Here is a 72,089-nt window from a genome sequence, read left to right on the forward strand (position 1 = left end):
AAAGGGAAGGCATTGAAGGATTGAGTCATTAATGTCTTATAATAAGAACAGACTGAAAATTTCTTGTTTCTTGTAGGTGTCCAAAGTAGTCTGTCCTCCCCTCCTACCTGTTTTTTCAGCGCATGAAGCACGCTATGAAAATCAACAATGTCTCCCACCTCCCAATCCTATACAGCTCTAGTGAATCTCATGGACCATTGCAAAGAATCAAAGATGGTCATATTGTTAGTCACCGAGGCATCCTTATCTGCCGCAATTCTATAAAGAGATGGGAAAGTGTTTTTTAAAGCAACATCACCACACTGAATATCGTGTCAAAATCGGATTCACGTATCCCTCCCCACCTCAAGTCTAAAATTACCGAGTAAGTCTTCCCATCCATTCTAAATGGATTTCCAAACTCCCACACCATAAGCTTCTCATACCTCATTTTCTTATAATTAAGTACATGCACCATCTAACAGTTCCTATTAGTACTTCAACAGTGTAATAGATTGCGTAGCAAAAGCAAACACATGTCAAAATTATTTATATGATATAATTTAATTTAAAATATAAATTTTTAAACTCTGAATGTTACTAATCAAATTACATAATATGGATATTGTGCATTGTAAAAGCTTCAGATAATACTGCTCGTCAAATGACAATAATTCAATACGTTTTCTATTAAGGCTGCATTTGGATGCTGAGTTGAATTAGATGATCTGAGTTTATCTATGAATGGTAGTATTTTATGAGTCCAATTGATATATGTTTGAATGTAATTAGATTGAAATATGTATTTAAATGTATTTAATATGTTGAAACGAGTTTTTTTATGAAAAGTTAAAAAAATAGTGAGTCTCATTAATGATTGGTTTGAAATGAGTTAAGTACTCTCCAAAACCTAAGCAAAAGTTATTTTCAAAAAGAGAAATGATTTATATAAATTCTAAATAGACAAGTTCCATGCAAGCTATTGTAAAATAGTAGATCCCACATTTAAAAAGCGTAAATATATATATATATATATATATATATATATATATATATATATATGTATGTATATATTATTAGTGGGACTCACATTTTTATAAAAAATTTGTATAAAATTTGTCAATTTAGAATTTGTATCAAGAATTATTCTTTAGAAAACACTTCAATTTAAATAACACCTTCATTTTTTTAGAAAAAGACTAAATTAAGGGCTTCCTCCCCATCTGTCCCCTGGACCCATCTTTGATGGTGTCGTGGGATCAACGGTACTTTATGCTCATATATGCTTGTTTAAAGGAGTCGTGGACCACAAAAATGATCCTCCTGGCTCTTGCAATGGTCGTGGCCACGGCATTTCTGCATGCCAATACGAAGGATAAATATAGGAGTGCCATTTAAAAGTTTTTATATTATATACACGTCATTTATATAGAATAATTTGATTGGTAAGATTTAATTTTCAAATTAAATTATACACGTAGATAAGTAATGCTGTCTATCATCTATTTTACCATCATTCTCTTATCATTCCATAATGTCATATTAAATAATTGAAAATTATATATTATATTTCATTTATGGATCTATTATTCAATATCACATCGAGAGATTATTTTGAAATAATGATGATAATAAATAGATTTTTCCTAAAATATAATTTTAAGATTCTTTTAATAAATCTAGTTTTGTTATATTTATGGCTTAGATTCTTGTTCTCTACATTGATTTGGATATATAATTTTATTTTTGAAATAAAAAAATTATTGTTTTATGATGTTACAACGCCTCTAACCTTTAAATTAATTTTATGATATATATTACATCAGCAACTAATATATATTCTAGAATTTAGTAGAATTGAGAGAGGCACAAAAGATGAATGAAAGGGTGGTATTTTGTTCACAACATGTACATGAGGTAGACCTTTTGCTAGACATTCTAGCATGGCTGAATGTTATGCAATAATGTGGAGGGCAACAGAGTTCTGTAGAGATGTAGATGTTAAAGAGGTGATTTATGAAGGTGATGCAACAAGTGTTATCCAGGCTATTAATGGCGGCGTGGTGCAAGACTAGACAGGTTCAGGCAGTTGGTGGAAGAAATAAAAAACATCCTCTGTGTGGAAAAAAGGCTGGGCGTATAGTTCATTAATGCACATGGAGGAGGGACCTGTTGATTATATTGAGGCTATTGTAAGGAATGAATTGTCATATATGAAGTGATTTTTGAATCATCAATGAAAGGATTGTTTACTTCAAATACATATAAATATATATATATATATATATTTCAGAATAAAAATTTTATGTGTAGTTATTTTTGTATACTTATTATGTATTACACTAATGTGATTGACTGTTGGTAAAAGACTAGACAGGTTGAAAAAGTTGGTGGAAGATATAAAAAACATCCTCTCTGTGGAAAAAAGGCTGGAAGTATAGCTCAATGCACATGGAGGAGGGACCTCATGTTGATTATATTGAGGCTATTGTAAGGAATGACTTGTCATATATGAATTGATTTTTGAATCATCAATGAAAGGATTGTTTACTTCAAATACATATAAATATATATATATTTCAGAATAAAAATTTTATGTACAGTTATTTTTACGTATTTATTATGTATTACACTAATGTGATTCACTGCGTCCTTTTTTTTCTAATAAAAAACTTAGAAATCGAATATTTTGCTGTGAGTTCATAAGAGGCTCCAACTTCCCTTCAAATGCACAGGACAGTTTTCTTGTTGTGCATAAAATGCCAATTGATCATGACTCATGAGTGGAATTAAAATGGAAAATCTTGTTCTTTATTTTGAATCTTATGACTTTCAATCATACATGTTGACGTGAAGTGTTTTTAAATAATTTAATTTTAGATAATGAACATAAGAACATCACTTAAATTAGGTTACAATAATTAACATAACTAGAAATGACAAGATTGAATAACAATATTATTGCTTTAAATGTAAATACCACCTAACATACGAAAAATTATACAAACTAAACTATTTTACAACTTTTACCCAATTTCCCATTAAATGTTATTGTTTCTTAAATTCAAATCTTTGAAAATCAAGTAAAATATAAATAAATTAAAAAAAATAATATTTGAGTAAAAGCATTTACGATAAATCTTAATTCCTGCATAACTGTAGTTTGTCTCTATGTTTTTATATGCATCTAGAAATAATTATTATTAAGAGTAATGCTAGATATAGTTTTAAGATGTTTAAGTTTTATGTTCTAATTCCTTTAAAAAAAAATAGATTCAATTGTTTAAAAATGAATATTTTTTTGTGTATCCTAAATTTATTTATTTTTTAATAAAATATGTAAAAATTGTATATTTTAAAAGGAAAATGATAAAGATGTTAAATCATTTTACGACGTCCGTATAAATCGTTTCCTCTATTATTAAAATTTAGGAGTGACAATATGTGACACAGTCTCATATAAATTCAATACAAACACAACATGAAGTAAGTGAATTTGGATTTAATATAAATGGATTCAGGTCAAAATAGGTTGATCCGTTTATACTTAATTAATAAACAGGCCAATCTACTTAACATGAAAACAACCTATAATAAACCGTTTAAATTTTATTATTGTTGATTTGTAATATGGCGATTTCTCAATATTATTATATCTTTATTGGTGTGATTAGAATTCTGGACCTATGCTCATATTTATTATTGTTGGATTTATAATATTGATTGTATTATAGATTAATTAAAATATGAAAAATATTGATATTTTTTGTTAATAGATAGTATTATTTGTTTTTAAAATATTATGGCTACTAATAAATATAGATTTGAATATGTTAATTAGGTCAACTGGATTATACGAGTTAGTTCAACTTATTTACATGAAATGAATTGAAATTAGTTGTGTTGTATTAATTAAATTCTAATTAATCATTAAACAGATCAAAACGAGTGATACGACATAATTCGTCATTTAAATAGTTGGTATTAGAATTTAAGAGGATATTTGAATAATAAGATGATATGAAAACTTTGTGAATAATAGTAAGAAAGTTTGTAAATAGTAGTGAGATAGTTTGATGTAAGAATTTATTGGATTTTAGAAAATGAAAGAATAAAAAGTTGAATAAAAAATATTATAAATTAAAATATTGTTATAATAGAATTTTTTAATATTATTTTCTATTTTGAGATTCTAAAAGGTTGAATTGTTTTTTATTTTTTATTTAAAAATTTAAAAAAATTGTAACGATTAATTTAAAAATATTTGTATTTAAATGATATTTAAAAAGAAAATAAGATAAAAACTTTTTCTAAATATTTTTTAAACTCTGTCTTATCCAATTTTAGTGATTGAGTTTAAATAGATTCATATAATTAATAAATAATTTTATTTATTATTTTTATATATTATATATTATATTTATTTTAATATTTTTTATAATAAATATGCGATATAAGAAGGATGATATTAATGCGACAACGAACGCGGCTCTCGCAAACGCGAAAGGCCAACACTAGCAAAATCTGTGACTCGAAGCCTGTTATTCGAGCAGGGCATTAAATGAGAGAATGCATTGGGATTGGGCGTTATGCACATGGTTGGTTGGTTGCACCTAATTCCATGGTGCATTGGCATTGGGATTGGGCGTTATGCACATGGTTGGGATTGTGTTCTGCCCGTCGCGTAATTACGTAGGCCCCAACTGATCTGCTATGTTTTCATTGCAAATTTGAAGCAATCAACTGTCGGGGGTGCCCACTACTGTTACCCTCTTTTTTTATTATTATTTTTTATTTTTTCAATGGATCACACGTGATATTAGATAAATGATATTTTAAAAAAAATATTAAATATAAAATATAAATAAAAAATTAATTTTTTTTATAATAAATCTCACTTAAAAAAAAAAATGTGTGGTTTATACAATTTATAGGTGTATATATCCAACATTACCCATAATATTATTGGCATCAAATTGAGTTATCACTATCCAAATGAATAGCAATAAAGACACATAAAAAAAAAAAAAAAAAAAGTATGAAATATTTATGATTTAGTTCAATCTTCTGCTGCACATTTTTCACGTTTTTGTATTTTTCTGGCTATTTGAAAGAAAAAAAAGTGGTCCAACGTATGAAAAAGCTTTTCATCGGTCCCCATTTTGTTGGTGTGGCTGATGTATTTACTAATAAAAATTTTATGTAGAGTCATTTTTACGAACTCTTTTGTACACTTCAATAATATGATTGATTATGTATTAAAAAAATTAATCCAGCCAATCATATCAGTAGAGTGCGCAAAAAGTACGTAAAAATGACTATATATTGCATTACTCATTTTGAGTTTAACTTGTTCGATGGGTTTCAATATAGACACAAATAAAAAGCGAAAGGTCAAATCGATTCATGGTGTTTTCTATATTAAATTTTGATACCCCTGCCACTCTGTAAGGAACCCTTGTGGGGTCCAACTAAAAACCGACCACCTTGCCTTGACAAGCCACAAAGGACTCATGGTTGAAGCCATGACACGACCATTGACAAGGCTGGACAACCCTGCAACAGCCCACAAGCATGCCACGGTCCTGACCATGGCACTATTGCTGCGTTATATTTTAGAAAAAAAGCTACAATACCGCCCAAGATTTATTGTTCTAGTTGTTCACTTGACAAATATTTTTTTTTAACTTAATAATTAAGGAAGTAAATTTAAGTGTATTGGTGTATTTTTTATTTTTTAAAAATATTTAAATATATTAAAAAATGTGTAAAGGAAAATGAAAACAAAAGAGTTTAAAAGTGTAGCGGTAACAATGAGCGGTGCTACTCAGGTGGTAGAGTAGCACTGCTCTATATTTTATGTAAATTCTCGTTCAAATGATTCATCTATAAAATCTCTTACATCGTGCCAAATCAACTAGTATGTTTAAAGATTTAAAAAAAAAACAAAATATTATGATAAAATCAAGGGTAAAGAGTAGCTAGCCTTGCTATTTTTTCTCATAGTCATGATATATAGCCTATCTTTAATTCTGATCTCATAACATACTTTGCACTCCAAATCTTCAAGACCAGTACAAGAAAAAAAAAAAAAAAAAGGAGCAAAAAATGAAAAATAACAAATGGTAAATGGCTACAAAAAACTGGTTGCATGTTTCTTGGCATAAAACCAAAGAAGGTTTTAGCGTTTGGGTGATTTTTGACACAATCTAGAGATAGATTAGAATGAAGTGCACTCTATAAGATTCTAGTTAAAAGTAAATATTGTTGTAGAACATGCACGTTGTTGGAAGGAAGATGATAGAGCTCTTAGAAAAGAAGAGCGCAAATAATCTATTCTCGACAGATTTGGATACATAGATTAAAGGAAGAGGTTAATCTATTGGCGTTGGTTGTGTGGTTGTTGCATGAGGAGTGGAAGGGGGTAGATCTAGCTAACAAATTTGAACCAATAAGCTCTCTGCTTGGCTTGTGGTTATACTTGGGGGAGGCCTGGAAACATTTTGATAAGGGTGGGGGAGTGTTGAAAGAGAATTTTTCTACTCATCATTTCTACACTACACATTTGTATTGTGGGGAAAAAAAATAAAAGTAATTATGTGGTGTAAGGATGATGAGTAAAATTTTTCTGAGAGATACATGTATTAATAGGTGAGAACCACGTTCGAGCTAGGTAATTAATTTGATTTTGTGGGTTTTTGAGGTCTCTATTGTATATATCCTCTATGAAGTCCTCAACCCGGGGCTTATATTGTGGAAAGGACCCTTTCTACAGCCACCCTCGGATCTTTGGAGTCACCATTGTGAATCTCTAATCCAAATACTGCCTTATGCAATGGTATTGAAATTGCACCAACTAGATCTTTCAATTGGAACCATTTTTTCTCACATCCCAAGCTAGCCATACAATGCTAGAATATTGAGAAATCCAATCAAAATTAATGCTAGCAATTAGGTACGTACAAAGACTGCACTTATAAACGCCTGAAATTTGCTTTAAATCCCATCTTATTTTGATGGGTACTCCCTCAAAGTTATAACTAGTGCAAATTGCACTTTTTTTTCCCCTTTCAATTATTTTTTAAACATTTTTAACTATTAAAAATATTAAAATACTCAAACAATAATTTTGAGGAGACAAATCCATGTGACTAGGTATCATTTTCCTATTTCGATTATCCCCCAAGTTGCTTCTTTCAATAACTGGCTGATGCATTTGGGAAGGCCTACATGATCTTCAAGCCCATTTGGAGAGCCCATAGTATCCTAATTAGCTTATAAGAGCATTCTTAATGGGTTAGCCATTAGCTTGACAAAAAATCATTTTCATTGGGTCATGTAAAACATATTTATTTACATTAAATCCCATAAATATGTCTAAATTGTATTGTTAATTGATCTAAACATATTTACTGTCCCTCTTTTCAGCTCCTAATTGTTTCGTGGGAGACTTGTGACTTAAAATTGGTGATATTAAGGCCCCGTTTGATTGATAGAGTGCACAAAGATTAATTTATTTTAGTCTAATTTTAAACTGAGTCTAATATCTAAATACATAACTCTCAAATTAGTAAACTCATCTAAATTCAAGATCTTCTTACACGTGAAACCTACAACTTTTTTCAACTCAACATCTCTTTACACGCGAGACTCATAATCTTTTTTGTAATTTCCCATAAAAAAATCTAAACTCATCTTAACGTTCAAACATATCTAAACTCATCTTAGTTGGGTCCCACAAAAATCATTTTACCATATTAACTCATTACTATTAATAAAAAACTCAACTCATTTCAGCTTAATTTAACATCCAAACGTAGCATTTTTTCCCACTAAAGCACCAACTTGTGGAAAGTTGAGATGACATCAGCATTACTACAATAATGATGAGCAACCCCAAACCCGTCCTCTGTGTGTGAGCATGCAGTTGGTAAGGCAACCATCTTGGCACACTATGCATATAGCTACATAAGGAAGTGTCCATCATTAGGGTGTGTTACGTGCAAAAATGCTGAATTTGTTGTTCATATTGAAATATGATCATGCAAATAAATTTATAGTTGGGCTGCTCTCCTTCCCCCACCCTTTTTTCATTTATGAGAAATCATGTCCCAGCAGGCAACATAATGATTTGGTTACTTGTCACATTCAACATAAAAGTACGTTGAAAGTTAAAGGGAAAGTTCAAGAAATCGACATACTTGTGAACTTTTAGGCACTTCGTATTATAAATGAAAAATAAATTTCAGAAGTTTGGGATGTGAGGGCAGCTAAAACCCCACATACAATTAACAGTATTATCTATGTATCTATCATGAAAGATTCATAGCTAAGAAATGCACTCATGTCAATGGGTAAGGAGATTTTGTTAAAGGCAATTACACTTTCGATCCTGACTTATTCAATGAGTTGTTTTCTCTTGCCTGCTAGTTTTTGCTCAAAGTTAGAGGGTCTAACAGCCAAATTTTGGTGGGATCAAAAAAGGGAGGAACGAATGATTCACTAGAGGAGGAATGGGTTTCAAGAATCTTAGAAATTTCAACCTTGCTCTTCTTGCAAAGCAAGGGTGGAGGTTATTGCAAAATGAGGATTCTATTTTTCAGAAACTTCTCAAAGCTATATATTTTTCTAAATCCTATTTTATGTGGGGCATTGTCCTTCATATACATGGAAGGATATTTGGGAGGTTAAGAGATGGTTGAGGGAGGGGTTTATATGGAGGATTGGTGATGGGAAGACTGCAAAGCTATGGCATGATCAATGGGTTCCAGGTCATAGGCTGCTGGGTTTTGAATTGGAGTCTGAGGTGCAGCAAAGTGATGATGTAGTGGCCTCTGTTATTCTTGAGGACAATATGGAGTGGGACCTTTCCAAGCTTAGAACTCTATTCAATCCAATGTTAGTGGTTGATATTATGAAGGTCATGGTTTTTCCACAAGGTACAGTTGACAAATTGATTTAGAGTAAAAAAAGAATTGTCAATTTTCAGTGAAAAGTTGCTACAAATTTATTATGTCTAAATCTGGTTTTGGTATTGTAGAATACTCTTCAATGGGGAGACAATAGAGATTATGGAAAGTCTTGTGGAGGCTGCTGGTTCCTAATAAAATTCAAGTGTTTGCATGGAGGGCATGTAAAGATAGTCTACCCTCAAAGGATAAATTAGTGCAAAAACAAGTGATCCCAGTAGCTACATGTCGATTCTGTGTGCATTATGTTGAGGATCATTTGCATGCATTATTTGGTTGTGGCCAGCTTTGAGACTTATGGCTTCAATATTTCCCTTCTTTAGCAAACCTTACACCTACTAGTTTTTCTGAGTTGGCGATGACTGTTGTTGATGAAAAGGATCTTTAATCACTTGGTTGTATTTTTCTGTCTTGCTTGGAGTTTCTAGTTTAGTCGAAACAAATTGGAGTTTGATAATATTTGTTTAATTCCCCGACATGTAATCTCTCATTCTTTGGGACTGCTACATAGTTATAAATCTGTTTATGTTAAATCCCAGATTCAGCTTCGACATCACTTCAGTTGGAAGCCTCCTTCTCTTGGGGTATTTAAGCTCAACACTGATAGAGCTATGTTTTCAGATCTTCATAAGGCAGGAATAGGTGTTATTCTACATGATTCAGCTGGAAAAATCCTAATGGCTGCTTCTAAGCTTGAACTAAAGGTAGCTGAACTAGAAGCAGTGGAGTTGCTTGCTGTTTTTAGAGGGATGCAATTGTGCTCCACTGTGGAAATTTCACATATTAAAATTGAGAGTGACTATTTGTTGTTAGTCCAAGCTTTACAACAAAATAATATGCTCAATTCTATACTTGGTAATCTGTTTTCCAAAGTGCAAAGATTGTCTAGTTGTTTTACAAGTGTTTCTTTTACTCATGTGTATAGAGAGGAAAATATGGCAGCACACCAGCTTGCTAGAAATGCTTGGAGAGTGGGGAATATTGAAATATGGTGGGATAGTATTCCAGATTTTCTTTTTCAAACCTTATGGTTTGATAAATGTCTGTAATTGTTTATCTTAAATGAAGTTGATTGTTTCTATAAAAAATAAAATAAAATAAAATAAAGAGGCAAAATGTCATTTATACCCTTTCATTTTCCCACATGCATAACTTGATTCTAGCCCTGCATTCTATTGTAAGGACCATCTTTTCTGCTAGTAAATTATTTCTTTAGAAAAAACGTGAGGAAAAGAAAAAGGGTGGCAAAATCGATTTCACCAATATAGAACAACAAATAAAAATATCAAAGTTCAACTAAGTGGAATCAGACATAATTTCAAAGGTTGTGTATTAGCAGTCATGTGCATCAGCATGCACACAAACAATCAAACTACTGGTGCTCTAGTGGTCAAGAGCTTATAGGCCACACTGCTACTTCCCATCCTAATGTAGTAGATAGCATTAAAATAACGTCAAAAGTAAATTTTTCCTTTCAGCCACCATACTCAATGGCATTCTAACCAGAAAACTTTATTGGATACATCTTCAACTTAATTGCTCACTAGAACTACAAAATGAAAACATGGCATTTAATTTCTTTTATAACATGATTCCCATCCTTCACAGAACAATCCCAATTCTCAAGACTTTCATAGTTTCAATGCTATAGACACAGCCCCCGTCCCACACACTAAACATTGAAGAGATCAATGACGAGTTGTAGAACACATACACACATGTGGCGCATCCACCATAGAATGACGATGGAAGCTCAAAATGTAGTTGTGTTTAAAATTTAATCGTTAACCACGTTATTAAGTGGTAGTGACGCATAGTTAATGTTGACCAATACTTATACAAAGGTGTGTATAGTTCACATGGTACGATTTCTGGCAAAGTTACAGGTAGAATTACCAAATCAAAAGCACTAGAAAATTGGAAATTGCACGCAACAGCAAACCAAAATGATTAATTAGATTGGTTTAGTGTAATCAGTTAAAAAACAAATGATCCTTTTTTTCTCTATTTTGAGAAATTTGGAGGTAAGGGAGATGGTGAAGGACAACTTAGAGGGCTGGTGGTTTCTATGTCCAATTGGGGAGTGACTATAATCATGTAGGAGGTCCAAGAAAAACAGTAAGACATTCATTAGTTTGGAAAAATTTAATGTCTTGCCTAGGTGAAAGCATGGGTATGACTGAAAAAAATAAAAACTAGAACATAAAGTTATGTAAATTCCTAAACGCACTTACACCAATATCAAATAAGTCATCAACACAAAGTCTGCATAAGAGTAATATGTCACAAGTAGACATACACAAACTTCAACAAATAACACATAAAGATATGTATGCATAACAAATGTAAGAAACAATGGTATGTACCTAGAAGTTGTTTAGTGGTTCACAATAGACAGATTCTAGATGCAAGTCAGTTGGTGAGAGTAACTTATTAGATAGTTGGAAGGTTTTGTCAACATTTTTCTCCAAACCTTCCGACAACTTTGACTATGACTTGATTATAAGTCTCATCAATTTCTTCAAAATAAGCAGCTCGTCACCACATATTAACATTATTTTCACAAACCATACAGAGATCAAGATATGCAAGATATTGAATAAGAGAGTTTTGGTTGCTCTCCTCTAGAGTTGCAAGGAGATGCTTGCTGGAATTAAGATAGAGACAAAACAATAGAAGAAGAGGAAAGAAGCACTTTGTATGTCAATACTCTATTTTTCTCATTTCATCAAATGTCATTTTAGTGCATCAATATATAGAACCAAAAAAAAATTCTAAAAATTAAATTAATGACATTTATGGCCATTCAAATTTACTAGATGGTACACATCTAGGTACAATGAAAATAAACTTTTTCCATATCTCGTAAATGATCAACTTAATAAATTGTGGCCTCTTGCAATAAATCAAGTTTAATCTTCAACACTCACCCTTAAACTTGACATCTTTCCAACACCAATAATCATCCTTAACTTCTGAAATGTATCATATTTGAGAGGCTTTGTGAATATATCAACAGCTTGGTCAAGTGACTTTACATACTCTACCTCCACGTACCTGTTCTCAATGCATTGTCGAATAAAATGATACTTTGTCTCAATATGCTTGCTTCGATTATGAAACACCGGGTTCTTTGCTAGAGAAATAGCTGACTTATTGTCCAACATGATCTTGGTAGCTTCACTTTGCTCAAAATGGAGTTCCTTCAGCAATATCTTTAACCAAATTGCATGACAAGTACAAGTAGAACAGCAATGTACTCAGCTGCACAAGTTAAAAGAGTGACTATAGATTGTTTCTTAGAATACTAGGAAATTGCATTATTTCCCAAGAAAAAAATAAATCCAGTAGTACTCTTCCTATCATCAATATCTCCAGCATAATCACTATCACCATAGCCCATTAACTTGAACTTATTTGAAGCAGAGTAAAAAATTCCAAAATCAAGAGTACCTTTAAGATAACGAAGGATCCTCTTGGCTATCTTCATGTGTGTTTCAGATGGATTTACCATAAAGCAACTCACAAGTCCAACTGAAAAAATAATTTTAGGTTTAGTACAAGTTAAGCACCTCAAGCTTCCCACAAGACTTTTGAATAATGTTGGATCAACTTTTTGTAGTCCTTTCTCCTGTTTTGAAAGTTTAACTCCACACTCCATAGGCGTGTTAATAGGATTGCAATCCAACATCTTGAACTTCTTTAACACTTCCTTTGTATAGGCTTCTTGTGAAATGAAAATCCCATCCTTCATTTGCTTAACTTCAATTCCCAAATAATAGGACATGAGTCCCATATCACTCATCTCAAACTCTCGAGCCATAGCCTTCTTAAAACCTTCAAATATCATTTGATTGTTTACTGTGAATATAAAATCATCCATATAGACACAAACAAATAATAAATCTCCATGTTCCTTTTTCACATAGAGTGCATATTCATGAATGCATCTAGTGAAACCATTCTCTTTAAAATACTTATCAAGATGGATATTCCAAGCTCTTGGAACTTGCTTTAATCCATATGAGGCCTTTTTAAGCCTAAGCACTTTGTCTTCATAACCTTCAATAACAAAACCGGGAAGTTGTTCAATATAAACCTCTTTATCAAGATAACCATTCAAAAATGCGGACTTCACATCCATTTGATGGATCTTCCATTGACTTTGGGTTGCAAGTGATAGTAGTAGTCGGATTGTCTCTAAACGAGCAACGGGAGCAAAAACCTCTTCATAATCAATGCCATGCTTTTTCTTGTATCCCTTTACAACAAGTCTTACTTTGTATCTTTCCACTTCACCCTTGGAATTCTTCTTGACTTTATACACCCATTTGACTCCAATCACTTGATTACCACTTGGAAGTGAGGCTAGCTCTCAAGTGTCGTTCTTCTTAATGGTTGAATTTCCTCCTCCATCGCTTGTATCCATTTTTTTTTTTTTCATCTTTCATAGCTTCTTCAAAATTCAAAGGCTCATCACTAGAGTATAAGCATAACAAATTCTCATCTTCTAACCTTTCGGTTTCTTCATAGAGATCCTCAAGACTTCGATATTTTTTAGGACCTTCACTTGAGCTAGATGATGGAGAAGATGATGATGATGCTATTGAGGATGATGTTGGCATCATTGGAGATACAATTTCATCTTGGACTTCTTGTGTTGAAGTTTCTTCATCAAAATAAGGGAGAAAATCATAAGCAGTTTCATTTTTTGTACTCCAACCCTATGTTGCATCTTCTTCAAATTCAACATCTCTACTAATAATGACTTTGTTGTTGCTTGGATTGAAGAACTTGTAGCATTTTGAGTTCTCATCGTAGTCGATAAACGCAGCCTTCTTACTCCGATCATCAAGCTTTGATCTCTCTTATTCTAGAACTTGAATATAGGCAATAGACCCAAAAACTTGCAAGTGTGACACATTTGGCTTCCATCCATTCCATGCTTCTTGTGGCATCACATCCTTCAAACTTTTGGTAGGTGAGCGGTTAGATATGTAAACTGCACATGCAACCACTTCAGCCCAAAACTCTTTTGGCATCGACTTGCTTTTCAACATGGTCCTTGCCATATTGAGAATTGTTTAGCTCTTCCTTTCAACAACTTCATTTTGTTGTAGCGATCTAGGAATGGTCAAGGGATGATGAATTCCATGTGTCTCACAAAAAACCTTGAATTCGTTAGAAGTGAGCTCATTACTTCTATCGGTTCTTAGAGATTTGATTTCATAGCCACTTTCTTTTTCGACATGAGCTTTAAACCTCTTGAATATCTTAGAAGCCTCACTTTTTTGCTTCAAAAAGTAAACTCATGTTTTTCATGAATAATCAAATAAAGAGCAAGAAATAAGAACTTTTACCAAGAGATGGAGGCTTGATCGGACCACAAACACCTGCATGTATAAGTTGAAGCGGCCCAGTGGCTCTTGAATTAGATTGCTTGGGAAAGCTTTTTCTTGAATGCTTGCCTAGTAAACAAGCTTCACATAAACAATCCGGATGATCAATCAATGGAATACCTTTCACCATCCTCTTTGCTCCCAAATCTCTAAGCCCTCCAAAATTAAGATGCCCATATCTCATATACCAAATCCGTGATGAATCTTAAATACACGTTTTTAAACACATGGCTTCGTTAGTCTTCATATCCAACAAGAACATGCAATTTCTTGTCATAGAAGACTTAGCAATAAGGTTCCCTTCTTTATCTCTAAGCCAAAGAAAACGATCTTCCATGTTTATTTTGTAACCATTCTCCATAAGTTGCCCAATACTCAAAATATTAATTTTTATCTTAGGAATGTAATAAACATTAGAAAGAATCTTATGGCTCCCATTATTTGCCTCAAACGAAATTGTACATTTGCCTTTAATCTCCACCTTTGATTCATCATTGAAGCGCACATGGCCTGTCACTTTGGTATCAAGTTCCACAAATTTGCTTCTATCGCCTGTCAAGTGGTTTCTAGCTCCATTATCTAGATACCACTTATTCTTCTCACCATTGTGCTCTTCATTAAGTTCAAGGAATAATGCAGGCACCTCAACATCTTCCTTGTGCAAAATGAGCTTTGTCTCCTCTTCTACTTTCTTGGTTTGACACTCCCAAGAATAATGCCAATATTTTTCACAAGAATAATATTCAATTTGACTTTTATCATTCTTTACCTCATGATTGCCTCTTCCTATTCCTCTTCCACAACCTATTGAAGAATGAATTTTGATTTCTTCCCTGTTGAGAAAAACTTTGCTCTGCTTTTCCTCTTCCACGACCATGTCCTCGATCTCTTCCACATCCTTGGCCTCTTCTACCATTTTCACAAGCTTCTCCTTTATCTTTCAAGGAAAGCTTTGCTTGGTCCACTTGCTCTTGCTTGCCTCGGTTCATCCTTTCTTCATGAGCTCGTAAGGATCCATTTAATTCATCAATGGACATGATCTCCAAATCTTTAGATTCTTCAATGGCTACAACTATATAGTCAAATTTGAAGTTGAAAGAGCAGAGAATTTTCTCAACAACACGAACATCTTCTAATTTTTCTCCAAGCCTCTTCAATTGATTCACCACCATCAGAATTCTTGTGAAGTAATTTGAGATGGATTCACTCTCTTTCATCAAAAGAGATTCAAACTCAGCCTTTAGAGTTTGAAGATGGACTTTCTTCACTCTTTCAACTCCCACAACGAAATTTCGAAGAGTATCCCATGCTTGTTTGCAGTTTGTTTCGTTGGCCACTTTCTCCAACATGTCATCATCTAAACCTTGATAAATGACTGTGAGCGCACTTTGATCTTTCTTCCTTTCTTTCTCCAGGGCTTCCTTTTGGGCTTGATTCAAAGACTCCTCATTTTGAGGTTGAACAAAACCTTTCTCAACAATCTCCCACAATCCTTGGGAGCCAAGGATAGCTTCATTTGGATTGCCCAATTCTCATAATTGAGTTTGGTGAGTTATGGATATTGGAAAGAAAGAGAGGTTCATTTAGAAAACATTGTCTTGAACCTAGCTCTGATGCCACTTTATTGGAATCAAGATAGAGACAAAACAATAGAAGAAGAGGAAAGAAGCACTTTGTATGTCAATACTCTGTTTTTCTCATTTTATCAAATATTATTTCAGTAAATCAATATATAGAACCAAAAGAAAATTTTGGAAATTAAATTAATGACCATTCAAATTTACTAGATGGTACACACCTAGGTACAATGAAAAGAAACTTTTTCCATATCTTGTAAATGATCAAATTAATAAATTATGGCCTCTTGCAATAAATCAAGTTTAATCTTCAACAATGCTCACTTGGATTTGTTTTGACTGCTGCTGATTTTTTGGGTGGTGCAAATGCGAACCTCTTTGTATATAGCACCTGTATGCCACATGTTTTCAAACAGTTACACCAAGGTCATAATAACTAAACTTTAAAATGACAAAAGGGAAGGGGAGAGTAGTATATTAACATGAAAAATGCTGGAATAAAATAATTTAAATAGTTCATAGGAAAAAGAAGAAAACATAGACAGGGAAGTTCAGAAGCCAAAAGAAAATCAAAAGATTTGGGTCTCGAAGAAGAGACCGCGTACACTCATCTCTTTCCCTTCAGAATCTTTCTTTCATTTTTTATTTCTACCATAAACACAGTAGAAGCATCCTCTCAGTTTTATGAGTGAGAAATCTTGGCTAATATTTCTCCATTCTTATTCCCTCACATGTATCCATCAATCTTATAATCCTGCCTTCATTGCTAATCATTATTAACACTTACAGACCCATAACAAAAATTGCAGACCAATGATCCAGAGGCCGAGTTGGAAAATGGGTTCGGTGGGAGAAAAAGATAGGGAAGACAAAGACCAAGATCTAAAGGTTGGTAAAGACGAAGTAGCAGCTGTGGTGTTGCCAACACTTTTTATTGCAAACCGATTCCGTGGAAGTCTCGAGATCTTGGTATGAAGGAGCAGACAAAAGAGTTTTCTTTGTCTTGGAATTGAAGGAGCAGACAAAAAGACGGTAAATGCATGAACAATTTCTAAACTTTAATTTGGCCACGTGGGATGCGGTGCCCCTGCGGTTCCCCTGGCCAGTTACAAATAGACTTTTTCTTTAAAGAGGGGGAAGATGGCAGAGGATGGAATGAATTGACACATGAGGAATCCTAGAAATTGGATTTTGATGACCATTACAAGTGGTGCTCGTAACATTATTCTTGTTGTTTCTTTTGGTTTTGATTCAGGTTACAGTTCTCGATTTTCTTTGGGACAAACACTGCTTCTTAATTCTTCGCCCTCCTTCAGTTGACAAACAATATGTGTTGTGTTTTATACTTTTGAATTTCAAAGAAAGATGGTGTGGGGTTTTCATAATCCCATATTTATTAGTTTTATTTTAAACATTACGGCACTTGCACATTTACAATTATAAATATTATTTCTTTTTAAATAATTATAGCAGACAGCAAGGCCTTAGAATATTGTGTTATTTCACTCATATCCCAAGTTAAATTTGATGTTATTCCAAGGAATGATATTAGGGTAGTTTTGTTTGCTTTTAAGTAGGGGGAAAAAAAATAGACATTTTTTATGTTGATATATGGCATTGAAACTTTGGCAGCTTTAAGATGGTTACAATGAATGATACTCCATAAGGGTTTTTCTGGGTTGATCTTGGAAGGTGATTCTTCTCTTATGATTGACACTATTACATTTTTCCGTCTTGTGAACCAAATTTTTCTCCAAAGGGCCTCTAATTGTGGAAATTTAGCATCTTCACCACCAATTTTCAGATAGTGAAAACATGCTCACAAGATTGATGATACTGCCCAATGGTGGCTTACTCATCCTGACATTGTTTTAACTAGAGTATTATTGGATGTTGATAAGTAATTTATTTGTCTATGGTTGGTATATGTTAGTTTGTCTCTGTACACATTACTGTAATATGTTTTTTATTATTCAAGTCAAGTATGAATGAACTTTGCCTTTTATTGAAAAAAAAAATAGAGTGACTTCACTCTAAATTAAGACCAATTGACTGGACATAGAGAAGGAAGAAATTGATATTTATTGACCATATGATGATAATTAAAACACCATCTAACCAAATAATTTTGAATATTTTAGATCATCTATTTCAAAAAATTATCAGTCTATCGATTATTTTTAACAGCAGCGTGTGGACTACACTTGTAGCCTCTACATGCTGCTCTACCTCGCTATTGGAATTTTTTCTTCTAACTTCTTCTTTCTTTGAATAATTCTAACCTCTTTTGGTCAAGAGCTAGAAACTCGTTCCACCATCAACGTAAGAATGGAGATCAATAACCACCCACCTTCTTGGTAAGGTTTATTACAAAGCATACCATTGATGGATTGACTCAAAAATCACAACAATATGATAAATCTTGGCATACAATCAAGATGTAAAATCTGGGCACAGTTGATATAATAAATTTTGAATTATAAAAAAAAAAAAAATTAAACTTCTAATATAAATAAAATAAATTATAATATACGTTGAGATACGGATTGGGTGAACATCCGGCTGGTTATATATATACTTATTGCACAGTTTCCGAAATAAGAAGGAAAGAAACCCACCTTGGATGGAAAAAAACTGACAGTTTCAGGAGAGACTCCTTAGAAACCACTCTGAGTAATCTTCTTTCGTGGGATCGGTATCAGGAAACCAAATCGAAGTCTTTCTGCTCCTGGTATCGCCTCTTTTTCCTTCTTCTTCATTGCTCTTGTAAAGCAAATTGTATGATTAAAAAAAAAAAAGCTTCATTTGCTTTGCTGTCCTTGTTCATGATTTTATTGTTCTCCTTCCTTGTTTCATGATTATGGATTTCTCAGTGATAAAGTTGGATGCTTTTGGACCTGTCTCTATAAACTGGAATGTTTTATAGACTTCGTGTTATTCTTTTTGCCTTTTGGAATAAACCTTGAAGCTTGTATCCAGATAGGAGTGGATTATCATGATGGGTACCGAGCGAAAATGGGAGGCAACACGATCTGATGGCCCCAAGGATGACGACCTTGGGCGTTGTTCTGGATGTGCCGTGCCTGAGGTATGTATTGATTATTTTTCCTTCTCTGTTTTCCTGAATTCTTACATGCTGCATCTGCTTGCTTGTTATATTTATAAATATATTAAAACGTGGGAAATTGTGACTGCTTTAATAAGTAGCAAATCTGCTGAGATTTACGGGGCTTTTGATTATTTATTTTGTGTGCCAATAGATTGACAGTGCCCCGGTGGCTGATCTGATTAGTAGCTTGCCGGAGGGCATTCTTTCTTCAATCATATCCTTAGTGTCATTGCGGGAGGCAGCAGCTACTGGAATCCTTTCAAAAAGATGGAGATACCTTTGGATGAGCACTTCTAACCTTGATTTAGATGGAAAAAACATGTTTGGGGACCACTTCCAACGGCAGTGTACCCAGTGGAAACAGAATAAAAGGAGTAGATTTGTGAGGTGGGTTAATCATATTCTGGAACTCCATGTTGGCGAAAAGGTAGATTCCTTTAGGCTCGAGTATCCCTTGCGGAGGGATTATAGCTCTGATGTCGATCGATGGATTCAATTTGCAATTGATACGCATGTTGAAAAGCTTGATATCAACCTGTTTGAAGATGATTCATTAGACTCATATGATGAGCTCTATCAATTTCCCCACTGGCTATTTGCTCAAGTGGGAAAACGATCAAAAATAAAGAAATTGTCTTTGGACTCTTGCAGATTGAGTCTTCCCACAAACTTCAGTGGCCTGAACCTACTTTCATCTATCTATTTGGCACGTACAAGTCTAGATCAAGAGAATGTGGATAGTGTTTTGGCTAATTGTCCATTCCTAGAACGGTTTAGTTTGCTTATGTGTTGTTGTCCAGCTCGTTTGAAGCTCTCTGGTGGAGGCCGTTTTCTCAGTCTGAAAGACTTGATGATATTTCGATGTTATCCTTTAGAAAATGTTGAAATTCGTGATGCCAAAAATGTTACGTCAATTACATACACTACAGACATGTTTGGACAGGTCTTCTTAAAGGGCTGTGCACAACCTCTTAGGTTATGTTTAACTATGGATTTTGATCCTTCATCTCATACGACATATGTCCTTGGCACTCTTCCAAAAGACTTTCCACAAGTTGAGAGTTTATCTCTGTCCATTCCGTATATCAGGGTATTGCTACATGAAAAAAAAAATCTTGATTTCTTGCCATTCTTAAATTTAACTATTTTATGCCTCTAGTTAATCTTTTCTTTGATTGTCTTTCAGATACCTATACAGTTTACCACCTTTACTAGACTCAAGAAATTGAGCCTATTAGATTTAAGCTCACAAAAAAATCTCCTGGGCATGATCTCTGCATTTTTGGAGGCTGCACCATCATTGGTTCAGTTATACATTGATGTAAGTTATCTTATATGCTGAGCTCATTTATATTGAACTTCTCAAATTAGCTCACATTTTAAACTGGATCTAAGAGATGTTGAAAAATATAAATCTAAAAGTTGATTTATTGTCACGTTATTCATCCTAACCACAGCCTAATCAATTCTCAACTCATATTAGTTGTTGGATTTATTTCATAGAACTCCCTCTAATTCCGTTAGTGTAATGCTATGTATTGCTTATTGATTTTGTCTCCCCTTTGACCCTTTCTTTAGCAAGCAATGTACTCTCTCTTTGTTTTCTGTTACCTGCCAAAATTCAAATTCACATCGCCATAACTTGTAGCACCCCAAGGGAAGGCCTAAGCCACATCTGCGCCTATACTCCAAAAGAAATAGTCAATGGTACTATTAGAGATCCATTTGAACCATTATAAAGAGCTCCACTGGCATAATTGCTATATGATAGAATATTTCACATATTTTTTTAAGAGTTATGCTAGACAGTCATGAGTTATGCAAGCATTCCTTTTGGAAAAAAGTGAGGTCTAGTATTAAAAAATTAATTTTTTCATGTAGGTCTCATATTTACTCACTTTTTTTTTTTTTTCAAAAGGAGTGTGTGGCACTTGCGCACTCTGTGATTGCAAATATTATTTCTTTTTTTAAAAGCGGAACAATAATACCAGTGGATTTATGGTCTATTATATCAGTGATCATTAGCCCCCAGAACTTGAAAATCAGTCTCACTTGGTTTTTAACCAGACCATGATATAACAGGCTATTATTTGGTTGCTCCTCATGTGTTCAGGATCTTATCTTCATTTACACTAATGGGAAAAATATGTATATTGATTTTAGAAGACATGCAAACTGCAATTTTCCTTTCATCTGAAGTTGGATGAGATTTATTTGATTATTTTTCTAGGTTTACAGCTTCCATTCTCCCTTTTTCTAAGTAAGTGCAAGAAGGGGGTTAGATAATTGTAATAATTTTTGGTTGATTCTAATAGAGACATGTACAACAACCTGTACTCAAGCTTTGGAGATATTTCTCTGATTGTGACATATTGGTCCAAATGATTATTTACTTGGCAAAAAAGTAATGATTTTTGCATCACTGCTTTGTTCTTTGTAGCTCGGTCTTGCCTGCAAGGAAAATGAAAATGTAGAGCGCAGAAAGATAGTTGAACACGCGGAGTATCTAAAGTACAAAAAAGTAACTCTTAATGAATATCGTCAACATCAGCATCTTAAGGAAGTGGAACTACGCAGTTTTAGTGGTTATCCATTTGAATTTGACCTTGCTATATATCTGCTCAAAAATACTGGTGTTCTTGAGAAGATGAGCATTGATCGAGTAACTTCACTCTATACGGGAGATGGTGAACGTGCGATTATTCCTTATGGAGAGCCTGAAATCAAACGAGAGCAGATTTATAGCATTCTGCGTTTGGAGGTGCCATCTACTACTAGTTTAGTGCTTTTGTGATCTTCCTTGCCAGCATTTTCCTAAAGGTAGGATGTGACTTTCCTATCACAACTTTGTCATTCCGAAGTTATGAGAGTCATGTTTTGGTTGTTACTGTTTTGTTAAAAGGGCCTGGAAACAAAAACTTTAGCCAAGGTTCTACCTTTTTTTTATAGGGACTTATTTGCTCTATTCCATTGTCATGCAACATCCTCTGTTTTACTTATATATATATATGCATCATCATCTATTTTTTCTTTTATTCCTGTTAGGAAAAGATACTTAATTAAGTGGCTGCAATGAATGTGAAACTTCTGTTATTGAGGTTGTTGTTGGCTCTGCTTGAGTGGGGAGACTATCGTGTTGTCCCTGTAAATTGATTCTTAAGATACAAAGTAACAAAATCTTTAAACATACTTCAGGGTTATTTTCTTTTAACAAGTTTGTCCCCTCTGTTTTTAGATTGGTATGTGATGGAATATGCTGACACTTGGAGCTATTTGTTCTTTAGGACCAATCTGGATTGGACAAGTGTCTAAAATGCAATATACAAAGCCATTTCATAAAATTACAAACAATAAAAACTAAGAAAAAATATTTAAAAATAAAATAAAATTATAATTTATAATATTTATTAGAAAAAATGGAAGGAGAAAGATTCTCTTAATAATGATGCATTCTATAACTGTAATAACCATATTTTCGACAACCTTAAAACAGAATGCCATGAAAAGAGGACATGTCATATGAAAGCATCTATTTACAGGTCTATTATTTTTTCGAAACAGCCCCCTTTATTTTATATACCAACAGACCAACAAAATAGAATGTTGCGAATCTTATATTTTAAGGAACAACAAAATCAATATGGTCCATTTTCTTTCCTTTGTTAGGAAGAAGAAGTTCAAAAAATATTTCATGGGGACTATAATTTTTTGTTAATTCTTAATTAATAGGTTAATTATTGAATACAAGTCAAATATATTCCCTTTCTGTGTTCACTGCTCTTTATTTTATTTTTGTACTTTTTAAGATCTTAACGAAATCAGTAAAGGTTGCATTTTGATAGAAAAATCTGGATTTAGATTAAAATTTATCTTTGAATTTCAAATCCAAGATTTTGCAAAGGCAACAAATTTTTTGGACTTTAGTGTAAATTCTAATAATTAGAGAATTTTTATTCTAAAATTTAATTTGTAAGATAAATTTTATAATTTGGAACCTTAGAATAACAGTACTTTATCTTTGAATTTCTATCTCAAGCCAGTTATGTATGGAGCACACTATCCACATTTAAATCCAAAATTTAATATATAATCTAAACAAAGGATTTAAATTTAAAAAAAAAATCTAAATCCATATTTTCCTCAAAGATTCGTTCATGTAAATGTTATTCAAATTCATTGAAAGTGTTATTTCTTGTTAAGAGTTTGTGAACTGCAAATCTGCAGTCTCGGAGCACATGAGCTCGGTTCTACTACCTAGGCCATGAATGTTAAAAGCCCATTATCAGCCAGAACTTAGAAGCATAGCTAGCTAGCTTCTTGTCCAACCATCTCCCTTCCTTTCCTAGGTTTCCATGTTCTCTAATATCATGCCCATGATTTAGAAGTTTTCTTATCATTTTAGGTCCATTTTCTTTAAACTTGTTTTGTTTGAAAGGAATCCAAACATTTTCTAATGACATGAACTGCCCAAACAATAATTTTTGAACAGCAAACAATAGAGTTGACTACACTCAAAGACTTTGAGTGTTTTGGGGGGGGGGGGGGGGGGGGGGGGGGGTTTACTATTTAAGTAATTGATATATGGAATGACTTAAAATATGACACATCAATCATTGAGATTATGAATAACAAGATCTAAAATGAAGATTAGTATTGCTCTACATGAAATCCAAGTTGAGTCTTGGTTTGCTTAGCCAAAATTTTAAGCAAACAAATTAATATCCTAATGAATAGCGGGTTCTAAAATGAACTTATTGGAGAATAGCTCCTGCACACTTGAATAGTCAAATAAGATGAGATAAAAGTTGAATAAAATATTATTAGAATATTATTTTTATTTTGAGATTTTAAAAAGTTAAATTGTTTATTATATTTTATTTATATATTTAAAAAAGTTATAATGATTAGATAAAATAAAATGAATTGAGCTTTGAATCTAAACAAAAGATCTTGTTGAAGGAGTCTTTATTCAAAAGTGTCTTCGAAAGTTTTCCATGGGATTAGGAATAGACATTATTTGAGAAACACAAACTCTTAACACTTTTAGAGAGAGAGAGAGAGTGTGAGAAGGAGAGAGAGAAATTAACATATGTAGCTTTTCAATTCTCAATTTGTATTAATTAAGAAAATGATATATAACATTTTACATTATAAGTAATATTATTCTATAAAAATATCTTCTATTTAAAACATGGTTATATAAAAAGTTCTAAAAAAAAGTTGTCCATCTATCATTACTCGCAGAGTCGCATGCTTAATGATTGAGTTAACTAGGCATGACTTAAAAATAAAAAAGCTAAATAAAGGCCTTCTTGAAATTTTGACTGAACTCAAGTTCAGTTTGATTTTAAACTAAATCTGACATTTAAATACTAAATTCTCAAATTATTAAATTTATCTCAATTCAAAACTTCTTTACACGTAAAATTCATAATATTTTTTAACTCAACACTTCTTTACAAAAAATCATAATTTTTTTAATTTTTCTTAAATACATCTAAATTTATCTTAACATCTAAATACATATAAATTCATTTTATGTGAGTCTTATAAAACCTACTTTACGATATTGATTTACTATTATTTATAAAAAAATTCAATTCATCTCAATTCAAGTCAACATTTCAAAAGATATGAAATGCAGTAAATTAGTTAGTTGGCATTTTAAGGAAGCAATGGGTGTTTCTACAGGCATGATTCATCTTAATAAGGACTTGATGATTGATTGCTATCTTTGATTTGAATCATGACAGGAGGTTACAATCTCTAAAATGCAGTAAATTAGTTAGGTGCTAAAGTTTTATTACATTAATAATGCATGTGTCACTAATCACTTAAAATTGTATTAATTTCTTTTGTAAAATGCTAAGTTTACCATTCATGAACTCATTATAGCATTACCAACAATGTACGATATATATATATTTTTTATAAATTTTGTTACATATAAATAAAATCACGTACTAATTAAGGTATTAATATTGATTTATTTATATTTAAAATTTAAATTAATATTATTTTTAATAAAATTTATTTTTTAATTAATTATATTAAATTAATACAAATATTAATATATAATTATATTTACAACTAAATTTTTTCATTTTTTATACTTGGATCAAATTTTATGTTTACGTAGACGACAAGATTGCGACTGAAAGCAACTAATGAAGCATTATGGAGTCTTGTGGGCTCCATGCAATTTTGATTTTCTTTCAGCTTTTATTAGGTTTTGAAATTATAATTTATTTATTTTAAAATAGAAGACGTGCTAAAAAATATTTTATAGAAGTTATTTCATTTATATCTTCTTAATTTGGATATTTTAATGATACATAATTATCCTCGTAATTATAAAAAATGTTATAAAAAAAATTTGTAAAAGTATTATTAATCTTTGTTATTTTTACGCGTCTAGTTTGTTTTCAGAGATGAGATTAGATGAGATGAGATGAGATGAGTTGAGATAAGTTAAATAAAATATTATTAGAATAAATAAAATATTTTTAGAATATATTATTTTTGTATTGGAATTTGCAAAAGTTGTATTGGAATTTGAAAAAGTTATATTGGAATTTGAAAAGGTTGTATTGAGATTTTATTTTGTATGGAGATTTGAAAAAGTTGTAATGATTAAGATGAGATGAAAGTTTTATGAAAACAAACAAGGCCAATTTGGATGTTTGAAATATTAATGGCTCATTTGGATGTTTGAAATATCTTAAAATTTTATAAAAAATAATAAAATGATTTGTAAATAGTCAAATATTTTAAAATAAAATATTTTATTAAATTTTAAAAAAAGAAAGAAAAAAATTAAATAAAAATATTATAAAAATATTCTTTTTATGAATACGATTTCGTCGAATTAAAAAGCAAAATACAAAAGTAGGGGTATTAAACTTTAACAAAATACTCCATTACAATCAATATATATTAATGGAGCAAAAGTACGATGGTCCGGAATTGTATTCATGGAGCAAACCAATTAAGGAATTGAACAGATGATACGGGTAAGCAGATTATCATTTTGCCCACTCAATCTTTGTGATCTACTATATCATCATATCTATCTCTGTGAAATAAGTGCGGATAGAGGATAAATAGTATTTTTGTCCACTACTTTTTTTTTTTTTTTTTTTCCCATATTTTGCCCTCTATTTTCTGACAAAATTTCCATCATTTTTTGGTTTTTTCTTTGTCTCACCAACAGTGTAAAGTGTATCTTTACAGTATTTCACTTATCTCATTACAGTTTTCTTTATCGAGAATAAGGAGTGAACAGTAAAAATTTTTCCATTAATTTTTCAAAGCCGCTTCTAAGCGGTCGGGCTATTGAAGGGCTGTTAACAGCCAACCAATAGACAGATGACACGTCAGTTATTACACCTTAATACAAGTAGAACCGGTTACACAGGATGCTTGACAAGAAGCTGAAATCGAGTGAAAGAAGACGCCCTCTGAAACCGAGTGAAATATACAGCAGCCCCCTCTCTAAACTCGAACGATGATGAACCTCACCTCACCCCAACATTTTTCCACCTGAGTGCCGTCCACCTCGCCGACGCCACCTCCACCAGTCCACCACCTCGATTCCGAGGCTGAGTCGTGCTCGGTTTGCCGAAGATTTTAGTCGGCCACGAAGCCGAGATTCACGAGCGCCGACCACCTCCCGAAGCCACCTCCACCAGTCCAGCACGATTCCGAGGCTGCCACCTCCGCCAGTGGGCTTTGATTCCGAGGCTGCCACCTCCACCACAATGGCTGAAAGTCGACTGATATTTGACGCCCAGGTAAAAACGTTTTTCCGTTGTTTTTGTGTTTCTTTATTTTTTTTGAAGCGGTTTATTTATTTTTTGAATCGGTTTAAAGCTTTGTTAAATTGAAGGGAATTCCTTTTATGTTTATGGTTCGGATTTATTTTTATGTTTCCGCACAAATCATAGATTAGTGGATGAAACTTGAAGTCAGTTGCTAGGTTAGAGAGTGTCTTTCGAAAATGCTATTTCAAATAAATTTCTCCTTGAATGGCTGTAACGAGCTAAGGAAAAGTCCAGACCACCTTTGGAGTCCCTTAGAATCCCCATGTATTGATGAATATACACTGAAGATGATTTAAAGATTCGCCTTTTGCTGAAAACTCACGGGTCCAGACATTAGTATCATTCTGCTGGGCACTTTCAGCAATAGTTATTGCAGTTGTGAACTTATTTTGGATGTAAGATTATCTTGAAAGTCTCTATTTTCAACTTAATTGCAAGTTATTTAACTTCTTCTAAGTTCTATATTTCATTCTCGTTCTTAAATTTAACACTTGAGTAATTCCAATAATATGCAGTTTGTATTACAAATATTAAGATGAAATATATAATTTTTTAATGTAAATATAACCATAGAAATAGCCCATGTACTGACTTGTATTTCTTAATGTGACACAAAGGACAAAACAATGAGTTCTGATAGTGATGAAGTTGAGATATTGATGAGTAACACAAGTGTACAAGGTGGTGTGAATTTAGAAGATGTGAATTTAGAAGATGTGAATTTGGAAGATGTGAATTTAGAAAATATTGTTAATTTGAAAGATGGAGTCCAAGTGGAAGATGGAGCGAATGTTGATGGAGGAACCAATGTCATTTCCTCGTCGAGTAGTGGTCCTTCGGAGCCATTCATTGGTATGTTATTTGAGGATGTGGACGACGCCCAAGCATTTTACAAGGCATATGCAAGACGAAAAGGTTTTGCAATTAGAACGAATCATACTCGGTTGTCGAAAGATGATAAAACTCTTTGTGCAGTAGACTATGTATGCACAAGAGAAGGATTTCGGCGGGCAAGTCGGAAAGAACAAGATCGAACAATCCCTGAACCAGTTGAGACGAAAATTGGATGTAAAGCAATAATGGGAATAAAAAAGGATGGTAAAAAATGGATAGTCAACAAGTTTGTGGTTGGACATAACCATATTTTACTTACACCGAGAAGTACTAGTTTTCTTCGTGGACACAGGGGAGTTAGTAAAGTCCAGAAAAAGCTTATTATGACTTTGAATGAGTCCGGTGTACCGACAAGAAAGATTATGTCGGTCTTGAGTAAAGAATCTGGTGGTGACTTTAATGTTGGCTGTATTGGCAAGGATGTTGAAAATTACGTGGGAAACAAAAGGAGAAAAGTTTTTGAAGAGGGAGATGCACAAAGGTTATATTCCTATTTTGTTGATCGACAACTGAAAGAACCTGGGTTTGTTTTCTCCATGCAAGTTGACAAAAATGGGTGTATGGGAAGTTGTTTTTGGGCTGATGCGCGATCAAGGGCTGCATACCAGTATTTTGGGGATGTTGTTACATTTGATGCCACGTACTTGACTAATATTTATAAGATGCCATTTGTGCCATTTTCTGGAGTTAATCACCATCATCAAACCATTATGTTTGGTTGTGCTCTGTTAGTTAGTGAAACAGCCGAATCATATACATGGTTATTACGAACATGGCAAGAGGCAATGCTTGGTCATGCTCCTTCAACAATAATTACGGATGATGACAAGGCGATGGCAAAGGCAATTGGAGAGGTACTCCCGAATACAATTCATAGACTGTGTTTGTGGCATATTTTACAAAAGTTTCCCGAACACTTGGCTCATGCATATAACAAATATCCGGACTTTCAAAAAGATTTCCGTCATTGCATCCATGAGACAATTACAACTGATGAGTTTGAGCAGGAATGGGCTTTGATACTAGTGAAGTATGAGTTAGGAGAAAATACTTGGCTGCAAAATCTTTATGCCCGACGGGATAAGTGGGTTCCGGCTTACTTACGTTCAACATTCTGTGCTGGTATGTCAACAACTCAAAGGAGTGAAAGTATGAATAAATTTTTCAAAGACTATGTCAAATCAAGCACTATGGTTAGTGACTTTGTGCATCAATATGAAAAAGCTATAGATGCACGTTATTTCAAAGAGAAAGAGAAGGATGTGCGGACAAAATCTACACGGGCGATAATGAAGACACCTCTTAAAATTGAAGAGGCGGCGGCAATGGTTTATACAAGAAAGTCCTTCATGATCTTCCAAAATGAACTTTTCGATAGTCTACGATACCAAGCAAAAAAATTATCAAAAGAAGGTGAGACCAAGACATATGGAGTCAATGCTTACGGTAAAGAAACACCTCTTTACCATGTGACACTTGAGGGTGATGAAGAACATGCAACATGTACTTGCCATAAGTGGGAGTTTATGGGAATTCTTTGTAGGCATATCTTGTGTGTTTTTGGGAAGAAAATGAAGTTAGATAGATTGCCACAACATTATGTGCTAGAAAGATGGACTATTAATGCTAAGAGCCGACCCATTCCTGACATACCATCTCCTGAAGGGCATATTCGGGAAGGACTAGATGAGCCTACGATGAGAAAAACCAAAACTATGTTACAACTTTACGACATTGTCGAACTAGGCTCACAGTCAGATGCGAAACATAATCACCTCACAGTTGCATTGGAGAAGGTTCACAAAGAGTTACTTGAGATGGATGATAATGTAGAATGTTCACGAGCATGCGAACCAACGAAAGATGATCACAACATGGGAAGTCAAGTTATATCAAACTTCTCACAAACGGTGCAGGATCCTCCAAGGGTGCCCACAAAAGGACGTCCAAAATCTTTGAGAGCGAAGAACCCAAAAGAGTCACATGCGACGAAGAAGAGACACTGTAGCATTTGCAAGAATGAAGGGCATGCTAAAAACAATTGTCCGTCGGTGAGGTAATGAAGATTTATGATTATTTTGTCTTTTTTTAGTTTTTAATTGAAGACCATGTCTTAAATTTGGCCATCGAATTGGGTTGTTTATGTAGGGATATTGGGCCAACAATTGACAACATATCGCAACACGTTGATCCATAGTGATATATTTATGGTATGTGACTTTATTTGTCTTTTAACATTATGTATTGGTCGGTATTGTTAATTTATTCCGCCTTTATTGTTAATCTAATCCAATTTTATTGTTAATGTGACAGGGAGTAAGGTGGGTGGAAGCTTGGGAAGGGTGGAATTTATTGTTGTTTATTATCACTAATAGTATTTTAATACAGACTGAACCTTGGGGTCTGTACTTGTGTTTTTATGGTCTGGGTTGGTATCATAAAAGCTCCCAAATGCTGGTGAGTGGTGTTTGGTTAATTTAAATTGATGTAGAGATACCGATTGGTGTAAAGGATAATGCTGATTGTGAATGTTGTCAATTGATTTTTTTTAGAAAGATGTTGTGGCTTGCCTATTATCAGAAGAGGAGTCGTAGTTGATGTTTTTATCTTCCTGACATATCGTAGTTGATGTCTTGGGCAAGTTAGAGCAAGCAACAGCTTTCCCGTGGAAAATGAATGCAGTTGCAGTGATAATCTCTTGACATTGTTCATAGTTTTCTCTTAGATTTATTTAAGCTCCTTTTGGATGGTTGAATTGATCGTTCTGCCACAGAGAATTGGGAAGAGTTATTATGTTGGTTTTAAATACATTGTTAAATTAAGTTAGTAAAATTTATTTGCCCAAAAGCTTTGTACAATTTTATTGGACGGAAGCTTTGTTAAATGGAAACTTTGATTATTTTGTTTTTGGAAGATGCATTTTGTACCATTATATTTTTTGGAAGATTTGATAGCTGTATCGAATTGGAAGCTTTGTATGTATGGAGAAAATTGAGCTAAGGACATGATGAATTTACTCGGGTTGCTAAAAACAACATGCAGGTTGTTAGGAGTTGGTTGCTAAAAACAACATGCAGGTTGTTATTTTATTTGGAGTCCGGCGGCACCCTTATGATTATAAGGGTAGAGAGAAAATGCTTGATTTAAGGGTCAATTGTTAGTCGTAAAAACTGGATGGGCAAAAATGTAACGTGCAGGTATAACATAGCAGGGTATTTTTCAGCATTTGAACATTGCAATTTATTCCAAAAAATTCCACTCAACAAGATAGATGGACTTAGAGAATAAACTAACCAAAACATCCAGTTACATAAACTAACCATCCAGTTACAATAAGAACCCAACAAGTTACATCCAGTAAGTTACATCCAGTTACATAAACTAACCATCCAGTTACTTAAACTAACCATCCAGTTACATAAACTAACCATCCAGTTACATATGTTCAAGTTACACTAACTAACCAAAACATGTCTTAAAATACACTAACCAAGACGTCTTAAATTACAGCACAAACCAAAAAAAATAAAACCATGACAAAATTAACACAATCAAGACTCTATTGTACTTCTTCTCCATTGATTTGAATCTAGTTTGTTCGATGCGTAGACGCTCATGAAGTACCCTCTCGTTCCTTCGTTCCGCTAACTCCAATGTCAGCTTACAGCAGTTATTTTGGTCACTTTGAAGATCAATCCACTCAAAAAATTCACATTGTTGCTTCATTTTATAATTTGGACAATTGTAAAATCTTCTACCAAAACTATTGGATTTTCTTGAAATCCGTAACGATGCTTGGCATCCACAATAGCAAAATGGTCGCTCAACACACACTTTGTCTTCCCCTTTTCCACTACACTCACTTGAAGCAGAAGAGGAGGCCATCTCTTCTCTAGACAGTTTCGCTTCTAAGCGGTCGGTCTGTTTTTTGAAGATTATCAGCCCTCCTTTGATGAGCTGCCACGTCAGAAATTACACAAAAGTGAAAATAGATCCAACCACATACAACCACTTCTCTCCTCTCCTCTCGCCTCTCCAAACTCTCATATCGCTTTCCACAGAACCATTTCTGCATAGATAGCACAAATTATAGAGAAAAAGAATCATGAAAAGTGAATTAATTTTTAGAAAAAGCAAGGTGGAATATGGAGGCATGGTGGAAGATCTGGAAAGCAAGGTCGAGATTTTGCTACCAGGTAACCATGGAGACAGATTTTGTTCTTGATGGCCATTGATTTGGCTTTAGAGATAACCTGTTTGAGGAAGAGAGAAGCCTTGTTCTTCATTTTTAATATTATTTAAGAATTTCAAGGAAAAAAAAAACTAGTAAATGTAAAGGAAAACTAAGATTGATCTAGAAGAAACGCGTTTGAACAAAATGGAAGAAATTTTTGAAGCTCTCTGAAGAGGGTTCAGAGGGGTCTAAGCATATTTCTCTTTCTCCATTGAACTCAACAATTTTCTCCTCTCTCTCGTTCTGCATTTCTTATTCTAAAGTCAATTTTTCCTTTCTCAGATCTTCAATGCTCAGCTCACTTCCATTTTCCCGTCATCGACTCCATTGCAAGTCACTTTCTTGGAATCTGTTGCCATCAAACCCAGATGTGTCGTCGATTGCAAGAAAGGGGAGAAGAGCCTGCGTCGGTTGCTAGGGGGAAAGGATTTGGTGGGGGTGATTTTGGGGATAAATAGAGTTTGTTCTGCGGTGCGATATAATGGAGATAAAGTGGAACTCATACCTGGCAAGTTCTTATTGGGGGGCTGTTATTTGGGGATAAATAGAATGACCGGTTGGAAGGATTTCTCGAGTCGAGAACTTGCTGTAAAAAAGAGGCATGAAAATCTATGCTAAAAAAGAACCAAGCAGCTAATAAATTTCACAAAATGTTAACACAAACTAACCAAGCAGAGCAAAAAATTCTGAGAATGTTAACACAATATTCCAACTTGTAGGAAAAGACATCGAGAAGCAAGAAAAATTTCAGTGTAGAAAAAGGGAAGGTATGCATATGTTTGCTTCTTTTTCTTGCCTACAAACACCAACCGAAGCAGCCAGCAGTCCAAACCGTAGATAAATTGTATAGTTCATTGTCTTTGTACATTACCTCTTTATATTTTATAGTTTTGATGAGTTTTCGTAATACATGCTACTTGCTTCCTTTCTTTTTTTTTTAAATGCTTTTCAGCTTTTTACTCCATGAAAGATAGATCAAATGGACCCAAGTCGATGCCATCCTCGTTGGGATGGCGTTAGTTTGTCGTTGGGGGCACATCAAAACAGGTCAGTCCAGAGCATGTTAACACGAGTCCTCTGCTAATCGTAGATAAATTAAAGACTCAAACAGGTCAGTCCAAACCGTAGGCATGCCTTCCCTTTTTCTACACTGTAATTTAGACTACAAACCCTAAATTTCAAATCCTCACAGTTGAAACCATTTGAAAGGGCGAGACTCCCTCATCACACTAGTTCCTTCTATCAGACACACTTCAACTTTAGATCGAGACTACAAACCCTAAAAATTTCATGACTATTTCATAACTATTTGTATATTCACGAAATTGAAGTGTGTGTGCGTGAGTGGTGGTGACAATCTGAGTGTGAAATTAGTGGCTGCAAAAATGCTTACCGGCGTCGAAATCGCAGATTAGAAGACACGAGCACGAATCGCGGCGAAGTGTTTCCCGATTCGCTCCTTCACCTGTAACGGCACGAGCACGATTCGCTCCTTCACCTGCGACGGCACGAGCACGATTCGCTCCTTCACCAGCGACGGCACGAGCACGAGCACGAGAAGGGGTTCGAACTTGCTATACGATTCTAGGTCTCGTTGGGTGGAAGGGCACGAGAACGGGTGGAAGTGATTTCGGTGAGGATGAATCGGTGTAGTGAAAGTCCATATTAGTTCATGTGGAAGACTTACGTGTCAACACCTTATTGGGTGGCTGTTAAATGGGGAAAGGCAGCCCGACCGGCTAGAAGGAATTCTCTTAATTTTTTCCTATTTTGCCCCTGATTTTATGATGAAATTCTTTTATGTTCTTTTTTTGTTATTTCTCAACCGACTATCTTTTTGGTCTTTCTACATTTATATAGTTTTATATGTTTTGTACTTATTAGTTTAACTTTCCAAAAACCATTCATTTTCTACTCCTTACTTTTCCCCAAAACCCTTTCGGAGGGCTTCCAATTGATTCTCCTTCTTCCACTCCTCACACCAAAATCAAACCCAAACAGATTCAATTTGAATTTGTGTAGGTTTAGCAAAAAAATGATACCCATATAGATGAAAGCAAGGCCGATCCAAACATAATCCCTTGAAACTTCTACAAATTTACTAAATAAATTATACTTGTTTACATCGTGTTTTGTATACTTTTGAGCCAAGTTGCTTAGTGACACGAGTCTTCACTCGTGGCAGATCTTGAGATGGGAGATGGGTGGCCCTGCAGTAGCCCAGAAAACTTCTGATGCCAAAATTAGTATAGAGTAGAGATCAAATGCTTTAAAAAAGAAGACAATAATTGTGTATAATTAATAACAGACTTGAATTCGTTCTCCCTTTACCTCGCAGTTTGGGGTGAACTTTATACTTGGTCTTTTCGATCAGGAGGGCCATGGCTTGTGTTCTGGGGTAGGGGGATGCCTCTCCCTAGAGTCTCTACCACCATACTGAATTTAATGCAGCGTGAGTCTCTGGCAGAATTGCCGAATGCCATCTCTTTCCTTTTTCCCGATTATGGTTTCCCACGTCCTTCTGCAACACGCACGGGTTTGGAGCCCGCCTGACCCACACTGGTCTAGAGCCCGACCTGGGCTACCAAGGGGAGCCTTTCTTGACTCAGGCCAACATTCCTGGGGGTCCTAGGGCTTGGGAAAATAATGGGTCTGGGCAGTATTATGGGCTTTGTGCCCTAACAAAAATACCTCACAACAGTTACCTTACCAATTATCATCGAGTTGACCTGATGGAAAATTTCATAGGTCCTTGCTTATCACAATCTTCACCGAATGGCAGCATGGGCTGGTTAGTGGTCATTCCACATATTTGATACCAATTCCTCATATACTACTATCGGGGTGCTGATACAATTCTCGTTGCTTCACATACCCTGCAAATTAGGCTGTCAGACGGTACCCCTTTTCCTCAACTGTGAGACCGTGCCTTTAAATTCGCTCCCCCTTCCAATCACATTGCTACCTCTCTTCTGTTTTTTGTATTTTCACTGTGCCCACTGCCCCCTTTTTTTGCAACTTCAACGCTTCCTTGCTTGACTTAGCTTTCCTAACCCTGATGGCTTCCCAGAAATGCACCATCCTAATTGGCTTCGTGCACCACTCTGAGGTTGGCTCGTTAGAGCCCCGAGTTCTTGGGTCACCACTGGCACTCTGGGGCCATCATGGCCTTTCTCAATCCCTAGTGCTAACTTACCACATTTTGAATTTAGTTACCCGTAGAAGTTCCCGGGCCACATGAAGGGGCTGTGAGTGCAAATGGCTAGGTGATGCAGGTCGCTCTTCTTCCCAACATGTTTTCCTGCGGGCTAAGACTGCCTTTTCCCCATCCTGTCTGTGAAGTCCTGTACCGCTTGGGGCTGGAGCCAGCTCAGCTTCATCCGAATGCTTGGCGGATTTTGATGTGCTGTGGCTGCGAGCTCTATTGAAGTTTGACCAAGAGAATGTTGATCTTACTTATCGTGAATTCCTCCTGACTCATCATGTACAACAAGGAACGGGTGAGATCTGTAGCTTTAGGGGAATGGCACCTGCATTGGATGTGCTGGAGCTGAGATACCGCAAAGTCTCAGACAGGTTTAGTAGATTCTTCTTTATGGGTAGCAGAGGATAGGAATTCCCGGTGGAACAAGTTTCCCAAGCCGAGTTCCAGAAAAAGGCAGCCTAGAGAGTTGTGCCGAGCGACAAGGCATTGAGTCCCATGGCCACGTTGGATGAGGTGTGTCGTATCGTGATTGTGTGAGACTAGGCAGCTCGGCACCCGCTCCTAGTTCACTTCAAGGTCCTCATTGGAGAAGACAGTCTGGCTACTTTCCTTCCCCTGTTGGGTCATGTCATTCCCTCTGCTCAGGGTGTGGCTAATCCTTTGTTGCGCCCTTGAGGAAACAAGTCGCTGAATCCTCTTCTAAAGACAGGGTTAATAGGATGTGTTTGGAGCCAAGAGGGGAGATCCAGATGTCTCTGAAGGCCTTGGCTCCCTGGATGATTATTGTGGCCCATCTCGTCTCTGTAGAGATGGTTAGCCCTCCTTCCTCTTCTACAATGCCCTCCTGGCAACGGCAGGATGGGGAATTGCCTGGCCCGAGTGTAACTTCTAAATCTCTTCCTTTTGCTGTCCCTTTGAAGGATCCCGTCTGTAGGAACCCATGAATCTCAACAGATGCATTTGGCACTTTGTGAAGGGCGGAAGTGGTCAACTTGTACTTTTGGAGCGCTCTTCTGGATAGGGCATCTCGGCAAATTTGGATGGTGGCACCCCCTCTGGAGTTGAATGTTGAGATGTCTCCTTCTCCATAGTCCACTGCTCGGTCCTTGATTGAAACATTTGATCTGGACAAGGCTTCGGATCCCCTCCGGGTAAATCCCGATGATGAATGCGTCTTTGATCATGGACGCATTCGTGCCGCAGGTGAGACCCTGCTGCTGCCACTCTGGCTGAGTCAACAGCTGATAGAGTTACTGGTGGGTCTAGAGAAGGGAGGCTGGCGGACGTGCGAGACTCTTCCACCCTGCTGAGCCTTGGAAGGAATGTGTCGGAGCTACCTTTAGTTCACTCCCCATCGAGCCCTAGCAAATTGATGACTAGGGCAGTAGGTCCCTGTGGAGGTGATGGTTACCAGCGCAGCCAAGGCCCATGAGGAAGAGGCGTTGGCCAACCTAGCTGTTGCCCATGACAGGATTGCTGATCAGGACGTGGTTATCCGGGATGTTAAACCCAACATTTCAAGTTTCTTATAATTATAAATCTACACATGGATTTTAATGATAACAAATGAATTCAAAGAATAAAAGAGTCTTAAACTCAAATTGTTCACACTATAGAGTCAAGCACATCAAGGAACCAAGCATGAGGAAGAATGGAATAAGTTCACATTAAAGTCATAGAGTAATATTGTAAATCTCTTAAAAATTCAAAATTAGGATTAAAGATCAAAATTAATATTTTATCATAAAGTATTAAAATACATTTTCCATATCTGTATGAATATTTTGAAAATTAAATTTGAAAATTTTGAAAGATGATTGATTGTCATCTTTCACCTGTACATGATATGATTAAAGGTTTAAATTTTGAAAATATCAAAAATGATTGATTGTCATATTTCACATGTGCATGCTTTATTTGAATATTTTCAAAAGTAATTAATATTCTTTTTTACTTATGCAAAAGGTAGATGATTTTGTTTGAAATTTTTGAAAAGTAAAGTGTGCTCTTTTTGTCATATGTAAAAAATAAAAAGATTAGCTTTGAAATTTTTGAAAAGTGAATGATGTTGTCTTTGACATGTGAATATTTTTAAATTTGAATATGAAGTCTCATATGCATATAAATAGATCATTTAAGAGCTTCACATTTACAACACCAAGAGCATACAACATTCATTCAAAGTTTTCATTTTCTCTTCTCTAAGCATTGAGCCTTAAACCTTATTCATTTTGAGAGAGATATAGTTTGCGTTGTATTGTTCTTATTTCACTCATTGAAGAGTGTTTTCTAATAATATACCCACTATCAACTTTTATATCAGTAAAAGGGTATGTATAACCCTTGGGCATGTAGAACGTGTTGTACACAGGGAATAATTGAATCACCACGTGTAAGGTGATTGCAAGTGTAGATGGTGTTCTACACGAATCCTTTATAGCGGTATTGTTCAAATGTGTAATAGGTTTCTATCTCCACCTGAAGGAAGTTGAATAGTAAATTTAGGGATTCTCAAATGGTAGCTTGAGGCGATGACGTAGGCAGTAGGGCCGAACCTCGTTAATATACTGAGTTTGTTTCTCTCTTACCCTTACTCTTTATATTTATTGTTACTTTATATTTTATTTATATTTTATATTGTGTATTTGATTTATAATTGTTAATTTTTTAAATATAACTCAATTTACCCCCCTTTTGTGTTAGTCATTTGGGAAACACGAGATCCGCACAGCGACCTATCGCAGGTGCAAGAGGTGGTTATGCGATCAAGTAAGCAGTTGGGAAAGGCTCTTTCTGTCCACGACGAGAAATGGTCTCACTGGTACTTGGAGGGCTTGGGCAGGATGCGTGCTTACGTTGTCCTCAACCCTCAATGTAGTTCAGAGGCATTAGGGGTGTATCTGTAGGCTCTGGATTTCAAGATCCTCCAGCCTGACGCCACCGCCCTTAATCATGCTAGCAAGTTGGGGATGGAGACTATCCCAGATGCATTCGTACCGGAAGATGACGATCTCGATGACTTCCTCCCTACAAGCACTTCTAATGCTGGCACAAGAGGAATGGACTTTGAAGACCCCCTGGTTAGAACCCAACGTGAGAAAAACTCTATCGAGATTGGCTTTTCTAATCCATGGGAGGGCCTAAAGCTTCCTGATCTTGACCCTCCTCTACAGTCGTTGTTTACTTTCTTGGGGCCGTGTTGGTAGTAAATGCCACGTGTCCCTTTGTAAATTGTAGACAGATTAATCAATAAAGACATGTATCTCTTTCTTATGCCTTGACTTCCTTCTCATACTCTGACTTATTCACTTGCACTATTTGGTTACTGTTTACTGGTAGCATTTTCCTTTCTGAGGTGACGCTTTGAATTCTGTGCTTCTGTCGTTATTGCTATACCTGCCCTTTAGCCTTCCCGAGGGAGTGAATTAATGGCTAGCGTTTCTTCTACTGATCCATAAGGATTTCGAACAGTCAGTTATTCATTACTCATCCGTTGGTTGTCTTGCCTTTATGGTGTGGGTGCCGGTTCCCCATGTGTACCATGAAATTTGCATTCGAGATTTCCACGAGATTTGCGTCTGATCTGATGGAGCCGTTCGGCATGCATATACTCTGAACCTCGGGATGTGAACCATCATTCCCAGCCTATATATAGGCCTTCCCCCCTTCATTGCCTTCCCTCAAGTCTTCCCTTCTGCTTCCTCAAGCGCTCTGAAATCCCGCTTTCATTCCTTTCCCATTGCACTCATACTGGTTGCTCTTAACTTCGATGGGTGCCCTAGCTCAGGGTTGGCCTTGTGATGTCGAGTCCTACAATGATTTCTTATGGAGACATGCGCGTGGTGGCCTTCTTGAGGCTCCCACAAATGCCCTTCCAAAAATTATGCTGTTCTTTATTATTAATAGATGGCTGAGCAGCGCGTAAGCCAAACCTGACCAAGTTTGCTACAAAAGTCAGTGTGCAGGTGTATATATGTAATTTAACTTGACCATTACCGACCTGTCTTGCCAATTCGGTGTGCTAGGACTTCAGGGCCTCTACAGGCTTAAGCTGATCTTCGGACTTCACGCATTCCTCCTAGGAAGGGGCATATTTGCTTCATGGGGAACTTGCTCACGCTAGGGAGCCTTCATTCATTTCCTTACGTGAGCTTTCCCATGCGAGGTGATTTTCTTGGGGGAGGTTCGTTGTTCCCTCAAGGGAGCCTTTGTTTATTCCCTTACAAGAGCTTTCCCAAGCCTGTGAGCATTCCCCCTAGGAGAGGATCTTCATCCTCTCAGGAGAGCTTTCCTTAACAGTAGATTTCCCGTGCTTGGGAGCTTTCATGTGCAAGGAGTATTTCCTCAAGGGAGGTTCTTCCTCCCTCAGGGGAGCCTTGGTTCATTCTCTCATGGGAGTATTCCCTTAGGAGAGCTTTCTTACGTAAGGTGCGTGGCCTCGGGGGAGGTTTGTCATTCCCTCATGGGAGTTTTCTAGCACGAGGTGGTTCCTTGGGGGAGGTTTGTCATTCCATCAGGGGAGCCTTCGTTCAGTCCCTTGAGGGAGCTTTCCCGCTCGAGGTGGATCCTTGGAGAAGCTTTCGTTCATTCCCTCAGGGGAGGATTCTCTCCTGGGAGCTTTCCAATGCAAGGTGTAACCTTGGGGGTGCCTTTGTTCATTCCTTCAGGGGAGCTTTTCCACAGGAGGTGGTTCCTCGAGGGAGGTTCGTTATTCCCTAAGAGAAGCATTCCCTCGTGGGAGCTTTTCCATGCGAGGTGTATCCTAATGGGAGCCTTTGTTCATTCCTTTAGATAAGCTTTTCGGCGCAAGGTGGTTCCTTGGAAAGGTTCGTCATTCCCTTAGGGGAGCTTTCATTCATTCCCTCATGGAAACTCCCCCGTGTAAGGTGGTTTCTCAGGGAATGTTCGTCATTCTCTCAGGAGAGTCTTAGTTCGTTCCCTCAGGAGAGCATTCCCTCGAGGGAGCTTTCTGGTGCAAGGTGTAACCTTGGGGGAAACTTCATTCATTCCCTCATGGGAGCTTTCCCGTGCGAGGTAGTTCCTTAGGGAAGGTTCGTCATTCCTTCAAGGGAGCATTTTTTTGTGGGAGCTTTCTCGCGCCCGGGAGCTTTCCCTGAAGCAGAGAATCATCATCCTCTCTGGGGAGCATTCTTTCGAAGGAGCTTTCTCGCGCCTGGGACCTTTCCCGCGCGAGGAGTACTTCCCCAGGGGAGGTTCATTCCTTCCCTCAGAGAAGCCTTGGATCATTATCTCAATGGAGCATTCCCTCAGGGGAGCTTTCCACGCAAGGTGCATGGCCTTGGGGAGGTTCGTCATTCCCTCAAGGGAGTATTCTCTCATGGAACCTTTTCACCGCGAGGTGTGTGGCTTCGAGGGAGGTTCGTCATTCCCTCATGAGAGCTTTCCCGTATGAGGTGGTTCCTCGGGATAGGTCCGTCATTCCCTCAGGGGATCCTTCGTTCATTGACTAAGGATCATAGTCATTTACAGTTTGGGACTGGTTTTGCGAGTTTTCTAAAAGAGATCCAGCATTTTCATTAATCTACCACAAGTTCATATTTACAAAGTAAGCAAACAAAAAAAAAAAAAAATTGTGAGAAAATGGGAAGGGCCCTGCTTGTCCTTTCTTCTTGGCATGCGCTCCTCCTCCCCCCCTCCTAGTTGGGATAGCTTGTGTCCTGACGGGAGCCTGTCACGACTTTAAGATTGGCACATGCCTGGGTAGTGTGTCGCTTCCCCCTTGGTGGGCTTCAACTCCTACATATAGCATTCCCGCGCCAAGGCCTACTCTCCCTGGGTCTCACCGATTCCCTGAACCATAGGGAAATTGGTTTTCAGGTGGTAAGTGGAGGTGATGGCTCGCAGCTGGTTAAGTGTCGAGCAGTCAATGATGGCGTTGTAGGAGGAATGAGCCTTTACTACTAGAAAGCCGACCATAACCGAGGCCTGCTTTCCCTGGATCTCACCGATTCCCTGAACCATAAGGAACTTGATTTTCAGGTGGTAGGTGGAGGTAATGGCTCGCAGCTGGTTGAGTGTCGAGCAATCGATAATGGCGTTGTAGAAGGAAGGAGCCTTTACTACCAGAAAGTCAACCATAACCGAGGTGATGCAGGGCAAGTTGCCCATCAATTTGACAAGGCGATGGTCCCCGCTGACTAGACCGTTTCTCCCGAAAAGTCTTTGAGCGGCATTGAGGCTGGTTGAAGCTGAGCCGCGTGTATACCCAGGAGGATGAACGCGTCCCAGAATAAGATATCTGCCGAATTGCCATTGTTGATGAGGATTCTTTTGTTTGTGAAGTTGGCGATATGCATGGTGACTACTAGTGTGTCATCATGTGGATAGAATATCCCTTCCTCATCAGCTTCCCCAAAGGAGATTATAGGAGTAGACTTGGTTCGGGGGTGCTTCGCGGGTCGGTAGGAGGCTAAGTAAACTTCTCGGTCTCAGGCCTCTCTGGCGTGAGCTTTTCTCCCAGACGAAGTTGCCCCTCCATTGACAAAACCTCCCACGATGATGCGAATCTCCCCTATAGAAGGAACCGTCTAATACACCTGTTGAGAGGGTGGGGGCGGTTCGCGTTATGTGTCTCTTATTCTCAAGTTCTCTCGCCTCCTCTGTCGGTGCTCCTAGGCCGGACTCCTCTCCCTAGAGCATCCCCTCCATGGCTACTCCCTTTGCTGAAAGGTTGGATACCGAGGTGGATGGTAGCCTATTGGGGGTGATCGGCACTCCCCGGTGTTGTGGGAAGTGATTAGATGGTACGTGCAGCAGCGACGTTCCCCCAATGTGTGCTGCTTCTCCTCCTTCACGATGGTGAATGTCGAACAGTCGGACCCATGCCGCATGCCTCCCACAGCGGACTCCTCATTTCTCGACTCCCATTGTTTGTATTCTATCTTCTCCCGGGTGGGACCTTTGCTCAGTCAGGGCATGAAGGGTATCCTCTGTATTGATGAAGTTATCAGCCTAATTCATAAACTCTCGGAGAGTGGCAGGGGTCTTCTTTGCCAGTTCTGCCACGAACATCAATCGGGAACAAATCCCTCCGAACAACGCTGCTAGTGTGATTTTCTCATCTTAGTCTTCTGTGGTCATCCGATCCTTGTTGAACCTGGCCAGGTAGGTCTTCGGACTCTCATCCTCCCTCTACTTGATGGTGAGAAGGTAAGCGGCCCAGCATTTTCGTCTCCAGCTGACCATGAAGTGAGTGAGGAACAAGTGGGCCAGCTCATCGAAATTCTCAATAGATCTAGGCGCCAATGAGCCGAACCACGTTCTCGCGAGTCCCTTCAAGGTCAGTAGGAAAGCTCTGCATACTACCTCCTAGGAAAATCCATGCAGTGTCATGTGGGCCTTGAAGGTCTCGAACTACTCCATCGGGTCTCGGGTAAAATTTTTAATTTCGTACCGTACCGGCCGATATATGCCATATCGGCCACTGGTCCGGTATAGAACTTGTACCTATTTCGTACCGGTCAAAATACCAGCTAGTATTGTCGTACCGACTGATATTTCAGCCTGTACCGGGGTACGTACCGGCCGGTATTTCGACATTTACTTTTTTTTCATTTCTTCAAAATATAAGTTTATTTTTTTACCCCCAATTCAGACCAGCCTATTTATAATTTATATATATGTATTTATGCATAATTTATTCATATATATATTATTATTTTGGAATATAATTAATATATATTTATATATATAATTTATTCATACATTGACTATCCTGAAGGTACACGAAACGATATCGGTACCAAAATATTTCATTTTAGTGCCTTGACCAGTACGGCATCCGGTACAGTATTCAAAATATTAGTCTCGGGTCCCATCATATGCTTCCATGGGTGAGACTCGAAACTTTGGTGGCAATGGGATTGCCATCACCCGTGCGCTTTATGGTAGGCCTATGCTGACCAGTAGTTGGTCTACTGAGGACGTATTGCCCATTTTCCTCAATACCTCCTCATACTTTCCCTGAAGGTTACGCAGGTCCTACTGCATGCGTTTCCTTTCGTCCTGGGCATTGTCTCCTTCTTCCTCTTTTCTCGAATGGTGGTCACTGACACTGGGCTAGTCCTGGTGTACCGAGTCACGAAAGTTATCCTTGAGGACCTGATTTTCCTCTCGAAAGTCCTTCACTTCGTTATTGAGCCTTCCGATAAGCTGCTCCAAAACGGCCAACTTTGTTTCTATGCCGCTTGCCATGATTTTGTCCTGCTCCTGTACCAGCTGAGAACGGGTCCTCGTAGGCATACGAAGGACACATTCGACAGTAAGATTAGTCGATTCCCACAGACAGCGCCAAATGTTAACGTAGTGTTTTGTACGCTTTTGGGCTGGTTTGCTCAGCGGCACCAGTCTCACTTGTGGCGGATCCTGAGGCGGGAGAGGGGTGGCCTTGTGGTGGCCCAGGGAACCTCCGATGCCAAAGTTAGTATAGAGTAGAGATAAAATGCTTTAAAGAAGAAGACAACAATTGTGTATAATTGATAACATACTTGAATTCATTCTCCTTTTACCTTGCAGTTTTGGGCAACCTTTGTACTTGGTCTTTTCGGTCAGAAGGGTCATGCCTTGTGTTCTAGGGCAGAGAGATGCCTCTCCCTAGAGTCTCTACCATCATACTGAATTTAATGTGGCGCGATTTCTTGGTGTCAATTATTTAATGCGGCTTGGGTCTCTGGCAGAATTGCTAGATGCCATCTCTTTCATTTTCCATTTTCTCGACTATGGTTTCCCGCGCCTTTTTGCAACGTCCTATCATAATGCTGATGATTACCCCTAACTCGCACGGGGTCTGGGACCCACCTTGGGCTACCAAAAGTGGCCTTTCATGACTCGGGCCAACATTCTTAGGGCTCTTGGGACCTGACGAAGTAATGGGCCTAGAGCAATATTATGAGTTTTATGATTTGACAAAAATACCCGCTAACAATACCCATATACACGAAAATGAACAAATTCCAAAAATAAAGAATCTAATACTTGTAGATCTAAAGAAGAGAAGAAAAATTCCTCGAACTATTATAGAAATGAACACTCAAACCAGACGCAATATGTGAGATGTTGGAATTTCTAAAAGTTGAGTAAAAAAACCATGTTGATGTACACAAGAACAAACCAAATTAAAAAACCATTGGCAATATGTGTAGGTCTAAACAATAAAATAAGAAATTCCTCGTATGATTACAGAAGCAAAGAGTCTAGAGATCTCAAAGATCCTTATGCATAGACCCAATGAGTGTCATTTTCATCATCTTTGTTGAAATCGCATGTTGTTTTGTATGATATCACATGTTGCTCTTGGTGGAAACTTGATGGAACAGAGAAAAGGGAGGAGAGATTGGGATTGAGTGACGACAAGAGAAAAAATGAGATGAAGATTGAACAAAAGGTTTGTGAGATGGAGATACACCAATAAAGGAAGAGCGCGGCGGCTTTTATTAGCGGAACCTCAATAAGCCAGCGACACGAGGAGAGAAGAGACGACATTGTTCATTAACAGAGAGAGCAAGAGAGAAAGAGTGAGAGATATGGAAGACGGGTTATTATGAGAGAGAGAGAGAGAGAGAGAGAGAGAGAGAGAGAGAGAGAGAGAGAGAGAGAGAGAGAGAGAGAGAGAGAGAGAGAGAGAGTTTTAGGGTTTGAGGGTTTGGGGGCGGAATAGGCTGGCTTTTCATCTAAAATTTGGGAGGGATGGTTGGGCTTAAATTTTGATGTTTTGGACTTTAGACGTGAGCAATAGATAATACTTAAATGAGTTTGGGCTTAACAATTATGTTATAATCTTTTCTTCCAAATTGATAATAACTGTTCATAAAATTTTAATAAAACAAAATCTTGAAAAATTAAATTTTAATGTTGTGCAGCATTTTATTTTATTTAATTTTGAGTTATGTAAATATTGAACTGAATTTTATTATTTAGTACAAATCTGTAGTTAATTATATATTATTTTTTCTTTTAATAATGAATTTCGTTTAATGATTTATTAACATATATAATTTCAGAAACGTAAATATTTATTTCATTTCCATATAACTTTAATATTTTAATAACTAATTAACCTGAAATTAATAACACTATTTGACGTAGATTTATAATTTTTACTGTTATATAGTTTGTTTAAAATTTTTCTTTAATTTTAAAGGATTAAATTTTATATTATAATATTATATAATGAAATTATTTAGCACTTATTACTTTAGTTTTTAATTTTAAAATTAACACATTATATCTGAAAATAATAAACTTACAACATACGCATTCAACTATAACTATTAAAATTAATAATAATATTTTTGTTAGAATAATTTTAAATTTTGATTAGGTAAGAAATTATAATTTCTTAACAATTTAAATAGATCTACATATTTATTAAATCTCTTAATATAGTGTTATTTAAGAAATGTACAGATGCATGGGTTTCACTTGTCGTGTAAAACTGGGGAGGGAGGGTTGGGCTTTAGTTTTGATTTTTTGGACTTTGAAAGTCACATGAGGTAGATCATGTTACAAACAAAAACTTTGGACTTAATAGTAAAAAAATCTAGTTATAAGTATAATTATATATTAATATATGTATCAATCTAATGTGATTAGTTAAAAAGTAAATTTTATTAAAAATAATACTAATTTAAATTTTGAATATAAAGGAATCAGTATTGATATGTAGATTAATACGCGACTTTGCTTGTACGTAGCAAAACTGCTCTTCTTTATATTAATAATTGGCTTATAGCTTGTTCTTCTCCTTCTAAATTAATATTATCTGTTCATAAAATTCTAATAAAAAAAGTAACTCTTAAAAAATTAAATTAAATTTTGAGAAGCATTTTATTTCTTTTTATTTTTAGTTTAATAGGTAATATGAAATTAATAACACTATTTTAGGTACATTTAAAATCTATAATGTAGTATAGCTTATTTAAAAAATTTTCTTAATTGTAAATGATGAAAGTCTATATTATAATTATATGATTAAATTATTTGAAACTTAGTACTGTAGTTTGTAAGTTTAAAATTACCACGTTATATATTTATTTTGGAAGTAACAAATATACAAAATATTCATCGAATTAGAAAGTACTATTAAAATTAATGATAATAATTTCATTACTAAAGGTATAAATTTTGATGCACGCTATAAGAAAAAATAATTTTTGTGATTAATTTATTGCAACGAAAAGATTATTCGTAATCAATTTATAATTTTTTAATAATTAAAATATGCATATTTATTAAATCTCTTTTAGTTTTTAATATAGTGATATTTAAGAAATGTAAAAATAAAAATCTTGTATGGTCTATTAAAAGGAAAAGAAATTAAATAATTTGGTTAGTCATTAATTAATTTAGAATAGAGTTTAATTAATTGTGGGTTATTTTGCAGTACTACTCATGACCCTGATCGATGAATATGATAATGACATGATTATCAGAAAACATGATCATGACTAAAACAAACTTCTCGATCTAATGTTAATCATGTCGTAGTTATATATGTACCTTGGGGATCACTCTATATATGTACTTAATTATATATAGAACGTCATCATGATGGATCAACCTACGACATATATATCTAAGCGCTGTATGCATGCATGCTGGCTGGCCTACTAATTTCTTGCTTTCATGCCTGACCATGATCTCCATATACGTACAACATTTGCGAAGAAATTAATTTAAAGTACTACTGTACCTATAATTATGTATGGATAAACATATATATGTGGTCAACATGGCCGTAATTATTATTGATTCTGTGCTTGTCTCTCTCTAGCTATCTGTATATAGCTTTGTATAATTTCTACACTAATCATGATTACTGGCCCCTCCCCTCTTGACCTCTTTTAATTTGTTATTAATCAGTCATTATCTTCATATATACTGCATGCAGCATATATGCTAATTAACATTATGATTAACACATGGGATGAGCCCTACGTACCACAGTACTACGTATATTGTACGCGGTACTTATCCAATTTCTATATTTAATTTTATGCTCTTTCTAGTACTTGCTTTAAGTCCCGTTTAGATGTTGAGTTAAATTGAGATGAATTAAATTCTTTATAAATAATAATGAGTTGAGATGATAGAGTGAATTTTGTAGAACTCATATAAAATAAATTTAGATGTGTTTAAATATATGTTAAGATGGGTATAAATGTATTTAAAGGTTGTGAATCCCACGTGAAAAGTTTTAAATTAAGATGAGTTTATGATAGGTTTGGATAGTGAAATGATAATTTTTTGTTTTAGAAGAAAATATAAAATATTATTTTTAATATTATTATTGTTTTGATATTTGAAAAAGTTTAATTGAGATTTTAAAAAGTTGTAAAGTTTATTATATTTTGTGTGAAAATTTTAAAAAGCTGTAATGATGAAATGAGATTAGAATTTTATTTCTCATTCCACTTGCCAAACCTGTCTGAATTGGATGTTTAGATGTTAGAAAATGCTACTCTTCCCGCTGGGAGCTACCGATGGGATTTTTTATTTTTATTATTATCTTTTACTTAATGATTATGTATTTTTTAATAATATTGTGAATTTTTTTTTTAAATATTTAAAAGTGTTAAAAAAATATCTGTAAACAAAAAAATCAAATGAGAAGTTTTGAATTAAGATGAGTTTAGGGTAGGTTTGGATAGTGAGATGAGAATTTTTAGTTTTAGACGAAAGTATAAAATATTATTTTTTAATATTATTATTGTTTTGATATTTGAAAAAGTTGAATTAGGATTTAAAAAAGTTGAATAATTTATTATATTTTATGTAGAAAATTTTAAAAAGTTGTAATGATGAAATCAGATGAGAATTTTGTTTCTCATCCCGCTTGCAAAACCTGCTTGAGTTGGATGTTTAGATGTTGGAGAATGCTACTCTTCCCGCCGGAAGCTGCTAATGGGATTTTTTTTAATTTTTATTATTATCTTTTACTTAATAATTAGGTATTTTTTTAATAATATTGTGAATTTTTTTATTTTTTAAAATTATTTAAAAGTGTTAAAAAATATATGTAAAAAAAATAAAAAAAGAATATAAAAGTAACTAGCTGGAGCCCCCAGCGAGAGCTCCCAGTAGTGACTATAGAGCCACTTTTAGATGTTAGACTAAATTTAAAATTAAACTAGACTCAGTTCAGTTCAAGGTCCAAAAGGGGCCTTAATGTCTTCGTGTTGTTCTTTTAAATATTCTATGTTTTTTTATTATTAGTTAACCTTATTATGGGATTAATTAGGATTATCAACTTATTTATTTAGGAGTACTAGTAGTAGTACTACTACTCCTATTTATAACACACGACCTAATTAATTAAGGAATATTATTAGCTAAACTTTTTGGTAGGATATAATTATTGGAGAAAATCATGTAAATGTATACGAGAAATTGCATATTTATAACAGTCCCACTCAAGATGGAGTGCACATGTTTAGAACACGAGAACCAAGAGCATTGGTGAAGATGTCACTCAATTGATGCTGAGAAGCAACATGAAGTGTTTTGATCACGTTCGCTTGCAACTTTCCCTCATAATATGACAATCTATTTCGATGTACTTCTTTCTTTCATGAAAAACAAGATTTGTAGTTTGGAGAGCAGCCTTGTTATCACAGAATACAAGTGCTGGCTGTGAATGCATTATCTAAAAATCTTTCAATAAGGAAAGCAACCATGAGAGTTCACAAGCGGTAGAGGTCATATCCTTATATTATGCTTCAACTGAGGATTTTGAAAAAGTTTGTTGCTTCTTTTACTTCCAAGAAATTAAAGAATCTCCAAGAAATACACAAAATCCTGTGATTGATATTTTGAAAAAAGTCTCTTGAAAATCAAGACCCTTAATTTGGTTGTACCCCTTCGTAACCAAACAAGTTTTGTACCTTTGTACTTAATTCGATAAACCCACTTACTGCTTATTGGTTTCTTTCCTACGAGTAAAGTAGAGAGAGTCCAAGTCTCATTTGCCTCAAGAGATTTGATTTCAACATTTATTATTTCTTGTCATTCAAGAAATTTTATGGCTTGCTTGAGAAAATGTTTGAGGTTCAGAAGTAGAGGAAATAATTAAGGCAAAGTGTTTGTGAGAGCTAGAGAGTTTATGATAGGAAGTAACATTATAGAGTGGAAACTTGATACCTGAAGACTTATCTGCCAAGGAAACAGATTGTGATGAGAGATGAGAAGCCAGCTAAAAGTGAAAACCTTGCAAATAGCCTGGTGGTTCTCTTAACCTTGTGGACTGTCAAACAAGGATCGAAGAAGTAGATGAATCTGTAGAATGTGGAGTAATAGCAGATGAAGGAGAATCTGATGAAGGAGATGAAGAAAAATATGTAGGACTTTGAGGAGAACTATTTGTGATAGAGGAAAAAGATAAAGGTGAGCAAAAAATCGAATCTAGAAAATCAGAAGCTAGTTATGGGAAGGCAAATGGATTTGAAGGTGTAGTTAAAGAAGAAAGAGAAAAGAAGAGAAAAATATTTTTATGAAACACAACATCTCGGGATTAGAAGGTTTTATGTGTTTCAGGATCATATAATTTGTATCATTTAACATAAAAAAGATAACAAATGAAGATACATTTTTTGGCTCTTGGATCAAAATTGAATCTATCACGGGCCAGAGTATAGGCCAAACGAAGACAACTAAAAACTTTGAGGTGATTATAGGAATGAGTTACAGAATGCAAGACTTCATATAAGGATTTATTATAAAGTAATGGAGTTGGTGTGATATTGATTAAATGAGTAGCATCAAGAACACAATCATCCAAAAATTAAGAGGCAAGGAAGCTTGAAATCTTAGGGAAATAGCAACATTGAGTAAATGTTGGTGTTTTCTTTCGACTACACTATTTTGTTGTAATCTTTCGACACAACTTTTCTAGTGTATTACACCTTTAGAAGAAAAGAGTTCTGGCATGTGAAACTCAATCCCATTACCAATTCTTATTTCCTTGATTTGGGAACGAACTGAGTTTCAAATAAATTGATGAAAGACTATAAATAAGGTCTAGTTTGAGACTTATTTTGTAGAATATATACTCAAGTGGACTTTGAATAATCATCTACAATTGTGAGAAAGTACTTTGAACCATCTAAAGCAAAAATTGAGAAAGGGCCCCACAAATCACAATACACAAGACCAACTGCTAATGCAGAAACAGATTCACTAGATAGAAAGGGTAAACATTTCTATTCAGCTAATTGACATATTGTAAAAACACAATAATCTTGAAATTTTGGTATGTGTAAATTTGATACACAATTATTGAGGAATTTCAACTTGGAAAAAGGAATGTGACCTAGCCTATAGTGCCACAAACTAAAATTATGATTTATTGATTGAGATGAAATAGAACAACCAACCAAGGGTCTTTGCAATAGCTAATATAGACTAGCCTTATGTTCACCCAGTTCAATCATTGTCCATGTAGACCGTTCTTAGATGAAAAAATGGTTCAAAAAAATACAAGACAACAAGAGGAATCACGTGTTAATTTGTTGATAGAAATAGAGATTGAAGGAAAAAGAGGGAACACAAACATTGTGCAAAACAAGGTTATCCAGTAAATGAGAAATACTAGTATGTGTTACTAAAATCGAATGGCCATTTGGAAATTTAACAATTGAAGTAATCTTAGAGGTTATGGAAGAAAAACAAGCAATGGGGTTGACCATATGGTCTGTTGGCCTATTGCGGCGAAGTTGGTAGAATACCAAAGTTGACAATGAAGTAGCTTGATTCATTGAGTGCGTAGTGGATTGTGGTTTGAGCATGGCAAGTAGTTGCTGGTATTGATCTTGAGACAAAGAAAACGGTGAAGCATCATCACTTGATTTACCCACAAAAGAAGAAGTTTGGTTTGCTGAATGGGTTATTCCTCTTTTCAACTTAAAACCAAGAGGAAAGCCATGAATCCTATATCACTTTTCTGAAGCATGGCCTTTGTATCTACCATGACTACACACAGGTTTATCCTTGTGAAAACTGATTTGCTTTGAGGCAAAATATCCAGTTTTAGCAGGCTTTGTTGTCAAGGTAACAATTGATTCAAGATTTGGTATAGTTGTATTCAAAGTTATCTCTCTTTGTTTCTCTTCATGTAAAACCAAATAAATGGCTTTGTTTATTAAGGAAAAATGATCAAGTAATAAAATCTGACTTGGTATGCTATTAAAATAGTCACTTAGCCCCATCAAAAACTACATCACATACTCCCTTTGTTGTGTCTTCTCAAAATATTTCAGAGTTTCCATAAAATACTATGGCAAATTACGTTTGTAATTTGCTAATTCATCCCGATAGGACTTTAAATCTGTGTAGTAGTCACTCACAGATTTTTGTTCTTATTTCAATGAACTAATTGTCTTTCTTAATTGAGAAATTCTTGGATGATTACCTTGTGAGAAATGATCCTTTGAGTCCTTCCATGTGTCTGCAACGTTGTCTATGTAGAGAATGCTTGAGACTATGCTTTTTGCGACTGAGTTGATGATCCATGAGGCAACCATGTCATTACATCGAACCCACAACAAATAAAGAGGATCGTCTTTATTGATCAACCTCTTGAGGATTCCAGGGATGAATCCAGTTTTGTTTTTAGCACTGATAGCTTTCAACATTGGTCTCACCCAGGAGTGATAATTATCGCCTGTCAATCGATCAGTGACAAGCATTATGCCAGGGTTTTCTCCATGATGTAATAAATAAGGGTTTGAAAGATCGTCAAGAGAGATTTGAGGGATAGAAGAAATTGCGGTGGAATCCACGGCAAAATTCTAGAGAAATTATAATATTCTGATACCATGTAAAAAAAAAAGAACTATGCCCTAGTGTACTTTAAAGATAGAGACACAGAAGGATGAAGAAGTTTTGAGAATACAAAGAGAACATAAAGAATTGGGATGAAAATATCTTGATTTGTATATTTTCTTCTTGCAACTAAAATATAAACGTGCAGTGTACATCTAAAAATAGTAAGGTTGAACTAATTAAACTAAAGTAATAGGTACATCATATTATAAGGGTACAAATGTAAATGTATATATACAAGAAATTGCATATTTCTAAGAATTGATAATTCAGATCTTGTAATTTTTTACAGCAAACAAATTGGTAATCTATATTTTTGTTTGCAATGAACTTACTCGTAGAAATTATACTCAAAAATGTTGGGAAGTAAATTCACATACCAAATCTTATGTTAACTGCTACGACAATTTTTTAAAGAAAAAGTTTCATTGCAATTTGAACTATTTGCAATGTTACACATTTAGTGGTTACAAATAATTATTAATAGCAACAAAAATAATATTTATTGTAAATTAATCATTGTGAAAAAACCACTCTATTACAGTGTCTTTTTTAAGAATTGTTTTGGACGTGTTTCGTACATACCGGGTGGACTCCTCAGACAGATGGAAGGTGGACCAAGGGACCTACAAACAAGCAAATAAAGAAGGGAGCTAGGGTTAGGGAACTCTCCGATGCTTAAGTCAGTTTTTCTTTCTAGGAAATATTTACTTTGCCTTAAGATTTCATGGGTTTGAACATACCTTAAGTGTGCTTTTATATTAGTTAATTTGGAGTGTCGTTGCTTTCATTCCAAGGATTTGTACTACAGTGTCACATGCCTCACGCACATGAATCAGTTAGGGGGTGTGATACCCTAAAGAAAATAATTAATACAACGTTGGGCACTAACTCATGTTTCGATGCCTCCCATAGTCAGGTCTGACGAGTCCCTCTTACTCTTCGTAGGGAGAGCTATGATTGTTCCACTAGCACGCATTCCCATAGCCGTTGTTTCACACCTATCATTTCGGCTGCTTCTCAACTTGCCCTAGCAGTGCCCACCTTTCCTCCCTCAATGTTTGAGTTGTGGTTACCTTAGTTTCACGCTTCCTAGCTACCGTTTTCTAGGAACTTGAGGAGTTTGCCTTCCCTCGGCTTGTCTTGGTGGGCCCATCTTCCCTTTTCCTTATGAATAATGGTTGTAGCTTCTCTCACACACTTTCTAGTATTAACATGCTGGTGATGATTCCAGGCAGCTGACAAGTCGACATATGTCCCCCTGGCCACTTCTATCAACACCTCATTATTCTTAGGTTGGGTCAAACAGGCCACTCACACTTGTGGTACAAGCCCACTGGAAGTGGCTATCTTCACTTTACTGACCCAATGCATGCTGACCTCACTGGCCGCGAGTTTCTTCTAACCTATAGCCTCATAAAATTTAAGGGGAACATTTGCAGTTTTTAGGGCGATGCATGCCTTCATTTCCTTGGAGCAACAATCTCACAAGATCAAGGATTGGACCTTCAAAGGTTTGTTTGTTTCTCGTCGAGGTTGGGAATTTCAGGTTGGATAGGTAAATCGCAGTGAATTCCCCGTCGAGGCCATATAGGGAGTGGTTCCTGATGATAAGGTGGTACAACCACAGGTTACCTCTTACAAGTTGTGTCGTATCACCCTCTTCAAAGAATGGGAAAAGAATCACTCGTATGATGTCTTTTTAAAGGCTCTTATCAAAGATCAGAATATAAGAGCGTTCCTACCTCCCCTTGGTCACACTAATTTTGACAAACGTGTCATCCTTATGTGATCACAAGCCCCCAGGCCCAAAAGCATTCCCCTAGCTCTTCTCCCGCAGGCAAGGGGAAAAACCCCTACAAAGAGTTTGCTAAGGCCAACAGTAGCACAATGTCCCCTCCTAGGTTTCCTTTGGGGCAGTCCTCGATGGTGAATGAGGTACGCTGGCCACCACCATCCATAGATATACCACAACCAGGCCCCTTTATCCATCCATCAAATCCACCAAGGAGGCAGGAGGATGGAATTGTCATCCCTGACGTTTCAGTCACTCCTTCTGCGGCAGGTGTGATCATGGAGCCCATTACGGTCACGGTCTCTATAGTACTAGACACTCCTACTGTGATGCCACCAAATTCCGTTTGGGATCGGACGGACATTTGAAGCGTCGAAACATGCAACACAAGGTTACCTGCCCCCATTCATGATATATAAGATGCAATGTTCCTAACATGCATCTAACATTATGTAATATTTGCAGTGGATAATTTTTTTCTTTAGCAATACTATGCACCAAATTGAAAATATCCCAAATGTTTAAAACATACTTCATACATAAAGACCCATTGAATAGATCACAACACTAGTCCAAAATGGTTATGATCCAAAAAGTACTAAAGATGCAACTCCATTGTACAAGTAGTAATTTACGTTAACTACTATATTAACATTGACGTCGTACCGTCGCTTAGTCAATTGTGTCTAGTTGATCAGCTCCTGATTCTCCTTCAGGTCCTGTAACAAGATCTACCATTTGGAGGGAATGGTAGTTGAGACTACCAAAGTGAGATTTGATTACAAATCTCAGTAAGTTAACAAAAAAACTTCCACACAAGCTAATGATGCATAGATGACAGTAAAAGCATAAATGCATAATCAAATTCATAAGTAAGTAAGGCATAACTTGGCGTACAACATAGCATAATTGACATAACTTAAATTGAAACATGAACTGAACTTGACTTGACATGAACTTGATCTGAAACTTGACTTAACATGAAAAATACATACTCCACAGTTGTTGTGGCCCCATGTATTCTACGTGTAAATACATACTCCACAGTTGTTGTGGCCCCATGTATTCTATGTGTAAATACATACTCTACAGTTGTTGTGGCCCCATGTATTCTACGTATAAATACATACTCCACAGTTGTTGTGGCCTCATGTATTCTACGGAAACTTATTCTTTAACTGCTTAAATACATACTCCACAGTTGTTGTGGCCCCATGTATCCTACGTGTCACAATTGCTGTGTCTCACGTAGTGTATGTGTCACAATTGCTGTGACCCCATACATAAGTAATCAAGATGAAATGTGACTGGAATACGAAATGACTGAAGTCCTGACGTAACATAACGTGACTTGAATATAACTTGAAATACATGACCAACTTGAGATAGAAATATTTCGTAACATTGCATAACATATAATAGACAACATATTTAACATGACATACTTGCAACAGTGAATATTACATGACTTGACATACATGTAATAGATGGCATACTTAGCATGATGTACTTGTAATATACAGTAATACATGACAGAATATATTATGTAAGATAAAAACTGATGACAGAATAAATTATGTATAACAAACAATTACGTGATGACTTGGCATGGCATGACATATATTATATAACACACATACATACACTGTAGTTCCTTTATTTAGCACACATACACAGTAGACTGCTAGTAAGTTAAAAGCTAACTTACCTCGATCTCCGCGTTTCTTATAAAACTTCAAGTGCGACCACGAGGAACTGTAATTAGTGATTCTAAAAGTTAGAACTAAATCACTAAATATTTGAAATATGGAAAATACTAACTTAAAGAGTAAAATTTTCATTTTACTCTCTACATGTGGGAAAATGACCGTTTTACCCATAACTTAAGGATTTTGCATACTAACTCCAAAAATTTTCAAAATTTACATTCCTCATGTAAATTTTATCCTAAACTTAAATATCAACTCAGAAAAATTTAAAATAAAATACAACTATGGAAAACACACTATGGCCGAAATATCCATAGGCCATTTCTCTTGATTTTTATTGCAATTCCTTCCAACTTCAAAACTCATGCTTAAACCAAAATTTTACAACAAACATCTTCCAATCCTAAGTTCAAAATCATACTTAAAACATCCATTTAGAAAAACTAATAATTAACACCAAACTTTTTTTTTGTAAAAAGATCCAAGCACTTGAATCACAAGTTTTGACCTTAAATCAAAACATCTCCAAGAATTTCAAAAAATCAAATCTTACTTCTAACATATTCATAATATCATCCTAACATCAACCATGCTTTAAATCATCAAACTAAAGTCACCAAAATCACAAAATAACATTTGAAGTTTTTGGTTTTACACTTAGTCCAAAAACAGAAACTTTTTCCTCAACTAGTTTTGATAAATCTCTTGATCTATGACTTATAAATATATGATCTTCAAACCAAACCATCGCATGGTTTAAAAAGATGTCCTAAAACATATATAAGCTTCTAATTCAAGATCACATGGTTAGAAATTAACCAAAACATAAATTTAGCCAAGAATATCCACACTTTGGCTTATCTGAATATCTCTTTGCATAAAATTTCATATCTTTGAAACTAACATCAAATATCTTCAAAATAATAATATAACATGTATATAAGATGCTTAGGATCCTCCAATAAAATTATTAAAGTCATTAGAATAGGTTTAGACCACCAAAGAGTTAAACTTTCTCAAAATAGAAACTGTTTTTCTTCTTCCAGTTTCTAAGTTTCTAAATCTAAGAAAATCTTTCATCAAAACCTTTAATCATGCAAAAACCCTCAACCAATAGTCACATATACATGTTAACAATTCTCCATAAAAATTTCGGACCAATATCTATCCATTAGCTTGGTCAAAAACTCCAAACTATAACATATTCTCCAGTTTATCTCCCAGAATGACTTTTCTATAGTTTATATAATATTTGACTGACCAAATAATTTTAAAATGGGGCAAATAAGATATCCCTGTAAACTAGACTCAAAAAGGAACAACTTATATGAAGGAGACTTTATGATAAAACACTTACAAAAATTTCGAAATGGGTGTGCAAAAGACCTCCTAAAAGCTATCCGAGAGAGAGTGTTTGATATTCTTTCAATGGAAAGTGTAAATGAAGATAATTTCATGGGGAGAGGTGACTGGAGATACTTATGGATGAGATATGGAAGAGATGAGGCTGGATTTGAGAGTTGAGTGTAGTTTTCTCCTACCCAAAATATCAATAAAAGATTATCTCATAATATTCTATCCAATAGTATCTACAAAAAATCAACTTAAGATATTTTTATCTAATAATATCTATAAAAATCAACTCAAAATATTTTTACCCAATAATATTCATGAAAATTACCTCAAGATATTTCTTTTTATCCAATAATATCTACAGTTTTGAACAGACGTTTTGTCCGAAAATATGAAAAAATGTTATTGCGCCATAAGACTTTAACCCTCCGAGTCTAATGACACAAACCATAATACATTTTGACACTTCTAACTATCTCCAATAATCAAAAACACACTTATGATACCATAGTAAATAATAACACTAACTATGTAGTTAGACAAAAACCTATACGATTAATGGATTCGTGAAAACTTATGGGGTTTTCACGAGATTTCTAAAGTTAATAGAAATTTCACAATTGAATTTCTAGCGGGCTGTTACACCTACAGGCCCACATAGGATGTCCCAAAGGCCAATATGCTCTCAATGAATTTCTATGGGGCCCTCCTGGAACCATCTCCTTGTCGGTCGACTCTGATAGAGCCCTCATCCGAGGTGAACGTGGAGATGATCCCTTCTTCTTCGTCCACAGTGCACTTTGTAGTCGAGGGTTTAGTCATTGAGGGCACTGTTGAAGATTGCACAGGAATTCCTAGCTCAACTATCAAAAGGGTACCTTCCCCTGAGTCCCTTCGCGCCCAACCGTTAAAAGAGGGCATTGCTTTTGCCTCCATTGTCGTCGGGCTCCTAGTGGCTCCTACCTAGGAGCTTGTCGGGAGAATTTCTGGAGGGGAAAAAGTGGAGTTAAATTTGGTTGTGATTCCTTACCTTGCTTCCAAGATGATGACTGCTCTATTCTCTCCCTTACTTGTCGCGAGGTCGCTTGCTGCTAAAATTGAGATGGTTGTGGAATTGAGGATCGGGGAAGAAAGTCCTTGTGGCCCTAGTGAGAGAGGGGAGCATCAAAGTCCAATGAGGAGCTTTCTTCTGCCACTGAGGGCCATCCTCTTTCCCAGTCTGCCATTAGTATTGCTGAGAGGGTCGTAGGTCCAAATGGAGATGTGGAGGTAGGTACCCAACCATCCCTCGAAGAAAGCCCAGTGGAGACCATTCCTCTCTCCACTCGATCTAAGGTGGGAGGAGCTCGAGCATAATCTTTAGAATGAGTGACTAAGTCTTTGATGGACTTCTACTCCGAGGTCTCTCACACTTGTTTACTTTTTTCTACCTTCTCATCAATTATCTTGTACTACCTATACCCGTGTTTGTTTTCGTTGGTGACAGGCAGCATCTTGGTTGGTTGCCTTTATTGTGGATGGCCAAGAGGCAATTGTGGGGGAGAACCAAGCCCTTTGCTCTTTGGCACAGCAAGCCCTGCGATGCTCTTAAGGGGAGAGGGAGGATAAGGAGCATCTGGAAATGAAGCTGGTGAAAGCCTAGCTTGCTCAAAAAAAAAGAGCCAGGAGCAAGTCAAGCAGCTTCGTCACTGGTGGAAAACATTAAAGATCAAGCTTGCTATGACAAAGGAGCAGGCTGAGTTGGCTCACAATGATGCCCTAACTGCATTAGTGGCGAGAAACTTGACTGTTGAGTCAATTGATAAATTGACTGCAAAGGTGACAGCTCTTGAGGAGTCACTGAGCCATTTATGGGGGGAGAATGCTGAGTTGAGGGGTCGTCAAGGCTTTGAGGCTCAACAGCTTGAGCAATTGGACAAAGAATAACAGTCCTTTTCGAAGGCTTTAAAGGGATGGGAAGATTCTTTGACGACTTCCCAAACTGCTACCGATCGGAAAAAGAGGAGGGTCGACCAAACATCTGAAGAGTTAAAGGGACTTGAAAAAAGGTTAGTTGCTTAGAAAGTGGTCATTGAAGATCTGCGGGGTGACCTGTCCCAAGTTCAGGAAGCGATTCCTTTATTTACAGAGGTAACTGAGGTTGGTTGTGTTCGTTTATGACCAAGCTTGGTCCTATTGATACATCGAAGCCTCAAGAGGATGTAGGAGCACGTTCTAAAGACCCCCTAGGCAGACTTAAGAGCCCTCGACCCCCGCGATATCCCTCTAGACCTCTACGTGCTCGAGCACGACTATACCCTAGGTAGAGATATGATTCCTAACGCCTTCCCCTTGACCTTGATGCTCTCATTCCTGATCCTAATGCGCCTGAGCCAGATATTGACACTCCCGCACCTTAACTTTTGTTTATGTTTCCCTTTTTGTAAATTTACCTACATTATTTTCTCTCCTTGTAAAAACCTATGTCCAAGTATTAATAAATTTGCATTTTTTCTTTGTTGCTTGGTTCCGTTCTTTTTTCTTTACTTTTTCTCTTGTCAATTTGGTGGATCTAATGCGAGGGATAAGCCAAATTTGTGGAGAAGTGGTACTTGGCTTCATTGGTCTTCTCGTTAGCATCATTGAATTAGACAATGATTGAGTCAAGACTGTGGGGACACGGTTCTTGGCTCCTTTGGACTTCTCGTTAACCTCGTAGACTGAGACAAAGGTTGAGGCAAGTCCGTGGAGACTGGCACTTAGCTTCCCTGGACTTCTCGTTGATCTCGTAGACTGAGGCAAGGGTTGAGGCAAGTCCGTGGAGACACGGTACTTTACTTCCTTGGTCTTCTTATTGAACTCATAGACTGAAGCAAGGGTTTAGGCAAGCTTGTAGACACATGGTACTTGGCTCCCCTGATCCTCTCAGTGCCATTGTTTTGGACATCTTTCGTACGTGCCAGGTAGACTCCTCCGACAACTAGGAGTTGCACCAAGGGACTTACAAACATACAAATAAAAAAGGGAGCTCAAGGATCATTAGGGGACCCTCTGATGCTTAAGTTAGTTTTCTTGTTTAGGAGGTGTTTACTTTGCCTTAAAATTTCATGAGTTTGAACATACATTAAGTCGGCTTTTATACTAGTTAGTTTGGAGTGTTGTTGCTTTCATCCCAAGGAGTTGTCCCATCGTGTCACATTCCTCACGCATGTGAATCAGTTAGGGGGTGTGATACCCTAAGGAAAATAATTAATGTGGTGTTGGGCTTTGACTGCGTTTCGACGCCCCTATTAGTCAGTTCCGACGAGTCCCTCTTTCTCTTTATAGGGAGAGCAATAGTTGTTTCACCAACACGCATTCCCATAGCTGTTGTTTCACAACCATCATTTTAGCTACTTATCAACCTACCACAACAATGCTCGCCTTTCCTCCTTCAGTGTTTGAGTCATGGTTACCTCTTCTGCACACTTCCTAGCTGTCATTTTCTAGAAACTTGAGGAGTTTGCCTCCCCTCGGTATTTCCTGGTGGCACCCACCTTCCCTTTCCCTGGTGAATGGTGGTTGGAGCTTCTCTTGCACGCTTCTTAGTATCTGTGTGCTGGTGATGATTCTAGGTGGCCAACAAGTCAGTGTATGTCCCCCTGGCCACTTCTATCAACGTCTCATTATTCTTGGGTTGGGCCAAACAGGACCCTCACAATTGTGGTACAAGCCCATTAGAGGTGATTATATTCACTTTGCTCGATCGATGGGGCCATGGGCCTCCTTTGACTCATAGGGTCTTGAGCCTTCAGGCTGGGCCTTTTACCCTTGCTAAGAATACCATTATATATATATATAAAGTTGAAGCCTAGTTCATTTCTATACCAAAAATGTGTGTTTGATCGAGTTTGATCCTATGCCTGTTTCTAAAGAATTTAATCGATTAAGATGATCGATGATCTAGTACTGGCAGGCTTCATCTTAATTCATTTTAAATTAATTATTGATGGAGTTTACTATCTTTTTAAGTTTTTATAAAATAAAAATAATAATAAAAAAAAAAAAACTCATCTCAATCTATTTCATTTATAAATAAATTTATCTAAATTTGAGAAATTTCATTTATAATTTCATCTCAATCTAAAAATTAAATTTCTCTCAATTTAAAAAATTTAAATTTATTTTAATAAAAATTATAAAATATTATTATTTAAATCCAACTCATCTCGAATTGTTAACAAAAGTTTGCAGGAATCTTCGTCGGAGTTTCGGACGCCGCAGGGTCGAGGGTGAGAGAGAGCCAGAGGCCGTGTCCCAAGACTCTCAACCCCACCAGTCCCGTCAGAAAGGTTCGACGAAATCTATGCAAAGATATCTCATGGGACCCACAAATCTAGGACGCCTCTGAAAACTCTTGCTTTATCTTGACATGCATGCATCTGCATGCTGCCTCCCTCTCTGATTGAGAAATAAATATCTGACAAATGATCAACAGGTAAAATGTGCAGAGAAAGGGAGAGATCAGAGAGGGAGAGAGGTAGAAAAACATTGGAGGGAGGAAAGAGAGATCAGACAACTGTACGTAAACTGAAATTCTGTCTGTGTTTGATAATTGATTTAATGCATCCACAAAGTACCAAAATTGCGCCTCTCTATATATGGGTGCATGACATGATCTCCTTAATCTTTCCTCTTCGCTTTTCTCTTAATACATCAATGATTAGACTGTCTTTTATCTGATTCTGTCATTTTTTTGCAGATCACATTGGTTTGATTTAACGGGAACGACATGCATTCATATTATAATTATTATTTTTATTTATTTTAATAATAAAAATTACTCTTATGTAGATCAATATAACAGGTTTAAATTTAAAAAATTTAAGAAAAAAGAGAAGAATAATTTTATAATATTTATTATTTATTTAAATATTTATAAAAATAATAAAAAAAATATTTATTTTATTTTTTCGAAAGTTTCAAAGAATGTGACCATGCAACCGTACTAGAGTGGATAAATTAAAGCGTGATAAACTTTGAAAAGGTTGGAATAAAGGTAATTGCCTTTGACAGGTAAGGGGTTCATTAATGGGAGCAACAAATTCCATGAATGATTAATTATGTGTCAGCCGTGCATTAATGCCGCATCCAGCAACCATCGTACGTACGTACCTGTCAGCTCATAAAAGCATTTTTATTTAAAAAAAAATTATTTATGATATTTTAGATAGGAGACTGAAAAATTTATAATAATAAACTAAGATGAAAAGAGATAAAATGGTTTATTAAAAAAGGAAAGTCTAAAATTTTAAGAATTTAATTACTTTTAAGTAAATTTACGTATTAATTTATATCGTTTTTATATTTAAAATTTAAATTAACACAATTTTTATTAAAATTTAATTTTTTAATTAATTATGTTGGATGGATACGCGTATTAATGCACAGAATCACTTATAATCACTTATAAGTGATTATAATCACTTATAATCACTTATATAAAAATTTAATTTTTTTTTGTGAGTCTCATATTTATTTATTTTTTCTAAAATAATTGTACAGCACTTGCGTACTCATGACTGCAACTATCATTTCTCATTAATATTGTAGGATCTATACGGTTCGAAATTCAGGATAAAAATGTTAAATCTTAGAAGATTTGGTTAATGAGTTTTACTACGTACAAATAAAGTCGCTTACTAATCTACGTACCAACACTGATTCCTTTATATTCAAAATTTAAATTAATATTGTTTTCAATAAAATATACTTTTTGACCAATCACATTAGATTAATGCACATATTAATACACAGTTGTGCTTGTAATTAGATTTTTCCTTACTTAATATAAGCATTAATTTCTCCAACGTTAGATTGTCTTATTTGGTCATATAATTAAAGAGATCGAACATCATGAATTCGTATTAAGGTCATCACCATACTTAAAAAACAAACGTCATTAATGAAATGGACCTCCAAGAACAATATCTTGTATCAATCACTTTAAATGTCCTTGAATATATATAGTTGATCTGTGGCCAGAAAAGAAAAGTATCGATGCGAGCCATAAGTACTTTATCATCATTTATTGTAGTAGTGAAGGACCCAGTAGTTGTTGGGTAATGATCGATCGATCTACTTTTGAATATTAACTTAGCAGGACATGCATCTTCTTGTATTTGTGACCTGACCCATACAAAAATACAGGTCATATATATATATAAATGGTGAATTACTCAAGGGACCCATTAAAATTGTATATTATATTCAAGCCTTTAGTTTATTGTATCACTAAAAGTTAATTGAGATAAGGAAATGGATTAAAATCTAGATGTTCTGACCCTCAAGTGGATGATTTTTAAAATGATTCATTCATAGGAGCTTTTTTTTTTTTTTTTTTTTTTTTTTTTTCCATTTCTGTTTGGTGTTTGGAACGATTTTGATAAGAGTTTCTCGTACACCAGTGATTGTTACGGACGATCAACTTCGAAGTATCCATTAATACATGAAGCATGGAAACCTGCTGGATTCGAAGATAAGATTCTATATATGTACGTATCCATGGTTGAGCCAATTATGAGTCCGTGATGACTTTTTCTCTGTTCTGTATACAGCAAAAGCCAACAAGCTAGCTAGCTAGGTACGTACAATAATTAATGCTGCATGCATGCATTTTGATAATTTGCTCAGTTGGCTTTAATTAGTTTCCAGGTTCATGCTCCTCATGATGATCATCTTTCCATGTCGGCATGCTGGTGCATGCTCATACATACATATACAGTAATACTAGTCATGTTCATGTTCCCATGATCTGCATATGATGTTTTGTATGCTCCGGAGGCAGACAACTACAGTAGTAGTAGTCAAAGGTTTTTCATATTTCAGGGATGAATATTGTGGCTGAATTTGTCAAAATCGATTTATTAATTCATATAGGAATTATTAATAAACAATTCCTCTCCGCATGTATAAAAAGAGGCCCTTTTTCTATTGCTTGAAAATTATATAAGAAAAAGAAATTAAGGACATGAAGAACATGAACAAAAAGAAGAGTTGTGTGAAAAGCTTTCATTTTGGTTTCATTGCATGGCCATGGAAAGCTAAACATGATGATTCTTTCACTGGGAGAATGATTTTTGCTCGAGAGAGCTAGACAGTGTTTTCTTCCTCTTTTTAATTTACGTAAAAATATCAGTTAAAATATAATTTAAAAATTAATTTTTTAATAATAGAACTTATTTTTTTACAAAATGATTGCAGGACACTTTCACGTTCCATGACTGTCTCTAACATTACTAAAAAAAACCTTAATTTGTTCAACACCGAAAAGGAAATGATCAATAATAATCAAAGGAGTGCTCAATTATATTATAAGCTGTAAAATCATCCACTCTCTATATTTGTTCAAAGTAAAGTAGAAATAAGCTAGCCCTCGATCAACAAATACATTATGGTGTAGTTTGAATAATGGGTTGAGATGAGTTTAGATAAAAGTTGAATAAAAAATTATTAGAATATTACTTTTTAATATTATTATTATTTTGAGATTTTAAAAAGTTGAATTGTTTATTATATTTTGTGTGAAAATTTGTAAAAATTTTAATGATGAAATGAAATAAGATGAAACACCTCTTGTATCCAAACCGGGCCATATCAACCTCTTTCGTAAACAATAACAAATTTAGATTCCTTACAATTTTTATCTGAACTCTAGGACTTTAAAGTAGAAATTAAGAAATAGATACATAAAATGGATCCCATAATATTTATAGTTGTTCGAATAAGTTTTTTCAGACAATATTAAATATTCAATAAATATTATGGAACTAATTTATTGAAAAAAATTTAGTTGAAAGCATAACTATGTACTAATATATGCATCAATCTAATGTAATTGGTCAAAAAGTAAATTTTATTGAAAACATTACTAATTTAAATTTTGAATATGAAAGAATTAATATTAATACACAGATTAAAACACGATTTTACTTATACATAGTAGACGTCATTTATTTATATCTTTCTTATGCTTTGGATCTTAAAATTAAGATAAGAAAACTGTACTAGGAAAAATCTAAATCCAGCAATCACCTCCACACTGTCCCAATAATTAAATGGCCATACATATCCACAGGAAATTATATATAGAAAGGTGACTATGACAACCTCCTACCCTTCCCTAGCTAATTCCACCCAATTAACCAGTCACAATCAGCCTAGCTGGCTACTCGATCTCCTCATATACCAATCCCCACCCAAATTAATTACAGCCAAAACCCAAGTGACAATGAAATTCTAACTTTGGATTAACCAAACATGATCAGATCACGCCTACCAAAACTGTTCCATGATGTTGAAACATGACAAAACAAATAGCCTATGATCACTTAGTGGTTAGCAAGCTCTTATATATAAGTAAAAACCTCCAAGGATTGTAAAATTAAATTTTATATATAGCCCTAAACACATGATTCCTATTCCATTTTGCAGAAGTTGATGATAATGACCAAACCCTAGTCCGCAAAACTAGATTCTTGAACTTTTGAGAAGAGTAATGATACCTATAGATAACATATTTCACAACACTTAAAGTCTTTAAATTCAAACAAGAACTGGAGAGGATATTTTTCTCTCCACTCGGTACAGCACACAAAATTTAAAATTGACTGGGATTTGATCAATGCTCTTTGGTTTCAAACCATGCATAGGGGTGAAAGTTCTTGGCTTTTAAAAACTGGTTAAATCCGGTATGGAATTAGTTATTGGCTTTTTCGCACCGAACATGACCGGTTTATAATATATATATATATATATAATTAATTTTTAATATTATATAAAATATTTTATCTATGTATATATAATTTTTATATATAATATATAATTATATATGAAATAATTTTACATTATAATTTATAACATAAAATTTTAATCTTAAATATATATATAATTTTTATATATAATGTATATAATTTCATTGATGCTTCATTAAAATTAAAAAATTAGACTGAACCGAATTGAAATTGATAAAACTGAAAGTATCGATTTAAGAGAATAACTAATTCGAGATCGGTTCTTAAAAATAAAAAATTAGTATGTATTAATTTGATTTTAAAATTTATACAAAATGGAATCAGACCGAATAGGTTAGATCCTAACCATGAGGTCCCAACTTAGAGCCCAAGACAGTCCGGACTCTGAAGTAGCTCCAATTTCTCAACGACCGTGTCAGAATAAACAATCGATCCTAGCCATACGCATCGATCCCATGACATGACCTGACACAAAAGATTCCCACCCTTAGCCTAGTTCCCTGACCACATAGGACAATTTGCTGTCAAAATTAATTAATCAGCCAACTGATGATCGATATATCTCTCGACCAGCGATAGAAATCTCGAGTACCCCAGGCTCAATCTCATTCTCCGCTACCAACTCATGTTCCAACGTCTACGTTACTCAGGAAGTACTCAAAACTGATCTATTCCTGTCTAAAACTACTCCTATGCATGGAAAGTAGCATGGCAAATCCTTGATCCCCAGAGTCTTCCTTAATTTGAGGACTTCCATGCATCTTTGACGACAGTGACGCCAATTAGGAGAACCGGAATTTCAACACCCTGCACTAAATCCTAGGTTGTTCTATGTCAAGGATAAGTACTGGCCTGTATTCTCGATCCCTAGCTAGCTAGCGAGCTAGCCTCTCAACCTCAACTATTTGTGGCATGACCCTTTTCTTTTCTACTTTTTGTAAATACAATATCATGATGGATACCATTCAGGCAGCGGGACCGGGGTTAACCGATCGAGTCAAGCATGCAGCATAAGCATGACTGCATGCATGCATGATAGATCATGTCTTGATTAGTTGAGATAAGCACTTGGCAACCTGCGCACAACAATTAAGTACGCCATTCGAGTCAGCACCCAGAGATTCATGATGACTCCACCCCGAAGGATACATATATATTCAATTTCCTCAACTAATTTGATCATGATCTATATATCTACCCTAACCAGACAGTTAAAGCTGCTAATCTGCCGGAATTTCTGGAAAAACGCTCCACAAATATCCATATATAGTACTGCTGGCTGTCATTTTATGAAATCTTCTCTCCTAATTTAGTCGGGGAGGCATTAAGGACACTTTGCAGCCATCTCTATCTCAGGCTCATGACCCTACAACCCTCAAAGACATCAATATTGTCAAAGCTGGCATGCAACTTCCAGCTTGTCGTTTTTGCCATCCATTAATACTTCCCACTTATTATTTGATCACCCTCTTTCAGCGTATAAGACGTGAGTTTAGAATATCCATATATGTATAGATATATATATAATATATATATTTGTACCGCGGACACTTTGATTGGTGTTAATAATATTATTGGCTAATTTAGAAGAGATATATGGACACTTTGATTGGTGTTAATAATATTATTGGCTAATTTAGAAGAGATATATACATATATATATATATATATATATTGCTCCTACAAATTTGGCCAATTTAATTGACTTTAATATCGAGAAAAAAAAAAAAAAAAAAAAAAGGGATCGATGGTAATTTGAGTACTGCATGCAACCCTGATGAAAGCATTGAGTTGAGTCTAATTACCAGTGCCGAGATATTCAGCCTAATTATTCTAAGTAAAATGCTTGTTTGTCCTCTCAATTTGTTCCTAGGTATGGCCACTCATGCATTTTAGGTTTTTTTTAATGATTAAGGAAGTGACTAATAGTAAATGTGTTTTTTAAAAAATATTTGAAAACAAATGCGATTACACTAAGGGCATACTCAACAGTACTAAATGCTGGACAGTCGAGTAACAGCATCCTTATTCAAATTATCTGATTGCAGTGCATGATATTACAGATGCATGTATGCTTTCCTCATTCATAGTCGTTCATACGTAATTAGGTTCATATATTCTCTCTTGTGGAAATAATGAGTCCCTTTATTAGGTCAGTACACTTGGTGAATATATATATATATGTATATATATAATGTCGATCGATTCATTCCAACCAGTCCTATCCTAGATGGCCATCTATTTAAATACACGTACAGAAAGACTTTTATTTCATACATATACATGAGGTTATATATATATATACACTACAATAGTCCTTCAACCATAAATATTAATGTAATAATGTCTACCGGCTTTTAGATAAATTTTTATCTGAAAATAAAAATAAAAACCCATGGGTATGTACGTAATTGTCACTAGGAAACAACAAATATTTTTCATCTCTCTTTATATTATATATATATTGTATATACAATCAAAATAGAACTCATCTCACAAAAGTGCTTGTGAAGGAGAGGGTGTTTTTCTCAATATAAAGTCGCTAGCAAGATCACTACTAGTCGGTTTTTCTCAATATAAAAACCGATGGAAAAAAATATTGAGAAAGGCACCCTCTCCTTCACAAGCGCTTTTGTGGGATGAGTTTTACCTTGATTGATATCAGAGCTAAATAATGTGTCGGTGTTGTTGGGTCCCTATTGGCAAGGGTCCCCCAAGGTGGATATGGGTCCATGACAAGGGACCCTCGAGGGAGGAAGAGATTGTCCCACATTGGCTAGTAGTCATGATATTCCTTCTATTGACTTTATATTAAGAAATGCACCATCTTATTCACAAGCGCTTTTGTGAGATGAGTTCTATCTTGATTGCTCAAGAGATGAGCCCATGGATACAACTTCCATTCATCATGTTTCACTCATGCAGTACTCTTAATGAACAAATTAAGTGGAAAAGGCAGCTTATAATTAAGATCCCTAACTAGCTAGTTGTAGAGGACGGATTTTTTAAGAAACCCAGGAAATGTAGCAAAGAAAGATCTTTCCTCACTTGCCATAATTGCATCAGACATATGTAAGCGCGCTTTGGATATCAACCGGCCAAAAACTTGTGGATCCTGGCCGAGATCATAATAATTAATTTTTATATATATATATTCTCTGCGTCTGTTGGGGGGGGGGGGGGGGGGGGGGGGGGGGGGGGCGGGGGTGGGTTGTGGATGGATGGTGGCCGGGGGGATTCTGATGTTGATTTGATTATGACTTGAAAATGAGAGAGAGATAATCTGGCTAGAAGGGTCTATTATTTTTCCACCGCGAAATATCCAAACATTTGCTATATGGCCAAAAGCTTTCTGGAACATCTGGGAGTACTTTCACCACCTATCCCGACGTTCACATGGTTATAATATCATCGTACGCAGTCTTAGGACTGAGCAGTACTTAATTATTAATTGCATGCACAACTTTTTATCTTCATAAAATGCTTTCAAATTGTGTCCCTTTTTTTTATTTTCTTTTTATTTTTTTATTTTTACTTAGTAGTTAAAAAAGTGTTTTCTTTAGTGATGTTGTGATTTTTTAAAATAAAAAAAATTTAAGAATATAAAAAAAATGATTGAAAAAAAATTTAAAATAAAAATTTACCTTGTTCGGTGAGTATTCAGGCTACAACTCTTGAGAGATGTAACAGTGCCCTTTTATCTTTACATTTGTATAATTTAAAGAGATATTATAGATTATATATATGTAAATCTTACTATTTATTGTTAAATTATATTAATTTATACACTGTTCATGGACAACAATTAATAATATAAGTTTAAAATTTTGTTAATTATTTCTTTTCGAATTATAAAAATTCCAGATCCAAAAATCGTAAAGGATCATGATCTTAATCTTTATAATTAATTAAGACAAGTATAACTTTAGAGGAGAACTATACCATTATTAGATCTTATAAATTTGTTCGATTATGATGTATAAGTACCAAACCATATTATTATATATAGGAATTTATATTAATAAATAAGTTGTATTCATTCCAACATTCATTCATTTAATTTTCTGTAAAATCTTTTACTAGCAAAACCCTAGCTATTCTACACAACGTGATATATCTAGCTTGATTTATCTGGACATAAATCTCCACTAATTAGTTTCTAACGATCTATTTCTTCTCATTTCAGTCTTTCTCTAGAATTTATCTAAAATGTCATAACTTATCAATAAAATATTCTAATTAAAAAAAAAAAGAGAGAAATGCTTCATTTATAAAAGTAAACTCACAAATTGATATAATTTAAAATTATGAGTTCGATTGTGAAATTTTAATTTATCATAAAGTAGATCTAACGTATCAATTCAAGTCGTGTCAGCTTATGAGTTTGTTTTTATGACATGCATTTTTAATAACTTTGGGGATCAGGTAAAACAAACATTTAAGGCAAAAATCCTCAATTTAATTCACGATTGATTTTTATTCACCACTAAGGTTAAAAAATCGAAGTAGGGTTTGGAATTGGGTAAGGAGCGATTTACTGAATTGGGTGATCATTTAACAAACTGAATCAAGTGACTCAAAACAATTTTGAACCGGTTATTTTAATGTTAGTAAAAAGTAATAAAAATATTATATAATGAAATTCAAGCATTTAAATTCATTGACTAGTTTGAATAAAAATATGATATAAATCTGCATAATTTCAATAAACATGTAATTTATGTATTTAACTTCAATTGTCGACATTTTTTTGCCTCATATATGAAGAAGATAAAAACCATTAAGTTATAAGAAGATGGCAAATATAGTATTTTGGTGGTGGTGGAACCACAAGAAGTGAAAGCTATGGGTAGGAAGAGTCATTAGCCCAATCATGTACCTGCACTCAAACCTACCAATAAGGAAAGGCGACCTTTCATTGTAGTCAATATGTAGATTGTTCTAATAACTAATGTTCATGTGCATGATCAACCGAAAATTTAATATAAAATACCCATTCATCTCCTAATTGTTTTGTTCATCTCCTAATTTAATATAAAAATTATTTTGTCCTTCAATTTTTCTGCAATTCTTATTGAGTACAACGATAAAGAAGTTAGTATATATTTAGTTCTATCATGCTTTTGTACAAGAAATTAAAAAAATAAAAAATATATACAATTTTGAATTGGTGATTTAAAATCTGCTAGAATCAGTCTGAATCGGCCAATATCACTCAATTTAAGCGGTTCAGTGAACGATTAAAAGGGGTCACTAAAATCGGTTCAGTTTTTGACCTATTCATTTTGAAATAGCTGAATCGGCATGAATCGAACCGTTCTTTCAACCAAATTATAACATAATATAATTCTAACACATCAATCTATCATCCTTACCCAAATAATTATGACCAAAATGTTGACATGCATTTGAATCATGTTTTTCATGTTATAATGTCTATTATTGTAGGCTTACAAACTTATTGTGGTTACATATATTTAAGTTCCTTTCTTTTTTTGAAGTACTACTGGATTATTCATGCGTCCCTACTCTTAGGGAGCGCCATTTCCTTCCCTTTGTGTATATATATTTTAAGGATTGGGAAAATTAAGAATTTGCTCCAACTAAATTACTTGAAAGAAATATATATCTTAGAAGAAAAATGTTATCATTTTTGCTCTTGGAAGGATTTTACCCTGATGAGATGTCCAAAAGAATTGAGAATTTTAATTTGTTTCATTTTATTAGCTAGAAACGATATGCATAGAAATGTATATAAAACTTTGAAATATTATATACGAGTAATGTTATACACCATACTCTCATTCTACTTTTATCTTACTAAGTAAGATGTGACACATTGATCACTATTGGATGATAAAGAAACATGCAATAAATTAATATTCAATAGTGATAAATGTGTCACATCCTATTCAATGGGATAAAAGTAGATGATAGTATGATGTATAAAATTTTTCATTATATATATATATATATATATATATTTCATGTGGGTAAATTTTGAATGAAAAATTAAAATGATCTTGATCAAGAGATTGAAATTAATAAAAAAAAAATAGCTAGATAATTTTGAGTCTACACGTACATATCATGATCTTGGCTAGCTTGCTTGTGAGCTACAATATATAATGTACATGCCAATGTTATATTTCCATCTCGATTATGCTGCAAGCTTCTTCTTTATAAAGTGGTTGATTAGGAGAAATATCGATCACCACTCATCAGCTTCAGACGATATGATTGACCATATATATATATATATATATATATATACTAGTCAAGGTGCAACGTGCGATGCACGTTTGCTTCGTTGGGTTGTTTACTTGTTTAGTTAAGTTTCAAAAATTTGACAGTAAAAATATTACATAAATATAAACAACAAAATAACTTCTAATTTTTTTTCTTTTGGTGTCATTCTAGCTTAGGGCCATATTGG

At 35.2% G+C, this 72,089-nt stretch overlaps 3 protein-coding genes and 1 long non-coding RNA gene across 5 annotated transcripts; 3 read left to right on the forward strand and 1 right to left on the reverse strand.

Moving 5' to 3' along the window:
* Positions 1 to 14,552: 14,552 nt before the first annotated feature.
* Positions 14,553 to 15,696, reverse strand: LOC122278418. Its single transcript, XM_043088607.1, has 2 exons — positions 15,195 to 15,696; positions 14,553 to 15,151 (listed from the first exon to the last, which is right to left on the reverse strand). The coding sequence occupies exons 1-2, from the start codon at positions 15,694 to 15,696 to the stop codon at positions 14,553 to 14,555; spliced, it is 1,101 nt and encodes a 366-aa protein (XP_042944541.1).
* Positions 15,697 to 18,497: 2,801 nt separating this feature from the next.
* LOC122280055 (F-box/LRR-repeat protein At3g03360-like) lies at positions 18,498 to 22,068 on the forward strand. 2 transcript variants are annotated; one of them, XM_043091005.1, is made up of 5 exons: positions 18,498 to 18,655; positions 18,904 to 19,012; positions 19,185 to 20,123; positions 20,220 to 20,354; positions 21,474 to 22,068. In XM_043091005.1, the coding sequence occupies exons 2-5, from the start codon at positions 18,920 to 18,922 to the stop codon at positions 21,825 to 21,827; spliced, it is 1,521 nt and encodes a 506-aa protein (XP_042946939.1). In that variant the 5' UTR covers positions 18,498 to 18,655; positions 18,904 to 18,919; the 3' UTR covers positions 21,828 to 22,068. The 2 variants fall into 2 exon arrangements, with proteins under 2 accessions (XP_042946939.1, XP_042946940.1); XM_043091006.1 differs by having other exon boundaries at positions 18,522 to 18,655; positions 18,798 to 19,012.
* Positions 22,069 to 27,710: 5,642 nt separating this feature from the next.
* LOC122278419 (protein FAR1-RELATED SEQUENCE 5-like) lies at positions 27,711 to 29,709 on the forward strand. Its single transcript, XM_043088608.1, has 2 exons — positions 27,711 to 29,557; positions 29,667 to 29,709. Exons 1-2 carry the CDS (start codon positions 27,711 to 27,713, stop codon positions 29,707 to 29,709), a joined length of 1,890 nt encoding a protein of 629 aa, XP_042944542.1.
* Positions 29,710 to 29,721: 12 nt separating this feature from the next.
* LOC122280056 lies at positions 29,722 to 30,581 on the forward strand. Its single transcript, XR_006229720.1, has 3 exons — positions 29,722 to 29,806; positions 29,899 to 29,960; positions 30,064 to 30,581. It is a non-coding gene; the product is annotated as an uncharacterized LOC122280056 (long non-coding RNA).
* Positions 30,582 to 72,089: the final 41,508 nt, after the last annotated feature.

This window comes from Carya illinoinensis, chromosome 10 (assembly GCF_018687715.1).
Source record: "Carya illinoinensis cultivar Pawnee chromosome 10, C.illinoinensisPawnee_v1, whole genome shotgun sequence".
NCBI lineage: Eukaryota > Viridiplantae > Streptophyta > Magnoliopsida > Fagales > Juglandaceae > Carya > Carya illinoinensis.

What these genes read in the sequence shown, in the direction of transcription:
- LOC122278418 (XM_043088607.1), bottom strand. Translation starts at nt 15,696, where the DNA reads ATGTTGGAGAAAGTGGCCAACGAAACAAACTGCAAACAAGCATGGGAT. An exon ending in AAGAGGAAAAGCAGAGCAAA is followed by an intron (nt 15,152 to 15,194) that starts GTTTTTCTCAAC and finishes ATTCTTCAATAG; the next exon opens with GTTGTGGAAGAGGAATAGGA.
- LOC122280055 (XM_043091005.1), top strand. Translation starts at nt 18,920, where the DNA reads ATGATGGGTACCGAGCGAAAATGGGAGGCAACACGATCTGATGGCCCC. An exon ending in TGTCCATTCCGTATATCAGG is followed by an intron (nt 20,124 to 20,219) that starts GTATTGCTACAT and finishes ATTGTCTTTCAG; the next exon opens with ATACCTATACAGTTTACCAC. An exon ending in TGGTTCAGTTATACATTGAT is followed by an intron (nt 20,355 to 21,473) that starts GTAAGTTATCTT and finishes TGTTCTTTGTAG; the next exon opens with CTCGGTCTTGCCTGCAAGGA.
- LOC122278419 (XM_043088608.1), top strand. Translation starts at nt 27,711, where the DNA reads ATGTTATTTGAGGATGTGGACGACGCCCAAGCATTTTACAAGGCATAT. An exon ending in TTGGAGAAGGTTCACAAAGA is followed by an intron (nt 29,558 to 29,666) that starts GTTACTTGAGAT and finishes CAAACGGTGCAG; the next exon opens with GATCCTCCAAGGGTGCCCAC.